Raw genomic sequence first — 68740 nt, forward strand, 5'->3', positions numbered from 1 at the left:
CCTGCTCTTGATCCGTCACCGCTGCGCCGAATCTGGGTCAGCGGCGGACGGATCTTGGCGCCTACCACTGCCAGCCCCCATGGTCGGGTGTTGGGACCCCGCGCATGGCCTAGAGTCGGAGGAGGATGGCATGGGTGCGGGAGCTCAGGAACAGGAAGGCGGAGGAGCAGGGTGCGAGGAGATGGAGGAGGAGAGTGCGGAGGAGTTAGATCGGAGGAGAGGAGGCGCGGGGAGCCGGGATTCTGAGGAGCACGATGAGTGGGAGACGGGGAGCTAGGGTTTCAGCTCCTTTTATACTATGGGAGCGCAATGATGACCGTCGGATTAGAGATCGATGGTCTGGAACAATTGGGCCTTGTAGAACGACCCAAACACAGCCCATATTTATCTTAGCTTAGTGTTTTTCTTTTTTTCTATTTAAAGCATTTTTGTGAAGTAGCTTTTAAAAAAACTATCTTAAATATCCAATACACTTTTAAAATGTACTAGACAACATTGAAGTTGGCATGTAGGAGTTTCAAAAAAATTTAATTATATTTGGTATTTTCTATAATTTAAATGAATTTCTGCGGGCTTATAGAAAATAATTTCATGTTGAACTATTGGGTACCTCTAATATGTTTAAAAAATTCACAAAAATATATTTAGACTCACAGTATGTTACATTACAACCAATATGTTTGAGATAAATGAAAATTTTAGTTATCTTATAGGGATAATTCTAGCTTCTATCTTCCTATTACAAAATATTAATTATAATAATATCTACATTTGGTCAGAAAATTTTAAAAATTTACATGACAACATAATAAGGGTTCATAAGCTTGTCATAAAAATTTCAAATAATTTTTGTAAAGTGAAATTATATATTATTCACAGATGGATACATCTCACGCATAGTTTCATATAGCTTAAGTCAAACTTTGAAGTTTGTACACCATAAAGTCTTCCCTTGCTCATATACACCTCAGGATTCGATGTAGACTTACATTTACTTTCCTAGGAACATTATTGAATTAAAATTGCCACTTGTTCTGCAAAAAGTTTAGTTTTCTATTTTTTAAATAACTAATTAAGGCACCCCATGAAAGTAGCTTGATGAATATAGCAACTAACATACAAACAAAAGCCACTAAATAAAAGATCATAATTTTAGAAAAAAAATAGAGAAAAGAACCACCAAATTTGGAGTTATTATGAGAGAGAAATACCAATTACAAAATTTAATTACGGATTAAAAAGAAAAATATAACTTACACGTATGTTCTTCACTAGATGGCTATGTTACAAAATACGTTATAAAAAATTCAATACCTAACATCTTCAAAAAGTGAACTCCCAGCGTAGTGGTTGGGCGCTGGGCTATCTCCGTGACCTGGGTTCGAAGCCCAGTTACTCTCATAATATCCGCACTCATCACAAATGAAGGAGCAGTGCAGTGTAAGGTGCTTGCTTGTTTTATTTTGAGAAGACCAGCATCTACTTAATTTTTTTATTTTTCCAAATTAATAATGTATACTATATGCCAAACCCATTCACAAATCGATGTGCAGCACAGTGGTATGGTGGCCTAGGCTGGTCTCAAAGTCCAGGGTTCAAACACTGTTTATGCTTTTTTTTTTACTTTTTGTTGAGCGGCCTTTGACTTTCGTATCATCATTTTTTTTCTCCCAATCGCAGCATACTATGCGGAGGCTGCATGAGGATTTTTTTTCTTCCATCACACGCACACAAAACAACGGCAACTTGAAGTATACTATTGCGCTACAATCGAGCCGATAATATTCGAGCAATGGAGTATAGCGTTGTGCGCATGTCCGGCTTAGGAGTGTGCATGGCTGGATGTTGGTGGGTGGACGTGGAGATTCTATCTAGATTCAAAACTTTGATTCCATTTTTCTTCCAAACCGTAAATATGTTTTGGATTTCGTTTGAACCATGATGTTATTTGGAATTTATGCAACAAAACAAGATCACATATGCATATATTTTAATTAATTTTATTTTTAAAAAAATCAACATTCAAAATATACTATAGCAACATAGGATACATATTCAACATTTTGGACATACACTTTCAACATTTTCATATAAAATGTTTAACTAGTTTATAAGAAATGTTGTATTAAATTTGAGTGAATGTTGAATATTGTATTTTAAAATATTGACTGTAGTAGTTTAGTAAAAGTGTTAATTATTGATGCAGCTTGAAGAGAGAAAAAAAAGAAAGGACGTCTAGCACCACCTGCACCTTCGAGTGACGACATGCAAGCTGCACATGCTTGCTTGCGCAGCACCGGCGCGCGGCGCACTGCTACTGGGCAGATAGGCAGCCGGCTGTGAGCTTCTGATGGGCCCGCCGCGTGACAAGGGGTTGTTCGGTTCCAGGGGATAAACTTTAGACCATATAGAATTTTAGTATTTAGAAATATTAAATAAAGATTAATTATAAAACTAATTGTAGAACTCTATGGCTAAATTGCGAGACGAATCTAATGAGGTATATTAATCTATGGTTAGCGTATGGTTACTGTAGCATCACTGTAGCAAATTATGGATTAATTAGCCTCATTAGATTCATCTCGCGAATTAGCACTCAGCTGTCAAAAAAATATTTATAAATAGATTTTATTTGATACTATAAAATGGTAAGATTTTTTTTGATGTGACAGGGACTTAAAAAAAATTCTAGGAAACAAACAAGCCCTAATTGGGCTTTATAGATATATTTGTTATCCATCTTCCGGAAGGGGGATAGGGAGCCCCGGTCCCGCCGGCTATCAGGTTCTGAGCAGGGCAACAATACTTTGGCTGTACTAAAAAAAAGCAAAACTTTGGCTTGTAATCTATCACTTTCGTGCTACAGTTAAACAACTATTGGATCAATTGTTTCAATCTTTGTTTCCATTTAGTTTTATAAATTGCGGGATTGCCTATTCGATCACCCTACTCTAGTGCGACATCAAGTCCCTCCACTTATTATTTAAGGACATGTGCAATTACACATTAATTTTAAAATATATGGTTAAAATAACTATGACGATTTCTATGATATTAATGTGAAAACGTCATGTTTTGTAAGCTCAGTTATGACGAATTCAATAAAACGTCATTAAGTTTTAGGCTTAGGGCCCATACTTTCAAATTCATGACGAAAATCTGAAAATTGTCATGGATTGTGTGCAATTGTGATGTTTTTTCAAAATGTCATAAAAACTTTCGTCATAGATCACCACATTTCTTGTAGTGATAGTTCCATAGGTCATTATATGTTTATGGTAAAAAATTTCGCATTTTTTTAAAATGTTTTGCTGCTTTATTTGAATTAAACGATGCAAACTTCAATATGAAACATATCAGGTGCAAACCAACCTATTCGTGCAAACCATATAAACTTCAATCTGAGCCACTGGATCAACATCCAAGGGGCATGGAGGGATTGGGTAATTTTACAATTAACCTCCCGCCTCTAATTACACTTTTGCAAATCCCCCCTCCCACTCCCCTGCGCATCCCTTTGATGTTGATCCGGTGGCTCAAATTGAAATTTGCACGGTTTACATGAAGGAGTTGGTTTGCACCTAATATATTCCGTATATGTATATATGTAGAGGCACTAACATAGCTAGTACATCTCATCATCTCCCTTTGTAAATGGATGCAGTTAATTACTGCAATGATAGCAAAATGCCTTCTTAGTGAATATAAACAGTGCTGTTTTGGCCGTGCTGAGAATGTTCAGTACTACTAGATGGGATCATCGCCAAAATATAGGGGAGATCAACAGTGTATTTATTGCTGCTAAATAGTAGACCTAGCTCGCCATAGGAAATTAAAGTTAAATTCGCAAAAATGGTTTCCCTCATTTTTAGGGCAAAAGCGGATTTCCTAATGTGCAATTCAGAAATTATGTCACGTTCAAGAAAAAATCAGAAATTATGTTATGTAGTCTGTTTTAATCGTATTCTGTCATATATAATCTTTGTAGACAGCATATAGGTGAATTTCTCTGGGATATGCTGCGGTCTATTCTCCTTTACCACGCGACAATCAGTGGGCTAAAAACAAAAAAAAAAACACATCATAGCACTACTAGAAAACAGGCATTCAGCACCGGCTGAGAAGGGCCAAAGGAACCGGTTTCCCAACCGGTGCCCCGCAATCGAGATCAATGGCCTCGCCTTAAGACACCGGGTTTTTCAACCGGTGCCTTAGGCTTCCATTGATACCGGTTGGAAAGACCAACCGGTACCGGTTGGTCTTTCCAACCGGTACCAATGACATTTTCCCTTTTTTTCCCAAATCCAGTTTTGTTTGTTATATTTATTACTGTTTATTCTTTTATAATTGCTAAACGCACTCAAGCTCTACAATACTATACGTTCATTGGTCGTTCGTGCCGTTTTCAGAGAATATTTGAAACTAACTAAAATTGAAATGCGAGTATATAATTAAGCTAATTAGATGAACTAATATATTTATAAATTTACAAACATCAAGGCATAAAGTTTAAAAATATTTACAAATGTACAAGTCATGTTGGCAGTCCAACTACTGGTCCCCTTAGGAGGTCGATGGAAGTTCTCTATGGATGTGACCGTCGTAGTAGAACTCGCCTCTAGGATCCAAGATCTCGTTCAAAATGAATCCGGCGAGCTGCTCGCACACGGCATTGATCTGATCAGTAGAGTAACATTCATCCCCCATTTGAGACATCTATCGTTTAGAAAAAAAGAATTAACATCATGTGCGTTAGTACAATTATGAAAATGCACTAGTGAACAGTTTGGACGTACTCTCATGTCTTCATCAGTAGCCTTCCCGCATAGAGTCATGATGTGCAAGTAGTCACATACGTAGTACCCGCACCAATCAGTTCCTTGTTGTTGTCTCGCACACTTAAGGAGAAACAAATAAATTACTCAATTTAGAACAATTTGGGATTATATACTTAACTAGACAAATCTTTATGAATCAACATACCGGATAATCCATGTTAACGTTCAGTTCGGGCCTCCATTGACCACGTCCTTTGTTATTTTTCACAAATTTTTCCCAAACCCTGCGCTCAAAGTTAAGTTTGATATTCAGGAATTGTTATTAACAGAAAAAAGATTTGATTATGCAAACTGAACTTACCCGTTCAAGGGTCTAGGATATGTTGGATTGCAGACTTTGGATTTATAATTGATTCAAAAACTATAAGATTGCCGGTCTCTACGGAAAGTATGAGTAAAATCCAATGATAACTGCAGATATACATAGGATATATACATACATGCATTAGACGACTTAGTATTTATTTAGTAATATAACAGAGGATTGAGTCGACCAAGTCTTACCCAAAGTTGTATGGTATGAATATATAGGATTTGTAATTTTGGCTAGTCAACGAATCATACATGTTTTGGCACGTTTCCTTGTAATTTTCATTGAACACTTTCTGGTTGACTAGCAAAGGAGACATGAAGCCGATCTGATGGTGCCATCCATGTTTTTGGCTTCTTTGGGTCTCCTGTCTAAACGATACAATAGAAATTTTATAATGCACACATATAATTATGTTCTTGTTAACAAAAAGTATTAATATAGAGGTAAGTGATACTTACAAAACCCAAATGGTGATGATAGAGGCGTCGAGGGCTTGTCGATGGTAAATGTGATATAAATTTTCGAAGTACACCCAGAAGTCGTCCTCCCCGCGGAAGAAATCATGGTCACGATACTTGACTCCAAATATTTTCCCTTCGTCATTCGACATTCGCAGGTACCATCTATGCAAATTGAACATCTGTGTGCCTAGACTTTTCTCCTCTTCCTCAGTGACAAAAGGTTTTCCATGCTGGAATGGAGTAAGAATGGGAGCGATAGGGATTTCCGCCTCCACTTGCCCCATTGCCTCCTCTAGCGTTAATCCAGTTTCAGAAAGAAATATCGCGGCCTGTAGGTCTGCCTGGAGTTGTATGTCCGTTGGGTGTAGGAGTGGCAACCCTGGCACCCGGAGGGGCTCGAGTTCTTTTTTTGTGTGCCAAGCTGAGGAATGGTCTTGCCACATTTTTTCTTCAGATTTCTCACCTTGTGTGCCTTTGTCAGAGTACGATCATAGTACAAGGGTAAGCTTTTCGGTTTTGGTGGGTTGTCTAGGTTTGCGAGAAGCTTTTTCCCTAGTTCTAGAGGTACATTTTCCCTCGGCGAGGGGACTTTAGGCTTCAATTGTTCTTTTATATATCGAGCAGTCTCCTCTTCCAACTCCTCAGCGGTTTTCTCGTAGGTTCATTGTCTTTCGACCATTTTCTGCTTCTTCTTTGAGGGTCCAGCCACTGGGAAGGATGCTGTCTTTTTCTTTCCTTTTTCTGGTGCAGGAGGAGTTGGAGTACTCGTGGCCCTTTGCGCCGGTGGAGACGGTGGTGAAGGAGGTGGTTGTGGGGACGGCGGTGAGGGAGGCCGCGGAGATGGGCGATCGGTCTGCACGGGAGCCGTTGTGCTTGCAGTAAGTTTGATGTCGGCCTTGTGCCATAGAACGACCCCGTGCAGTGCGTCTCCCAATGTCTTCTCTCCATCCCCTCCAATGAAGTCGAGCTCAAGATCCTCATTGTTTCCAACTATCTGCTCGACTGTGACTAAGGTGTAGCCAGGGGGTATCGGCCTTCCATGAATTGTAGTAGAAAGATTCAGGGGCAGGGCTGACCCGTATGCGACATGAATGGATATATTTCTTGCTCGCACATGAAGCTCGTACAGTGTCGGCATGGTGACATCATCCACTGGATACCTCTGGTCATCTACCGCCGATGGCTCAATCTAGGGTTGCTGTTCTACTTGTATGTCGGGCGCCACCGTGGATGCACAGCTGCTGCGTCACTGAGAGGCCGGGCTTATCACAACATCCGGGTGCAACCCAGCAGTGCCCCTTTGGCTCAGAGCTAGCTGCACTGCCTCATTGACCCTGGCGTCCATCTGAGATGCCAAGGACGCAACCTTCCTGTTCATCTCTTCTTGTATGGCACGAAGTTTCTCTTCCTATTCGGCTTTGCTCTTTCGGTGAGTCTTGTAAGAGGAATCTCCGGCCCAAGCAACTTTCCATGGGACCACGCCGATGCCACGGGCTCGTCTAGGGTGTTCTGAATTCTTTAATGCCCTTGTCAGCTCATTATTCTCCCTTTGAGTCTGGAATGTTCCTTTTTGGGTCTCATTTATTGCAGCGACTAGATCGCGGGACACTTCTTGCATATGCTCGGGCACGACCAAACTTCCATCCACCTGGTTTAGTGTCACGCCAGTAGCAAATAACCACCACTTGGATCTATTCGGCCAATCCCAAGTTGTCGGCCTGATGCCTCTATCCATAAGGTCCTGCTCCATCTTCTGCCATTTTTTAACTGACTTCTTGTACTCGGCAGCCCCAAGGTGATGGATGTACTTCTTATTTGCTGCATTCACCTTGGCCTGTTCGGATTTTTCTTGGGCTTCCTCTGATAGTTTGTATTGTCTGAACTCCTCCCAGTATGGTTTAACCTGAGGAAGATGGTCCCAGTTCGGCTCCTTATCCTTCTTGATGTAATTGATGTACAACTTCTTCTTGAAAGTTGCAAAGGCAAGGGCCATCTTTTTGAAGGCACATTTCTTCACAAGTTCTTGGTCAACTCCTTCAAGAAGAGTGAATATATCCTTGAGTTCTGCCCATAGCATTTCCTTCTGATGTGCAGGCACGGCATGTTGCTGTTCTTCGGGTTTACTCGTTTTCCATAGTCTTGTGGTGATCGGAATTCTTGCCCGAACAATAACCCCATATTGGTTGACAAATTTTGTGCTAGCAGCCTCTAGAGCACTTGGACAGCCCTCTGCGTCCACTTCTGTGACGACCTGTCTTCCCTCCATTTTCTTGGTTGGCCGGCGTCTCCCTTTTGACTGGCTCAACGAAGTCGATGCGGAGGTCGACTAAATTACAGAAAAGATATGTTAATCGCAAAACTAATCTACCGAAGTCACCATGCATATAGTTTTAAGATTCGTACTGGAACATGCTGCTGTTGATTGGGCGGCGGCGCAAAGTCATCATCTTCTTCATCGGCATCTCCAGACATATTTAGGAACAAATCAGCTGTCCGAGCATCTTCTTCAGCGATTGGCTGGGTGGTGTTGGCCCTCGTATCTTCGTTTATTGCGTCCAACATGTATTGCTTGGCGACCTCGTCATCACCGAAGGGGTCCATCCTTAACTGAAACTGTAAAAATGTGTTAGAGTATGTGTCCATCCTTAACTGAAACCAAAGGAGAATTCAATTCTTTGAACGAATATGCGTGTTTGAGAGTGTGTGTGAGTGTGTGTGTGTGTGTGTGTTAGAGGGACAGAGAAAGAGAGAGAGAGAGTTAGTGAGTGTGTGTGAGTCAGTGTGTGTGTGTGGGTGTGTGTTAGTGGGATAGAGAAAGAGAGAGAGAGTTAGTGTGTGTGTGTCAGTGTGTGAGTGAGTGTGTGTGTGTGTGTCAAGGGTCGAGGGTCGATACTTTATATAAATGTGTTAGAGTGTGTTAGGGTGTGTTTGTGTGTGTGTTAGTGTGTGTGTGTGTTAGTGGGAGTGTGTGTTAGTGTTAGTGTCTCTGTGTGTGTTAGTGAGAGCGAATACGAACGGGTTCGAGCTCGAGAAATAATTTAAATCAATCTAAATTACAAATGCAATACTTGTAATCAAGAATTGTACATAAAATTATTACTCGTCGTCGTTACTCGTCATTACTCGTCTTCGTCATTACTCTTTATCGTCGTCATTACTCATCGTCGTCATTGCATTATACAGTGCAATACACGTAATACTCGTCGTCGTCATTACTCGTTGTCGTCGTCATTACTCGTCGTCGTCATTATATTATACAGTGTAATAAAATTATACATAAAAGTAATAAAATTCTATCTAATTATACAAACTAATTATACTATAATTATACAAACTAATTATGCAAACTAATTATACATAAAATAATTATACTATATACATATATAATACACTAAATTCTATCTAATTGTACAAACTAATTAAAAACTAAATTCTATCTAATTAAAAACTAAATTCTATCTAATTATACAAAGTAATTATACAGAATATATAAATAAATAAAACAATTAAGAAAAAAATAATTGCTTACGTAGGAGGGGGGCGACGCGTGCTGCAGGTGAAGGGGCTGGCCGCGCGTGACGTCGAGGAGGGCTTGCGACGGCGATTGCGCGACCACCAGAGAGGTTGAGGAGTGCGCGGAGAGTGTGTGACGATCCGGGCCGGGCGCGTGGAGGTCGCCGGAGTCGACGTCGACGATGAGGTTGGCGCGTGCTAGAGCGGAGGAGGGGCGGAGGCCACCGGCGCGGGCGGACGACGCCGGACCGAACGCAGAGGAGAAGCGCCGGCGGTGCGATGATGCGGCAGCGGCGGCACGACTATGCGACGGTGCGCGCGCGGAGATGGAGGGCGGCGGCGGTCGACCGGAGGAGTGCGCTGGTGAGCAGTGGAGAATTGGGAAGAAGAAGGCAATGGATTTATACCCCTGGCCAAGGGTACCAGGTCAAAAATTCAACCGGTACCTATGTAGGCCTTAGGTACCGGTTGAATCTCCAACCGGTACCAAAGGTTCTCTTTTCTTTTCCCCTTTCTTTTTCTCTCGTAAATCTATTAATTGACTCATAATTCATAATAAATCTGATATTTGCATAATAAATCTGATAATTGACTAGAACATCTGTTAATTATCTAATAATTTAAATAATTGTCTAATATTAAAATAATTGTCTAATAAATTTTTTAATTGCTCAATAAATTTATTTACTGCCTAATAAATCATTTAATTGCCCAATAAATCTGATAAATGCCTAGCAATGCTTCCTTCTGGAGGAGCCCGATTACGAACGTATTTCTTTAGGACTGCAAAGTATCGTTCAAAAGGGAATATATTATGAAAAAAATAGGACCGAGAATACCAATTTCTTTAACCAGGTGAACTAGAAGATGTGTCATAATATTGAAGAATGACGGAGAAAATATCATTTCAAGACTGACTAAACTTTGGACAACATCCTCTTGTAGCCTGCTTAAACTCGATGGATCAATTGTCTTTTGAGAAATTGTGTTGATAAAGGCGCATAGCTTTATGATTGTTGCTCGAATATTAGCTGGTAGAATACCTCTAAGTGCAACTAGAATCAATTGCGTCATCAACACGTGACAGTCATGGGACTTTACGTGTGCGAATTTCTTCTCTTTCAAGTTCAGTAGCCTCTTTATATTCGAAGAGTAGCCTGATGGGACCTTGATACTGTTCAAACAGTCGAACATACTTTGCTTCTCTTCCTTACTAAGAGTGTAGCACGCAGGACCTAAATAATGACGTCTTTTATCCCTTTTTTCTGGATGTAGGGCGGCCCGTTGTTTCATACATTGAAGATCTTGCCGCACTTCTAATGTATCCTTTGGCTTACCGTAGACACCAAGGAAGCCTAGAAGGTTCACACAAAGATTTTTGTTAGGTGCATCACATCAATTGCGTGGCGGACGTCTAAGACTTCTCAATAAGGTAACTCCCAAAAAATATTCTTCTTCTTCCACATAGGTGCACGTCCGTCATCACTCTGCACTGATCTGCTGCCGGGTCCTTTTCCGAATACTACTTTTATATCTTTGACCATTTCAAACACAATTTTCCCATAACGGTGCCTAGGCTTGGTACGATGATCTGCCTTTCCATTGTAGTGAGCATGCCTCCTCCTTAATGGGTGCTTGATCGGAAGAAATTAACGATGACCCATATACACGATCTTCCTACAGTGCTTGAGGTACATGCTGTCGGTTTCTTCTAAACAATGGGTGCATGCCCCATAACCCTTATTGGATTGTCTAGAGAGGTTACTTAGTGCTGGCCAATCGTTGGTGGTTATGAAAAGTAATGCACGAAGGTTAAAATGATCCTCTGCATGCGCATCCCACATACGAACACTCTCCTCTTTCCACAACAATAGAAGATCATCAAACAGTGGTTTCAGATACACATCTATATCGTTACCGGGTTGCTTCGGGCCGGGGATAAGCACCGGCATAATAATGAATTTCCGCTTCATACACAACCAGGGAGGAAGGTTGTATATACAGAGTGTCACAGACCAGGTACTATGGCCACTACTCTGCTCACCGAAAGGATTCATGCCATCCGTACTTAAGCCGAACCTTATATTCCTCGCATCATTTGCAAATGTTGGGAATGTTCTGTCCACTTTTCTCCACTGCGACCCATCAGCGGGGTGTCTCAACATATTGTCTTGCTTACGTTCTTCTTTGTGCCATCGCATCAATTTATCATTCGTTTTGTTCATGAACAAACGTTTCAGACGTGGTATTAGAGGAAAATACCACATCACCTTGGCAGGCACCCTCTTCTTGACACGCATCCCCTCAACGTCGCCTGGATCATCTCGAGGGATCTTATACCGGCATGCGTTGCATATAGGGCATGAATCCAAATTTTCATACTCACCTCAATATAGGATGCAGTCATTAGGACAAGCATGTATCTTTTGTGCCTCTAATCCTAAAGGACAAACAATTTTTTTTTGCCTCGTATGTTGTCTCCGGCAAGGTGTTACCCTCAGGGAGTAAGTTTTTTATAAGTTTCAGCAACTCCTCGAATCCCTTGTCAGACAAACCATTTGATGCCTTCCATTGCAACAATTCCAATATGGTACCCAACTTCTTTTGGCCTTATTTGTAATGTGGGTACAACAATGTTCTGTAGTCCTCCAACATACGCTTCAGATCTCTCGATTCCTTTTCTGTTTGGCAAACTTCCTCAGCTTTGCATAGCATCTGACCAAGATCATCTTCTACAACGTATCCTTCAGTATCTTCTTCAGGCTCACCCATTACAGTGTCATTGAAAAAGGTATTATAATTGGCTGCAAAGTCAGGAATCCTGTCCTCTTCTTCGACATTATTATCCAGCATAATTCCTCTTTCTCCATGCTTGGTCTAAACATAGTAGTTCGGCATGAAACCACTATTGAACAAGTGATTGTGGATGGTTCTTGATGATGAGTAATCCTTCTCATTCTTACAGAATTTGCATGGACAACGAACGAAACCGCCATATTTGTGTTTCTCGGCCGCTTCTATGAATTCATGCACGCCATCAATGAACTCCTTTGAACGCCGGTCGGCCATGTACATCCATTGCCGACTCATCTGGATCCACAATACATTTATATACATCATTGTAGTGTACAAATAGTTTATTCATACTACCAATTTATAACTAACATTGAATACACTATTAATAAAATTTAACTACAAAATTATAACGATGCCTAGAGCATTGAGGATTTGGGATCATCGTCTGTGCAATGATTCTCTTTGGCACGGTAATTCTGGTTGTATTAATGGCAGTGGCATGATAATATTTTTTTCTTGTAGACGCGCACGCTGCAGCGCAGCAGCGGTAGGCCTAGCTGAGCTGCGGGTATCGAATTGGCGCAGCATGCATCTCGAATGTGGAATTTTGTAAAGTTTTGGAAATTTGAAGGGAACTATATAAAGCCCCCTTGCATATGTAATTGATAATATTTTCATGCAAAATTTAAATTTAAATATATAATTGATAATGCATATAACTATAATAAATAGATACTATTCACTTATCAAATAAATTGATAAAACATATAAATACAATAATTTGATAGTATTCACATATCAAATAAATTGATAACGCATATAACTACACTAAGATGCTACAAATAAAAATAATTATCACATGTATAAACTAAATTAAATGATAACTACTTCTAAAAACCAATTGCTAAGTTATGGAGAAAAATAACTAATCTTTTTTGAAAAAAAAAACAAAAAATCCCCCCTCCCCTCACTCAGCTGCCATGAACAGTGAGTTCACGGCAGCTTGGAGGGGAGAGGGGTTGGGGTATTTATAGGCGTGGGCCAAAGGCACCGGTTGGTGCTCAACAACCGGTGCCAAATAATAGGCTTAGGCACCGGTTGAAGTTACCAACCGGTGCCTTTGTGGTGGGCTCGTGGCGGCACCGGGTCATGGCAGAACCCGGTGCCATTGTCCGCTTTTTAGGTACCGGTTGGTGCCACCAACCGGTACCAAAAGAACACCGGTTGGTGGCACTAACCGGTGCCTATACTGGGGTTTTTGTACCGGGTGATGCTTTAACCCGGTAACAAACCCCTTACCTTTGATCGCCACTAGCCAAAGTTAGTGGCTGCTTTTGCAGCCGGAACTAATGCGTACCTGCTGCTTTTACGCATTAGTACCGGCTGCAAAAACAGCTGGTACCTTTGGCCAAGATCTTTGGCCCGTTTTCTAGTAGTGTAGACCTTCCTGCAGAATGCCACCCACTAAATCACTTGGACTATGGATGGATTGTATCGCAAAAAAAAGACTATGGATGGATTGGATTCTAAAATGTTTCTACAGCCACAACAGGGCCCAGCTCAAATTTTGTGGGTTTTTTTTCCTACCATCAAAATGTTGAGTCTTGGTTATTTGTTGTTTTTCAAGGGAAAAAGGAACTATTGGATTCTGAACTTCTGATGCAAGTTTAAGCAAAAAATATTTATTTACTTGAGTTAGTGTGTTAGGTTGTTCTATTTTTCTTTTAATTATAGGTCACGAAAAAGTTAAACTGAAAAATGTCGTGTTCTGATGCAATTGTCAGCAACGTACAATATTTACCTAATGCTGAAGTGATATTTACCTAATGCTATACGTCATAAGTTGTGACTGGACCTGGTATTGATACAATCATCAGATGATGAACCGGTGTTAGTTGTTGGTTAAACCAAAACATGGTACTTTCCTTTCATAAAACAACCTTGAAGATCCATCATAGATAAGAGTGGGTCTAAACTTAGAAATGTGTCTTCGCCACAAGTACAACTGGGATATCAAAAAACTTGTGGGTGACTACGTGTCCAAGATGTGAGTTGATATAAAATATTTGGATCGAGCTGCCACGAAATATAGGTGACTTTTTGGAAGAAGACTGTATTGATGACTTTGGTAGAAGACTCTGTACCAAGGAGATTGCCAGAATGGAGAATGTCCTTTTGTGGGCTGGGTATCAATGTAATTGGATATTTTTCCAGAGGTTTTTTTTGGTAATTTAGGATAGAATATTCACTTTCTGAGCTGGTTAAAGTCATTCCCAGGTCCCTCCAACTCAAGCAACTTAAAAATACCTGTTTTTAGAATATATGATGGTGTTTAGAATAAACTAATTTTCAGTTCAAAGTCATATATTTGAAAAATGTATAAAAGTACTTGATAATCGCCTAAGTTAAACCCAATATATATTTTTCGTGCGTGAAAACTAGATATTTCTTGCAACAACTTGGCAAGCCAGCTTATAAACACTGCTGTAAGTCAATGATAGCATGGCACTCTTGCTGTTTTTCACATTTTCAAAACCAGTGACAACGACTTAGTGCACGAGGCCAGGACTTGAATTATTCAGGTTCTGCTTGCGAATGAAAACTGTACAGGATGATAGACATGGAGAATAAATCAGCTGGAGGCTTAAAATTTTCATGGTTGACGTACAATTGCGGGAATGCATTTTCCACTTTCCATTTGTCCTTGTGCTTATTACTTGCTACGAAAATTCTTAGTTCTTCAAAGAAAAGAAATGTTTTTTTATAAGTAAGGCACTACGACTTATCAAACTAGGTGATGGACTTTTTTTCATTAAAAGTTTAGTTTTGAATGTTTTGTGTGTCGTATATCAAATTAGGCCCGAGACCAACTTTTTCATGCATGTGACGCCGCGCCTAAAATTAGAGAGAAAATAGGAAAACCGGAATGAGAATGTTGCAGCAAAAATTTCACTGTGTCCTCACATTGAACGCCGTCCACTCGTCTAAAGATGCAATCATGCATCCATCCATGGCAACGAATACCCAAAACATTGGGAGGTCCCCGCAAGAAATAAAATATAAAGGACTATTACATTATTCAAACGTAGCTCAGGGGCCTTGGTTTAACTTTACCCAGACAGCCCAGCATGGCAAGCAAACCCGGCGGGCATTAAGATTCAGAATGGGGCAACTGTGCTACTAAGTGCTAACAGCAGGTAGCGGCCGCTGCAAAGGAAGTGTAAAGGAAAAGTTTGGACGGCGCAAAACGGCAGGAACACGTTGGACTGACGTGGTTTCGTCCCAGCTCATCGTGTTCATCGGTTATGATTTTTTAGGGTGTGTTTGGTCTAGGAGCAAGCTGGACGGAGCCATCCTGTTTCTTGTTTGGTTCACGAGCACTAGGATCGAGCTATTTCTTTACACCAAGGCTGCTGCCATACGATGAACAAGAAGGTTAAGCAGGTGCTGGTGAAACTCTAGAGGAGACTTTGCTTGTCTTTTATAGTTGCGCAACAAACTTATCCAAACGCATTCTTCAAAGAAATGAATTTACATTTTGGATGTTGGATGAGGATCCAAAGATCACAGCATCGTCTATGAGTTTTTCTTTGCATGGCGTGTGTCCTCGCTACATGACTAATTCTTACTCTTGTGTTCATCACACAACTCCCTCAACTTACCCTTCTTCATATCTGGCGGCTCTTTTATTCTTACTCTTGCACCAAATTTTATCAATCTTGTGGCCGAGGAAGGGGAAACATCAACAAACTATACAGTTTTTTTTGTCTGAGACACACCCTAAAAACGATGATTTGTGCGTTGCACACCCCACTCTCCGATTTAGTCTGCAGCACACCTTGAATGTTTAGTTTTGTGCACTGCACATTGCCCCCCCCCCTAAATAATTCTTTTACTGTCTGGGAGGTGAGAGAAGGCTGGATAAAAGGACCAAAATGCCCCTAGATGTATTACAGGGCCTTCCAAAGCCATCCAATGGCAGTGTTGCAGCCACAACATTCAACACAAGTTATGTAGGATAATTGACAGCATGTCACAAATTATATCAATTTGACATGTCAAAAGATGTTAACATGTCACAAATTACATCAACTTGGCATGTCAAAAGATTTAGATCATTCAGTTTACCCCCACACACAAACAACCACACACATCAGACTTAGATCATTCAGTTTACCCCCACACACAAACAACCACACACATCAGACGTTCATGAGATGGTCTAGTGCCATTCTTCCATGCACCTCAGCTCCTCCACTGCAATTTTCCTAGCTCAGCTCTGAAAGAAAACAAAAATTAGAGAAAAAATTAAGTATGTATATTGATATTAGAACAAGGTGTATATAGATGACCTCCTAGTTAGTGCCCAGGACTACAATTTAGATCAAATGGACTAGATGGTGTTGCTGGCGCATGTTGCAACTTCAATGGTGTGCTTGGGCTGGCTCCTAATGTGATCACTTCCTTCTTCTTGGTCCTCTTGCTTTTAGGTGCATTGTTAACAAGATCCGACTCAATTTCAGCACTACATATCAACAATTGACTTGATTTCATATCAACAGCAGCAACTTCAGTACATAAACTGATAACATGACATGGCTAATTAATGACTGAAACTACCACAGGAAAGCCTTCTTATGTCCCAATACATATCAATTGCAGCAAGCAATGTGGAATCCGAATCAATGTCGCTATACTCACATGCAACCTTGTCCCAAAAGCTTACTAAATATACATGTGTCATGCTCATAATAGCCAAGAATGTGGATGGAAAATCTACAGGCTGTGTTGCAATCCATCCTAAAGAATGAAAAAAAGACGGGTCCAAATTATTTATGAACGCTACAACTTCAACGAAAGCAAAGGATGACCTTATCTTACCCATCTGGAACCCATGATAAGTCCAACGCCTTCATCAGAGATCTCGTGTTGTGTAGCCGCCGCACACCATGCCGGGGAATTGGGGATCCATTCAACGACATCATGTTAGGATGGGGGCAGTGCGGTCGTCATCGATGGGCGCACGCGCATGCTGGGGTGACACGGATCTGCACGGCGGAACGACACATGAGGGGCGGCGGACGAAGGGGCGGCGAACGAAGGGCCCAGATGCGCGCGCACGAATGGGCGGCGGACACGAGCCCAGATGCGCGCGCAGGGGCGGCAGATGCGCCCGGGGGGCGTCTCTGGTGCTCACGTGGGCCGTGGGGTGGGGGCGCCGCCGGGTGCGACTGTGCAGGAAGCACCTCCATCCACGCGAACGGAGGATGAGGTGAGGTGATAAAGTTCTGGAGGCATTTTGGTCTTTTTACCCTACCTTCTCACCTCTTAGGTTGTAAAAGAGTTGTTTAATGGAGCAATGTGCCACACACAAAATGAAACATTCAGAGTGTGCTGCATACTATATTTAGGTAGTGAAGTGTGCAGCGCACAAAATATAATTTTCAGAGTGTGTCACACACACAAAAAAAACCCAAACTATAACACAAAACCAATAACACAAGAAATAGTTCCATATAGGAGCGGATATATGCGGGTTTTAGGCTGACTCCAACAAGCCAATGCGAAATGAGAGAGGCATTAGTGGGTTTGCCTCGCGCACAGGAATTGCATCACTGTTGCTAAAAAAACTGATCTTCAACAACTCAAGCAAAAAATCTACCTCTCCGTCCCTCCCCCCTGCGCCGCACCTCCTCTGCTCCCTCCCCCTTTAGCTCGCCGCCGCCCCCTCCTCCCCATCCCGCAGGCGGCCTGCGCACCATCCCGCCGCGGGGCCGGTGCGGGCGGGGAGCTCGAGCTGGCCTGCGCCGGTGGATGCTGGCGGGGAGCTCCAGGGGGCGGTCGCGCGGCACGGCGGCGGGCGCGCGGCCTTCACCTTCGGCCTCCCTCGCTCCTCTCTCTCTCTCCGCCACCGCGCCCCTCCTCCCCGACAAGGTTTTTTTTCCCGACCGGTACCCTGAAACCGGCGGGGTCCGGTTCCGGTTTACCGGTCCAGTTTGACCGGAAACCGGTACCAGTCAAATTCAAATTCCAATTCAAAATGTTAGTTCAACCGGTTTGCACCGGTAAACCAGACCAGTTTGACCGGTAACCGATCCGGTTTGAGTGGGAACCGGGGAGTTGAACAAAAAACCGACTTTAGTTCAAAATTTGAATATTTGTATTTGTATATTTTTGTATACACGCTTTTCTTTTTAGGTTTAATTTCAAATGCTCGCAAAGTATACTAAATGAACGAATATTTGAAAAAAATTGACACCATTAGATTCGTCGCAACTTGAAGTATTTTTAGGATTTTTTGGGAATTTTTTATTTTTTGAATTCAAATTTGAATTTTATATTTGGCCGATTTGAAACCGGCCCAAACCGGAACCGGTCCGGACCGGTTAGACCGGTTACCGCGGTAACCGGACCGGTTCCGGTCGGTTTTTTTAACCCTGCTCCCCGACGGCCTCCGCTGCTCCCTCGGCCGCCGGCCGCCTCCTTCTCCGCCGCGAGAAGGCCATGGCGCGACAGCCACCTCCGCGCCCTCCCTCCCTCCTCCTCCTCTCTGTCTTGGCGGAGGCCCGCACGGCGCCGGATCCGCACGCGGTGGAGGCCATGGCCGAGCTCGGGCTCGGATCTGCGCGCCGCCGGTCGAGCTCCGTGGCAGCCTCAAGCGCGAGTCCTTTGCCCGCGGAGGTCTAGCAGCGGCGGACGGGGCGGCCATGGTGGCGGGGACCGTGGACGGTGGCTCCTCCTTCCGTTCCGAGCCGCGGCGTGAAGGCTTGGTGGTTGGGATCCCGCGGCGCTCCTGCGGATGCGTTTGAGATTGCATCGCCTCTCTTCTCGAAGTCAATCTACCTTCCGTGTTTGTCTTCTCTGTTGGAGGAGTTTCCTCGTATGAACAATGATGATCAGAGAGGCAAAATTGCTTATGCCCTCTCTGTTGAACTCAGCCTTAGAGCATCTCCAAGAACTCTTGTATTTTGTTAGCTAGATAAGAAGATTATACCTCTTTGTAAAAATATAGAACTCCCTAATTCCATGGGGTAATCCAAAAGACTAGCTAAAATATGATGGCTATATTCAAAACTGGGTCCACATCACCAATCTGCATCGGACTGTTCCGCTTCCACCTTCACGCGACCTCGCTGATATTGCCTAACGCCGGCGCCGCCGCTCTCCATCGATCCTGCACGCTCTCGGCCGAGGCTCGGACCGACCGTGGAGCCCCGGGTGCACACCTCTAGTAACCATTGTGAAATTAAAAAAAAAAAACAATCCATGTTTCTGTCGGCCTTGCTAGCTGGGGAACGGACGGAACCGAGAATGAATGCAGCGACGAGCAACCACAACAGACGGCCTTGAACAATTCATTCTCGTACCTGAAGGCGGCGAGCGGCCAAATCCGGCCAGGTGGGAGCGGCAGCTGGGTGACCACGGCCAGATCCGGCGGTGGGCGGCCAAATCCGAGCGCGACCTCCGAGCATGCAGCCGCCGACGAGGGCTAGGGTGGCGCGACGGCGAAGCAAGGCAGGGTCCTCGCAGCGGCGGCCCACGCCCGCGGCGAAGCTCGCCCTCGTCGGAGCGCGCCGGGGCTGGGTCCTCGGGGCGGCGGCCCTCGTCGGAGCGCTCCGGGCTGGGTCCTAGGGGCGGGGGCCTGCGCCCCCGATGGCTTGCGCCGGCGGCGAAGCGAAGCTTTCCCTCGCCGGAGCGCACGGAGGTTGGGGCCGTGCGCCGGAGCATGGCCTGGGAGGGAGCGGAGGGCGGACAAATCCGCACGGGAATGGCGCGGGAGGGCTGGATGGCGAGCGCTCAGTGCTGCATCTTTGCCTAGCGATGCTCCCGGGATTTTTTTGTTAAATGGGATTTTTTTGTTTTTTTTTATTTAACTAACTCACCTAATATATAAGAATGCTCGACATACTATCCAATGCCGTAAAGAGTACGGCCGTCCCATCCGGCCCCGATTCCAAGAAGAGCATACCAAATCTCCAAAGATTCCAAAGCTGACCCTCGAGAAGGCCAAGAAATCTCACTCCTCCGCCCCCCTCTCGCCTCCGTCGCCATGGCCGGCCGCCTCCTCCTCCCCCTCCTCCTGCTGCTGGCGCTGCTCCCCTTGCCGGCGCCGGCTGCTGCATCTGCACGGGACAAGGCGCCGGTGGAGCCGGATTTGAGGCGGTGTCCGGGCCTCAAAGGCGGGCTGCCGCCTTTCGCCGCCGCGCTCCGGGCAAGCTGCCCCGTCTCGGCTGAGGGATGCCCGGCCGAGGAGGTGCGTGTGTGTCTCCCAGCTCTATCCTCTGGCCGTGTGGCTGTTCGGTTGGCCACAAAATCTATGCTTCCGGGAGGGTGAATCCGGCGGTACGGCGTGCGGGTTCCCGGCGGATCTCTCTCTTGCGCGCGCTCCGATGCTGATGTTGAGAAATTTCGGTGCTGTTCATACTTCTTGATGCTGTTTCCATCTCAAAAATTGGCTCCTCTTGGTTTCTTCACTGATTAGGGTGGATTCTCCTGGGGAGCCATGGGTAAATAATGTTGCGTTTTCCAAGTTTCGCAGAGATAGTTGGAGGAATCGAAACCAAACTGGCTTAGTGGATTGATGTCATTACTTTCGTTGTAGAATCGCTTTCGTGATTCCCTTCCCATCGTGTTGACGGAATTTTTGAAGCAAGATAGCTAAACTAGCCAACGCAGAGTATCAAGAACAGTGTGATACGTAGCCTATGTTCCTGTTCTTGGTCTTTCGTTTTATCGTTCTATCAGGATCTGCCAAATCTATTTTTGAGCCTATACACCCCTGACGTCCTGGTTCAAAATTATTACCTTTCAAGAATTTCTCTCTTGTGATTTGCTTTGCGTTTTTTATTGGTTGATGATGAGGTGGCAACTTTCCAACAAGTGAAGTATTTTTCTTGTATTTTTTGTATCTTCCTCCGTTGTCTAAGTGTATGATGCACATGGTCCTAGTTGGAATGACTCAAAAGTTCATCTGATAATTGATAGTGAATGGCTGTAGCACTAATGGGAAAGCTTGGGACTAATGTAGAGTCATGAAGTAGTGCTGCTGGGTATAAAGATTAGTTGCTGGTAGAGAGGTACATGGTGCTTCAATGGAATTTAATCGGCTACAAGTTAAAACTGACGGATGCCATATGGTGCTTTGTTCTTTAATTCGAGCAAGAGGCATAAATGTGACAGCAGAGCATGATACAGTGGATAGCCCATAATAACTTTTTCTTATCGCCAAAGCCCGTAATAATTTTGTAAAGGAGTATGCAAAACTATATGATGACTTTTGCTTGGTTGGCTTAGAGTTCTATTGTGTAATGTGTAGTGTAATGTTTGCTGGGTCACTTTGGATCTGAGGTGTGTAATATGAAACTCACTTCAAACATTTTGGCAGGTTAATGGAGAGGAACTTATCAGGATGTTAGATGGCAACAAAGAGTACACAGCTGTGCTTTTCTACGCATCGTGGTGCCCTTTCTCGCAACGAATGAGACCACTCTTTGATGATCTGAGCTCAATGTTTCCGCGGATTAAGCACTTGGCTGTCGAAGAGTCCAACGTCATGCCTGCGTAAGACCCAAATATGTTCTAGTGTAGTTGTTACCTTTCATTGGCATTAATATAGCCAACGTCCATAGCTATAACCTCTTTCCTTTTATCATTTGCAGCATTTTTTCAAGATATGCTGTCCGTACACTGCCTTCCATAATAATAACTCATGGATCATACGCATTCTGGCCTCTTGGATCTAAAGATCTCAACTCTATGGCCAACTTTTACACTGCTGTAACAGGTATGTTTATTTATTTTAATTATATATTAAAATCTGTCGTCCGTATCTTGCAATATTTATTATGCAATAAGCCAAAGCCAATATATGCTGTTATACCAAACACTAGTTACATCATGCAATTATTCAGTGGCGCATTTTTTTTTCTTTTGGGGGCGCTCTGCGCGCACGCGCATCTGCGCGGTTACGCATGCGTGTGTATGTGTGTTTGTGTGTATGTTGTGTATTCGTTTTTCTGCGTGCGCGAGTGTGTACTCTGTGTATGTTATTCGCTGTTCCTTCTTTAATGAAATGATGATATGAATTATGCCTAATATATTGTTGCAACTACCATTATATCACATTATAAACGTTACATGCTGCACTACTATTAGTTATAACTTATAATAATTAAAATATTTCGAATATTATTGGTGGAAAAGAAAAGAAGAAACCAATTTATGTTACTTTACTCAAGGAAGAGTTGGTTTCATGCAGGCCAGGAACCAGTCGCATATATTGGTCCTCGGAAGTGGAGCGCAGCTCAGAACACACATTACGCTAAGCTTTGGAACAGCTCTATTAGTGAAGCAGTGAAGCGAGAACCCTACCTAGCATTCAGTATCCTATTTATTTGCCTGAGGATATTCTTGTTCTTCTTCCCAAAGTTCTTCGCTCTCATCAAAGGCTTCTGGACCCAGTACTTTCAGCAAATCAACCTTGGAATCCTTGCCAAATTGAACCAGCTGCTTGAATGTGTGCCCCACGCTGTGGATGTGAGGAAGGTGTGGAGCAAGTTGAGGCTCGTGGCTGGAGCTAAGAATGCTAGGGTCTGGGCGTCGTCTCTTGCTTCAGTGTCGCTTGGTGGGCAATCTTCTCCCCGAGCTGCTGTTGGATTGATGGGCTCGACCTTGTAACTGTGAAGAGTGTGCTGATTCATTGAGTTGCGCTGGATGAAGTAGCTCTTGTAACTCAGATGAGCATGTAGAGACAGATAAGATCTCTGCTCAGAAAGATACATCTTGTTTGTAGCATGTAAATCGTAGGGATACTGTTGAACCTTTGTAAATCATACTGTAACATTAGCCCTGAGTGACCATCAGGCTGTGTCTAGCCTTTTGCAACAGAAGACGCAGCATAAGTTCTTTCCCTACCCTGAATACTTTGTCAAGACATCTTCAAGCTTCATTTTTCTGATTTTTTTTATAAGGAAGCTTTATTAAATTTCAAGAGCATTACATTGGGTTGATACAAAGTCTTGAAAAAATACTCCCCGCCTCTGCTTAGTGGGATGCACAGCCTAAATATAGAAACAAAAACATCCCAAACATTCTAATGACAATCAATCCATCCATAGACTAGACCACCACCCATAACCCGTAGACCAGACTATCACCCATATATCTGATAAGGAAGCTTCATTTTCTGATGCCTTCCATTTTCAAAGTAGAAGTTCCTCATTTGCTTGTAATATCCGTTAGCATCAATCTTACATTTTTTATTGATGCTAACGGATTGGGCAAGAACTTTGAAACAAACCACCAAAAAAGATACAAGATTTAATTTGCCGTAATGTTGTTGTAATGCTTTGATGGACATATTGACCTTCTCTTGTAATCTACAGAGTGCTAAGAAGTTCTCTTTTTAACAAAGGAAGAATAGTAACAGGTGATAAAAAATTACAGATGGAACTGAGTACATACTAACAACAGCTATGCACCTTCTCAAATCAAAATGTGCCCAACTTCTCATGTCAAGACGGTAACTGAGGTCACTGTGTTGTCAATCAATCCTCGCCAAGGGTGTACCGGATAAACCTCCGCACCTTGATGTTCTCCCCGAGGGAGGCAATCGTCTCCTTTACAAGATCCTTCACCGTTTTGCTGTCATCCTTGATATAGGGCTGCTCCAGGAGGGCCATCACCCCAAGCCTCTTTGCTATCCGCCCTTCGACAATCTTCTCCCTGATGTTCTCAGGTTTGGACTGCAGGTCCTCCCTCTGCATCTCAATATCCTTTTCCTTGCTGATGATGCTCTCTGGGATGTCCTCCACCGAGACATAGTCAACCTGTGGGCAGGCCACCACTTGCATTGCGAGGTCATTCACAAGCTCCTTGAACTTCTCATTGCGAGCCACAAAATCAGTCTCGGAGTTGACCTCAATCATGCATCCAATACGGTTGTCATGGATGTAGGAGCCTATTAGGCCTTCAGCAGCTAGGCGAGATGATTTCTTGTCTGCAGATGAGAGACCCTTCTTCCTCAGGAACTCCTGAGACAACTGAAGGTCACCACCAGTCTCAGCCAGCGCTTTCTTGCAGTCCATCATACCAGCACCAGTTTCATCGCGGAGTTGCTTTACCAATGCAGCTGAAACTGCGACAGCTGGCTTCCTGGAAACATGTATGTCAAATGTGAGCCATGTTACCTCTAAAAAGCATAACAGCATAATTCAGTCAGAAATGCCTAAAACACACACTGGAGCACATGTTGTGCACACAATCACAAACATAAGCACACTCAGGCATGAGGGATATTACTTTTCAGCAGATTCTGTCATTTCAGCAAGCTTGTCCTCCTTTGGAGGAGCAGATGGTGGTGGCTTCGCTACTGTCTGGGCTGCAACTTCAGCAGCAAAATCCTGGCTTTTCTTCTCCAACCCTTCACCGAGGTTGTACCGGGCAAATCTCTTAACCTTCATGTTCTCTCCAGTTGTAGCTATGGTTTGCTTCACCCAATCACTTATTGTGACCTTGTCATTCTTTATGAATGGCTGTTCGAACAATGCAAATTCTCCAAGCCTCTTCTTTACACGTCCTTCAACAATCTTAGCCCGGATCTGCTCAGGTTTTGACAAGAGGTCCTCCCTCTGCATCTCCAGGTCTGTCTCCTTCTTCACAACCTCCTCAGGGACGTCATCAATAGAGATGTACTGCACTTGAGGGCAAGCAGCAACTTGCATGGCAAGATCATCAACTAACTCTTTGAAGATGTCACCTCGGGATACAAAGTCGGTCTCACAATTCACTTCAATAAGGACCCCGATCCTGCTGTCATGTATGTAAGAACCAATTCTTCCCTCAGCAGTTGCTCTGCCGGCCCTCTTGTCAGCAGCCGCCAACCCTTTCTTTCGTAGGAATTCTTGCGCTTTCTCAATGTCACCCCCTGTTTCTGTGAGAGCCTTTTTGCAGTCCATCATGCCTGCTCCAGTTGCTTCACGCAATTGCTTCACAAGGGAAGGAGAAATAGTGGCTGCTCAAGTGCAGAAAAGACTGTCAAAATCTTTCTTGTGCGTCCTAGCAATAGTTTGCCAACAAATTGAAATGTGCAGTGAACTTTTTGCCAAGGAAAATTCAGGGTAGAGCATGTCCACAAAGGAGCATGAAGTGATTAAAGGAAATAACAATTCAAATACAAGACTTTAGTATCATTCTTAATTTGCACTAAAAATTTTGAGAATTATGTTCGACAATCACATTGTAGAATAAACATTGGCGGAAATAAAAATTTGGACAAAGCTGTTATTTATTTCAAGAAACATAGTAAGTAGCCAAGTTACAGGATTTTATTTATATACCATCAGGAGGTCAGCTTTGTTTATGTTTAAAGCATCAGTAGACAAGTAACATATTTTTATCATATACAAAAGTTTAAGCAAAGCATGCAGTAGACATGCCACAGAAAACACAACTAAAAAATATTCACAAATGTGGAGAAATGATTGACCTAAAGAATACAGCACAAGGTGAGGTGAAATTGAATTGTTTATGATCTTGTACAGCAAAAGCATAACAACCAGATCAACCCAAAATTTTTGGTTATCAGGGGTAGAACTCAAAACCTTGAAGTTTACTGATGTATGAAAAAACAATGGGACAAACAAATTAACATGAGATATCTGCAAAAGTAATTGGAAAAAAAACAGTAGCTTGAACAGGTTGTTGCAATCTATTCTAGCATCCCCTAATCAAATTAGGCAGGGTTGCTCCTTCAAGAGGCTTTTGCAGATAAGGCGTGGCTTATCAGATTATTGCATGTCAAAGCCTTTATAGGGGATAACATCACTGACTTGCTCATAAGATTACTACAGACCTGTAGTTGTGCTTTCTTGTTCAACTCCAGCAGCAGCAACCTCTGCACCAGTTTTCTCACTTGCCTCAGCTGGTGCAGCTGGCTCCACTGCCCCGATACTTGCAGTTACAGGAACCTCTTCTACTGCTGAAGATTCTTCAGGCTCGTCAGGTTTATCCTCAGTTTCTGAAACTGAAGACACACCAGTACTATCCGGGACCCCATTGGAGGACAGCTCAACACCAATTGTAGGTGCGCTTCGAGATTCTACAGTTTGGTCATCAGCAGTGTCTGCCACAGAAGTACAATCCTCAATTCCCTCCTGAGAAGAGGCCTCAGATGCTGCCACAGAGCTCAATTCTTCACCACTTTCCTCATCTACTGGAGCAGCTTCCTCGACACTAGTGGTGGCAGCTTCTACAGAAAAGCTAACCTCCTCTTTTCCTTCAGTTTCTGTAGCAGAAGCTGAACTATCAGCTTCAACTACTGCTACCCCAGCAGCTGCTTGTACTTCCAGCACTTTTGTCTTTTCTCTCTGATCCAAGAATGCAGAGATCTCCTTGTTCCTACGGAAAGCCAACTCAAACGCATTAGTTCCTCTGGACCAGTCCCGCTTAAGCTCCGTGTTCAGCGTTTGCAAATCATCTTCATCATCTTCCACGTCTTTCATTGTCAAAGTGGCCTGACCTTGTGCTACATTCAATACTTTAACCCTTATTTGTTTACCAACTTCCATTGCAGATTGCCCAATAAGGGTAAACAATGCCACTGCTTCCTCTTCTCTGGGAAGGAACCCTTCACTCCCATCAGGTAGCGTCACAAATGTCCCAGCTCTTGTTGTACTTTTCACAGTGCCATTCAGAGATTGACCTGGTGCATATTTTGACTCGCTTGTTGCCTTGGCTTCCTGCCTTTCCTTTGTTTGCCTAGGTGAGCTTCTGGGAGTCGCAGTGGCACTCCGGCCACCAGTTGTAGCCTTAGGTGCTTCCTTTTTTGGCTTGACATAATCATCACCTTCCCGCATGGTAAGAGAGATGCGCCCTGTTTCCTTATTTGCTTCAAGCAATCTTACCGACACCTCTTGTCCAACAGTGAAGAGGGAAGATATATCTTTTACAAACCCATCACTTACTCGGGAGATATGGACAAGGCCTTCCGTGTATGCTCCAATGTCAACAAAAACTCCGAATGGTTTAATAGACCTCACCTTCCCAGTAAAAGATGCACCAGGAACTAGATCCTCATCAGTCAGTGGAGGCATCTCACTGTTCCTTATGTTGCGTCCTAATTTACGGGCAGAAGAAGCTTGGTCCGTGCTAGCCTCAGCTTGCTCACTTGCTTCAACAGCATCAGGTGCAGCCTCATCAGAGTTTTCATCGGAAGTTTCTCCTGAAGGGGATGGATTCTGATCCTCCACTGTGACATCAGTTCCCACAGTTGCAGCAGACAAGGTTCTTTGCCTCTGGGCTGAGGACCAGCTTCTTGTTTTGTAAATACTGATCAAGTGAAATGCTGTTTGTGGATGCAACAGTCTTCGAGGTGATGGTGATGCTACCCTTGAATACCTAGCTGAGCCCTGTAATCTTCTTATCTGGATTTCTCGGCTGCTCCTGATACTTCCAATGTGAAACAGGCTAATATTGCCAACAGAACAATGAATCACTGGCATCATTTTGAATCAAGGGAATTAATTATCCAGCAACTATATCAGACTCTTGATTCCTTCAGAACCTGTGCAGCAGAGAAAACTCTTTAGACAAAAAGCAATGAGATCTTAATGCCAGCAAAATAGATACCAAAAAAAAACTGTAAGGGCATACCAAGTACAACATTTGCCAAAAGGAAATACAAAATCCGAACTAAAAGTTGCAGGAGTATCTGTTGCAAACGTTAAGCATAAGGCATCACAATATTGGAAAAGAGTACCATTTTCAGGGAAGGCATGTTCAATGGTTCCCAAAAAAGAAGGCTCCATTGGTCTATTTTCATGATCGAATAACTAAATTGTATTTATCTGGGCAAGTCAAAACTCAAAATTGGAGCCGCTCTACATCACCTAATAATGAAATAAAATAACCCACAGCCAAAAGAGCAATTGTGGATAGATTGCAGTGTTAGACCAAGCACTTCTGAAAAGCTTGAACCATGAATAAGATACTCTACGCGATGTCTTGCAAGCTATAAACGGATCTCCGCTCAGTTGAGCAGGAGCAGACACTTCTGCTCCAATCTGAAGGCCGAACGAATCAGACGCCAGATGTCTATATTGCTGCAGAGTGGGATTGCCGCACCACAAGTTTGCACCCCCAAAGCTCAAATTGAACAGCCTCGGTCATCACTGAACTTCAATGTTGACCTCCAGCTGCCGTAAAGTTGTCACGCCTCAATTTTGCACGCGAACGCAGATTTTTCTTCTTCCGTTTGGAAGCCCGTTAGACAAAGTGGCAACTACATCACCAGAAACAGGGCAGCGCGCTAGCACTCAGGGGCTGCAGCAGGAGCCCGGCATGGAACCAGACCACGTACGGCAGCAGCTGGGAGGACTAGAGACTACAAATGCACGGAGAGCACACGGTTAGTTGCGGAGAGGCCACCAATGCCGCCGCCGGTGCCATGGAAGTGCGTGCGCATGTAACGAAGAGCCGGCGCCTCCCTGCTCGGTCTCTGGCCGCCCTCGCGCGAACGAAGGTTCAAGCGCCCGCGGGAACGGAGCAGGGGGTTGCGAGCCTCCGACGGGAGCGGAGGAGAGCGCGGGAGGCACGGCTGGCTGCGACACGGCGCACGGCACCGGGGCAGGCATATCCTCGAACACATTGCGCGCGCGGCGGAGGTGGGCGGGCGAGGGAACGGGGACCTGGCGTCACCTGGTCGCGCGCGCCGTGCCGCGCCGCGCCGCCGGCCGGTCCGGCGGGCCTCCTCGTCTCCGAGGAGAGGGGAAGCGGAGGGGAGGGGAGGGGGAGAGCGGGAGAGGATTAGCTCGCTGGATTTTATAGCCTTATCTCGAGGGAGAGAGCAGGAGAGTGGAGCGAGGATGTGGCTCGCGGGCTAACTCGTGTCCCGACGCCGGCTTGGTGAAAATCGCGAGAGAAAGAAAAAAAAACGACGGCGCGGCGACCTCCAACCGGCGGGATTACCGCCTAGTACCATGCTGACACCGACATGAATTTGAATGGTGACTCGTGGTTAATTGATACAGAGCATTGTAGATTTGTAGTTAGATATTCGCTCCTCTATTGATAACTAGCGCAGATGACACGGGTTCGGTGATATGATACTTGACATTCGGTAGTGTTATTAGGGCTTCTCCAGTGGCATTTGGAAAGCGATCTTTTTTTTATTTTATAATATGTATCTGTATTTCTAGGTAAGGAAAGCGTACAAATACGCGTATAAATACAGAGATGCACGGGGAGGATACAGAAACAGCTGTCCCAGCTGAACTGCGCTAAGGACCCAATAGAAAATAAAAATTGCACTGAAGTCCCTGGATCCAGAGCAAGCCGCAGGCACTCGTCGTCCTCGTCGCCGGCCGCCGCTACCGAAGAAGACGCGGGGCATCACCTTGAGCAAGAAGAATCCCATCGCACACAGGCTTTGAAAGGAGTCGAAAAAGACACCCGTCGCGAACGGCGGGATGAAGCCATCGGCGGTCGCCCATCGACCGAGGCCACGCCTCGACCCATCCTGGTCCTGGATCTGAGCTCGCCATCGACGGACCCCGCCGCCGAGGGAAGACCGAGGCAGAACCAGCCAACCACCTTCCACAGCACCCGCAGCACATCCAGCATTCTTGAAGCAAAAGGGCAGGAGCAACATCACCAGAAGGCGCGACGAAGATCCAAGCCCGGACTCCTGTACAACAGCTCACAAACTCGCCGGTGGCACCGAAGTGGAGCACCATCGGGGCGAAGAAGAGTTGGAGTATTATTCCTCGCGCCGCCGCCGCCTTCGCCTCGTCGACGCCGCCCCGGAACACAAGCCGCAGAAGAACATTCCCCGGCTAAACCTAGCTCCGTCGACGACCACCGCCGACGAACAGACCCTAGACCTAGCTACTATATGTACATCTGCACGGCGCTTCCTCAGGCCTCCACCCTCTCCGACTCCATTCCGGCCGCTAAAAAAGGAGGCCGCCGGAACCGCCGCCGGAACCGGCGTTCGCCTCTTTTCGCCTCTCTCAGCTGTACCAGAGGAAAGAGACCGAGAGACTCCTCAGCCTTGAGCTGTGCTGACAGCTCAAGATTCGACCCATCACCACTGGATAACATCGAATCTTTACACAGTGTGAGGATTTGACTCCCAAGAGAAGTGGATGCAAGGGGTATAAAAAACTATAAGTACACAGTATTTTCAACAGCTAACTTCCAGCTCCTAGCGCGAGGGATGAGTTCGGGGAGGACGAAGCAATTTTTTATTTGATGTGACCCCACTATATAGGTCGGCACCACTGGAGATCGGAGAATCCTCTGGAGTCCTGCTACTTGTGTCCTCTTTTTTCTGCATGAATCGAATCGCCACCAGAGAAACCCTTAGTCTCACAAGGAAAATTTTGTTACGTTGCCCATTATCCTGTTATCTATCTTTCCTTCAGCTAGCAACTCAACTTGTCCCTCGTGCAACATATTGTATTGCATGGCCACACGTTTTAGATGTCTCCCTTATTTGGCATAATCTTCTTGTTGTTGGAAAAGTCAATGAAAAGCATACTCAAACGCTGCAAAATCCAATCATTTTGTATGGTTCTCTACTTCTCTTATAAAGTTATAATGGATTATAGCAAAAAATGCTAGAAAACAATTATTGGGATTACACCAAGGATGTATGTGGTTCTCTTGCCCGTTGTTGCTCATGCTCAATGAGGTTTGAGAACACGAACTTAGCATAATTTGCACAAGGATTTTCTTGCTTTTCAGAGAGCCAATGCCTCGCCAAATGCCAAGGGTATCATGAAACTAAACACACCCTTAGTTTTCTTTCCCTGCAAAAATCAATTTAAAATAAAAACGGCCTTTCAATGCTGGCATCTTGTTATATCACCATGCAAGCGTCGGTCAAGTGGTCAAAAGCACGTCAAGAACTCCATCCGTCCCCCACGAAAAAAACAACTCATCCTAAAAATTATAGAATAAATTAACAAAAAGGTAAAAACGATCATATTTGCCCCTATTTATTACTCCTGTTTAGCAATAACTGATTCTTACATATACATACACTTTCTATAAAGAATAAGATGACTTATTTTTTGAGATAAATTTTGAATCCTAGAGTGTTTTTTTTGGGGGTTGGGGGGTTGGGGGGGGGGACGGAGAGAGTATAATATTGTGTTTAATCAAATTCAAAGCACTAGAATTCCACTGGACAGGAATACACTTCGAAATTGACGACATTCTCCATAGTAATCGGTCCATCCAAGATCCATATTACGTTTCGAATAAGCCATGGCCTCCCAATTTTCGACATCGCAAAGTTGCCATCGAGAACCAGCTCAAATGCAAATGACAAAATGAAACAAATTCAGGGACGCAAATGCTACTGATACGGCGATACCAGCTGATTACTTGCGGTTGGTTAAACAATGACTGTCACGGTAATTCCAGAGGCGATTGGACGCTTGAGCCTCAGCAGGTCACAACAGCATTTCATTACACTAGGCTACACGACCAAGCGAGCCATCACGAAGCATGGGCTCGTTTTCTTATACAAGAACCCACACTATCACTGTTCTTGAAGTTCCTACGGTGAAGCCATGAGAGAAGCAGCTCCACTTCCATTTCACTTTACATTCCTTAGTTTATTCATCACTTGGGGTCCCCTCCTTGATGCCCTTGTCAGCAGCACCATCTTCAGCAGGGGTTTCCTGCAGCCATCACGAAGGAAAAGGTCAAGCAGAACATTAGGAAACTGTCCACTAAGAAACAGTACTTCACTGCAGGCTGCAGGAAATTAAGCCATCGTGAAAGCATGTGGAGCTATATCATAACATGTTCATTGATTGCAGAAATAACAAGATATTCATCGTTTGTTTCTAAGGTTCATCCAGACAAGGAAGATCCCCAACACTAGATAAAGTTTATCATCATGGATGCAGATGAAAAGACACAGTATCAGTATTCATCGCTTCCTTTTTTTTCCTGGTCTACTCTTTTGACTAACACTAAGTCACTAACAGTGCAGTCCCTGCATTTTTCAAATAACATTTTATTTCTGTTCTGTGACAACTAATGGAATCCAAGGGTTCTATCCATGGCAGAAAAGAAAAATGAATCTAAGGTAGCAATGGTTAGATGGACGTTCATGGATGGGAGATGGCCATCCCTGCTTCTGTAGTGTTTGGTTGGGTGACAGGGTGGATGAGGTGGCCGTGAAGATGGAATGTAACTTCTAAGGTGCTGGATGGAGTGAATCAGGTTTTCTTGCTGGATGAGCTCATCTAACTTGGCTGATCTCAATCGTTACTAAAGTGGTTAGAAATAACTAGCATGTATGCTAATTAGTATTTACTATATGAGATCGTTGTTAGTAAGTGGGTAATTGGTGTGCCACAATTAGATAATCAGTGTACTTTGGTGTTAATTAGCACTTACTGTGACGAGATTAGCCGAGATATGCATTGGTGCACAGTAATGAGTCTATAATTAACTATAATTCAAGACATAATTAATTTATTCTTCTCATCCCATCGAACCAAACAAAAAATTGGCTTATCTCATCCACCTGACGAAACAAGCAACTTGGATGGACATATCCATTAAAACATGGATAGCCATATCCCATCCAACCTTGCCCTTAAACCAAACAAACCCCTAGATGGGAGTGAATGTTTGGTCCATCAAAACATTTCACGCTAGACCCTCAAAACTATGCTTATCTTCAGTTTAAAAATTTCACAGAAATGGATCATCCAAGAATTTGGTGACAAATAAGATACCATTGTGAATTTCAAAAATGATTGCGCACACTCTGTTTTCATGGAACTGGGAAAATACTCACTACCCAACTTTTGAAGGCAATAACAGACAAAAGAAGAGTGTTTGTTGCTACTTTGTTCTAGTCATCCATGTGACAAGTAATTACTTACGGTCTGGGACTGGTCATCCTCAGCATCTCTGCTTTCATCATGATTTTCAGAAGCATCATTCAACTGGAAAGGGAGGTAAAAAGGATTAAAGAATCACTTATTAGTAACAAAAGTCCCCAATCATATGTGAGCAAATTCCTACACGGCTAATAGCTATCCGTTCTTCAAGTAAAACTATGGAGATCTACTTACTTTCAAGCCGGTTAAAGAATCACTTATTAGTAACAAAAGTCCCCTATCATATGTGAGCAAATTCCTACGCGGCTAATAGCTATCCGTTCTTCAAGTAAAACTATGGAGATCTACTTACTTTCAAGCTCCCTAAGTTAGCTGACAAATCCACATTTGTATTCTCCTCTCCACTTCCATTGCCCGCATCATTTTCAGTAGCATCTTGAAGCTGAGATGAACAGATCTCAGCATATTGCGAAGAGAAAGTTCCCATAAAACAGAAATTACAAAACATGAATGCAGAAAGGAAATTACCCCCAGATTCATTAAGCTAAGTGAAACATCTTCCTGCTGCTTTTTAAGGGTTGTCCTCAGCTCTTGGAAATCCTGGAAAGGAACATGAGAGGAAAGATTTTCAAAAAGAACTAAGTCCAGAGATGAACAGCAGAAAATCTTGAAATGCAAGCGAGATCCTTACTGAACGAAGCTGTTCTATTTCATTATTGAGTGCACTTTTGATATCAGAGAGTTCCTGCAAGACAGATAAAATGATAAATGATGAGCTAATATATAAACTGCCATACAACCTGCAACTGCAAGAACTCTGCTGCTAGCATAAGATTAGCATGGCTTTGCTAAAGGTAGGCAATACTTTTAGCTTGGGAAGCTTTACGCCATACAAACACTGAACTAAAAGGAATTATCAAAAGCACACAACAGGCATTTACAATCCTAAAAGATCTCTAGTGAAATTTTCATTTAATATTTAGCAAAGTAAATATTTACACAACCAAGCCTGAAACTAAACAAAAAAGGTAAGCTTTTGCTTTAATCTTTCATTTAAAAAAATAATATTATAAAAGACAGGTGTAGATAATCATAATGCAAAATAGACTTGAATCCAGTGAAATGGCATTAATGCAAAGTGCAAAGATACTCACAACTTTGTACTTTGTCACTTGGGTGTCTAAATTGCTCCTCCAATTCTGCAGTTCCTGAAACAGCAGAAGATAAGAATTTTAATGGTTCTGTTATGAGAACTCCACAAAAATTGATGTAAAATTCTATCAGTGAAAAGAAAACATATCAAGCATGTCCCAATTCAGAGAAAGAAAAGAGGAAAGAAGATGCATCACTTCTACATTTGGAAGCAGTTGTCCAGAAGGGAAATAGCATATTTTATGCAAAATTTAGGCACTGGAAACAAACGAATTAATGACAAAATATGGTTCTTCTATTTCTAATGAAGCCAATCTACTAATAGCTAAATTTCCAACTGGAATGAGCAAACATGCAAATGCATCAAAGGTTACTCATTTGCTCATGTGGATTCAATGAGAATTTATTACCCAAAGCACCTAAACTCATGAAGATTGAGATTGAACAACTGATTCCCGGAAGCACATGATTCATAAGGTAATAAACAAAAAATAGTGAATGCACCAAGTCAACAAAATTACAACACACCTCCTTAAGTCCTCGGAGTCTCCCTAAAAGCTCTGATTGTGATTCATTCAATTCCTGCTCAAAAAACACACAGAAGTTAGTTTCATTTAATGTTTACTGTGGAGATCTAAATGTTACTTCCAAAAGAAAGTGCTGAAAATAGCAAACTCAGAGCAGAGAACTGTTCCATACAATAACAAAAAAAAAACAGAGAAGATGAGAAATGAAATTGCTGTCAGAAGACACATGACAGTATACATGTTGAATATAGCTTCATAACTACTGCACAGGCTAGGGTGTGATATTCTGATTTAGTAGGGAGATGAAAATGTTACATAACCCCTCTACTCAGAATGTGAGCACTGTGCATTGGTGTTATCTCTGTCATAGAATAATATGCGAACACATGAAACTCCCATTGGCATGAGTTAGTGCAAGTGGCCAAAGTTTGAATAACGCATTGCTTGTCTAATGCTCATAAATAGAAAAGAGTTAAATACACCCGCGGCCCTCAAACTTGTCCCGAGTTGTCACTTAGGTCCATGAACTCGTAAAATCGAAATCTGGCACCCTGAACTTGTTAAGTTGTGACACTTAGGTCCATACCCCTTGACGTGGCGCCACATGGCATGAATATATGCAAAACGGCCCCTCCAAATTTGCCTTCTTCTCCTCTCCTGCCCCTATGACCTCCCAGCGCTGGCGGCCGCTCGCCTCCACCAGGTCCGCTTTGAGAGTGAGCAGCTCGGGGTCCCTGAGCCCCGTCCCGACCAGCGCCACCCTCTTGGGCTCGCCGTCGCCGCCCTCCCCCTCGGCACCCTCGCCATGTAAGCCCTCAGCGCGTCCAGGAGCCTGTGCAGCTCCGACAGCGGAGGACGACGACAACGCGAGCTTGGAGGAGCCATCGGTGGCTTCGGACTGGGCGTCGCGGCGGTAGCACGAGGAGGAGTTGGCCTCGTTGAAGGGCGAGGCGGCGGAGGCACGGACGGCGGTGCCGGCGCAAGGCTTCGCATTCGTGGCAGCGACGGCGAGGGAGGAGATGGAGACGGGCGTGGAAACAGAGGCTGGCTGCAGCGTAGGACCAGGTGTCATGGCGGTAGCGCGAGGAGGAGGTGGCCTCGATGAAGGGCGGGGCTGCGGAGGCATGGACGGCGGCGCCGGTGTGGGTCTCGCGTTAGCGGTGGCGGCAGCGTGGAAGGAGATGGAGGTGGGCGCAGAAACAGAGGCCGGCCGCGGTTGGAAGCTGGGCGCGCGGACAGCGAGAGCCATGGCGACGCGGCTGGGCGGGGGGCGGGGCCCGGGGAGCGGGTGGTTGGCCGCCGTTGGTTGGTGCGGGCTTTATAGGAGATGCTGCGGACGGGATTTCGTGCCGGACCTGGACATCCGCCAGGAGCACCGCCGCTCCCATCGTCTGCCCTGCTGCTGCGCCACCGCGCGAGGCAAAGGGCGGGGCCGTGCCCTGCCGCCCCGACCAGAGGCGCATGGAGGCGGCCGGCCACCGGGCCTGACAACGCGTAGGTGGAGGCGGGCGGCCGCCGGAGTTGGGAGGCCGCCGGGACTGGGGAGGAGAAGATGGCTAATTTGGATGGGCTTTTTTGCATATATTCATATCATGTGGCGCCACGTCAAGGGGTATGGACCTAAATGGCGCAACTTAACAAGTTCAGGGTGCCAGATTTTGATTTTACAAGTTCGTGGACCTAAGTGGCACCTCAAGACAAGTTCGAGGGCCGCGGGTGTATTTAACTCAATAGAAAAGGTAAATCTTCTCACTGAAATCAATCCTACTACAACTAGAATTACTGAAATCTTCTTCACCTGTACCTTTGATTTCATGATCGTTGTGTCAGTTCAATCCCATAGCCAAAGTAGTGACCATGCTGGGTGGTTAGAGGATAGTCTAAAAAAAAGAGGGGGGGGGGGTCATAGCTAGAAAAGGTAAATCTTCTCACTGAGATCAATCCTACAACTAGAATTACTGAAACTCAACATCTCATCTTCTTCACCTGTACAATTTTTTTTTCAGATTTCACAGACCGGAGCACACCACATTAACATTCCAAGCATTAAGAGAACTTCCCAACTTCTTCCAAAACAGAGATTATATTTCTAATTTACAACCATAGGCGGAGCCACCACTAGGGCAAGCTAGGGCGGCCGCCCTAGGTCCCTTTGAGCGAGATCAATAGCATATCTCCATTCTCAAGCAGTCAAGCTCAACTCCGGCGAGCGCAGGATGAACAACGGTGCGGCGGCATCCCTCAGAGGCCCTGATTGGGTGAGATCGTGACAGGACTTCGTGAACGTGGTGGGCCGTCCGGCCGAGTGGGCTACGGCCTGCAGCCCAGGCGCCTAGCGCCTGTCTTCACTGCCCCCAACGGCGGCCAGACTTCCAGATGCGGAGACGCCATCCACTCGCGGTCCGTCCGCCCGTCCGTCGCGCCTGCCTGCAATGCCGCCTCCGTACCCGCCTGCCACACCGACCGCCGGCGGATCCCGTGCGGGTGCGGCACGCGCCGCCGCGGCCGGGCGCCAACTCCGCCCTAGGTCATTTTCTAGGCTGGCTTCGCCACTGTTTACAACAGAGAAGCTGGATCCTGATCGGCAGCATGTTCCCGCAGCATTCGGGCGAGTTCCTGGCGCCTAGTGCAATCACTGTGACACCAAATGACATCCCCACGGGACATGGCAACACGCACCCCCAACCCACACAAGCACAACATCATTTCCGCCCGCCCGTCGCCACACCTAAGCCAATCGAGGGAAAAAGAAAAGCGGGGGGAACAACAGAGTAAACCCTAGGGCTAGGGCTGACGGATCCTCACTGAGATCTTTTCCCCCACTGGCAGCAGCTCCTCCTTCCTCTGCGAATCCTGGCACGGAACCAACACTGGCGAAAGGAAAATCAGATTCAGATTACTCATTTTCTCATGTGGATTCAATGAGAATTTATTACCCAAAGCACCTAAACTCATGAAGATTGAGATTGAACAACTAATTCCCGGAAGCACATGATTCATAAGGTAATAAACAAAAAATAGTGAATGCACCAAGTTAACAAAATTACAACACACCTCCTTAAGTCCTCGGAGTCTCCCTAAAAGCTCTGATTGTGATTCATTCAATTCCTGCTCAAAAAACACACAGAAGTTAGTTTCATTTAATGTTTACTGTGGAAATCTAAATGTTACTTCCAAAAGAAAGTGCTGAAAATAGCAAACTCAGAGCAGAGAACTGTTCCATACAATAACAAAAAAAACAGAGAAGATGAGAAACGAAATTGCTGTTAGAAGACACATGACAGTATACATGTTGAATATAGCTTCATAACTACTGTACAGGCTAGGGTGTGATATTCTGATTTAGTAGGGAGATGAAAATGTTACATAACCCCTCTACTCAGAATGTGAGCACTGTGCATTGGTGTTATCTCTGTCATAGAATAATATGCGAACACATGAAACTCCCATTGGCATGAGTTAGTGCAAGTGGCCAAAGTTTGAATAACGCATTGCTTGTCTAATGCTCATAAATAGAAAAGAGTTAACCCGCGGCCCTCAAACTTGTCCCGAGTTGTCACTTAGGTCCATGAACTCGTAAAATCGAAATCTGGCACCCTGAACTTGTTAAGTTGTGCCACTTAGGTCCATACCCCTTGACGTGGCGCCACATGGCATGAATATATGCAAAACGGCCCCTCCAAATTTGCCTCCAAGTTTGAATAATGCGTTGCTTGTCTAATGCTCATAGATAGAAAAGGTAAATCTTCTCACTGAAATCAATCCTACAACTAGAATTACTGAAACTCAACCTTTGATTTCATGATCATTGTGTCAGTTCAATCCCATAGCCAAAGTAGTGACCATGCTGGGTCGTTAGAGGATAGTCTAAAAAAAAAGAGGGGGAGGGGGGTTTAGAATTACTGAAACTCAACCTCTCATTTCATCTTCTTCACCTGTACAAATTTTTTTCTTCAGATTTTGCAGACCAGAGCACGCCACGTTAACATCCCAAGCATTAAGAGGACTTCCCAACTTCTTCCAAAATAGAGATTATATTTCTAGTCTACAACAGAGATGCTGGATCCTGATCGGCAGCATGTTCCCGCAGCATTCATGGAGTTTCTGGCGCCTAGTACGATCACTGTGACACCAAATAACATCCCCACGGGACACAGCAACGCGCACCCCCAACCCACGCAAGCACAGCATCATTTCCGCCCGCCCGTCGCCACACCTAAGCCAATCGAGGGAAAAAGAAAAGCGGGGGGAACAGCAGAGTAAACCCTAGGGCCAGGGCTGACGGATCCTCACCGAGATCTTTTCCCCCACTGGCAGCAGCTCCTCCTTCCTCTGCGAATCCTGACACGGAACCAACACCGGCGAAAGGAAAATCAGATTCAGAACCGCAGGAATCGAAGGAGAGGAGAGGGGATGGGGGCACCGTGCTAACCGCCGGGGACGGGGTCGGGGCGCTCTCGGCGGACGCCGCGGGCGCCACGGCGGGCGAAGCGGGCTGCTCCGCAGGGGACGCTTCGGAGCCCGACATCCGAAGGGAGCGGCGGCGGCGACTGCGACCGTGGCGGCTAGGGTAGGGTTAGGGTTCCGCGGGGCGGCGAGGAGCGGGGCCGGTGGTGTGGGCGAGGGGATTTTAACTTTATACCATTATAACAAAAGCCACCTCCTGAAATAGCATTCTTGTTTTTGCAATTACAGAATCAGCACAGGAGAAAGAAAATGTTTATAATTTTACCACTTTGTCACCCGTGGACGCCAGCGCGGCTGTCCAACTAGGCGCCACGTCAGATCTCGCACCCCCGCCCCCAACCCAACCCCTTTGTCCAGCCCGCGGGCCCAACTCCAGCCCAGTCCAAGCTCATCCCCCTCCTCCTCTCCTCTGCTCTGCGCGTGCCCGCCTCCGCCTTGCCGGTGCGCCGCCGCCGAGGCCATGCCACCATGTCGCACTCGCCGAGTCGGGTAGAGGTGGAAGGGCGAGAAGCAGGCTTGAAGGTAGGCTTGAAAGTGCCCGAAGCGGCCGTATTGCTGTCGACCACGCAGATCCAGTAGGTGAGCTCAGCGGCTTCCCGCTGATCCCATGCCCGGAGTGTGGCCATGCCCGCTGATCTCCTGACATGTCAGTTGGGACTTGTTATCCCAGTATCCAAAATAGTCCAAATTCCAGAAACTCACTTCATTCAAGTCACTTCATTACAACATACATAAACAAACTCCCAACTAGAACACAAACAACACTCACAAAGAACATGTTCATCTTCCACATCATTGACTCCATCTTCTGCTCTAGTTCAATCCTGTTCTTTTCATTATTTGGACAGTGCACGGAACTCTCTTCCTCCTCCACATTCTCATCTTCCCAGTTTGATGTAGCAGGCCGAACCATAATGATGCCATCATCCTTCAGTTTCTGGAAGTAAGCCTTCTCGAAAGTATAGAAGCCACACAATTTGGTATACTTGGATGATCTCTTTGCAGTTTGAGTTGGTTTAGTTCAAATTAGGTGGATTTTGATAAATGATAAATAATGGACTAAATTGTAATTAGAATAATAGAACTAAACTTTAGTCTATATTTTAGCCCATATGTTTGAATCAGCTGATGGCTAAAGTTTAGTCCGCATGGATCTAAACGGGGCATTAGACAAGCGTTGTGCTCCTGCTGCATGTGTTCCCGTATACAAGCCCATTTGAACTTTGGCACAAGAATTAAAATAAGAGGTAGATGACTGTATTGCCCACCAATCATTGATACAGTAAGCGTTTAGGTTATTGTTCTGTAAAGCTTGCTGTGGCGGGTGCTGATTTGCTGTGAAAGAAAAATATTGTTGGTTGGTTGGTGCCTGATGCTAATTTTGTGTGACAGAAAAGTACTGCTGCTGGCAACCAGCAGAACAGAGTGTATGATGGGCCTATGTTGCATTTTTGTAAAAGATGACGTCGTCAAAAAAATTTGTGTCAGACCCAGGACAGCGGGACTGCTCACAGACATAGAATGTTCTAGAGTAAGGGATAGCTTACGGATGTATCTTACCTCTTTTGTAACTATCCTAATAGGCGTAGTACTAGCTGCAGTACAAGGAAACTACACAATCGTGTTGTAGAAGGACTCCAACTGTGCTCAGTTAGGACTTTCCATGTAACCCTGCCCCCCGGATATATTAGGGCGGGCAGGGACCCCCTCGAAACACATCTACACCTAAGGCAATACAAACCACCACACAGGACGTAGGGTATTACGCAACTCGCGGTCCGAACCTGTCTAAATCTTTGTGTTCCTTGCACCATCAAATTCCAGAGCCGTCGATCCCTACCTACAAACCCTACTGCTAAGGGTATCCCTGAGCAGGCTTGGTGGTAAACACCAACAGCTGGCGCGCCAGGTAGAGGATTCGGCGAGTTCATCGGTGAGTTCGATGGCCACTTTTGCTTTCAGCACCATGATGCCTCCCAGAGGCGCAACCTTCATCTTCGGTTCGTAGGTCTGCGTCGCCAATGGTTCACGCAGTTTTGATAGCCACTTAACCAACTCTCCCGCGCCGAAGAACTCCACGTCGGAAGACTCCAACAAGCTCGCCAGATCTCATGATCGCGGCGTCATGTTGCTTCCCGACTTCGCTAAGGAGATCGAGCCAAAACTCGAATACAACTCGAGTTCTATTCGGACTCAGATTGATCTCAAACCAAAATTCACTCGGATTGGGACTCTTATTGCGCGACCCGTCTTTGGCTTGCGCAACTCATCGTCTGTTTACAAACAGATGATTAGATCCTCCTATGAAAATAGCTTGGATCGCCCAATTCACGTCGAAAACCAATCAGCCACCGCTAGCCGGGAGGCACCCGTTTTTGACGTTTACCCAAATCCAGTCGAGTCACCTCAAGACAGCCTGGATTTCATCACCAATGCGCTGGCTAAGATGCAACTCAAATCTTGCCGAGGTGATACCCTCGCAGAACTACTCCACAACCTGTGAGAAGTCGCCAGCATTGACAATCTCCCGTTTCAACACGGCACTCTCCTCGAAATCGAGAAGGAAACTGGCTCCGGTGGAACTGCCCTAGCTGATTACGAATCAGACCTGGAAAGCTTTTCTCACGAGCGTTTGGTTCCGGTAATCATCCAGCCCCGGGGTGCTCCAAGCAACCACGATCCAAACGAAACCTTGGATCAGATCTCAGCAGACAATCTGACCCAAGACGCTCCAGCTGATGAAGACGAAGTCACTCGTACAGCCCGTAGGGAAAGGAATCAACGCAAAGAAGTGCGCAGGATTCGCGCGGCCGAACGTGCTTATCTCCCGCCATGCAACTTTAACAACGAATTCAACAATGCTGCGGATCCCATCTTCAGAACACCAATCGCGGCAATGACAGAAGCAACCCTGCGACTCATGACGAAGCCCCAGAATCCCGAGTTGGAACAAGTCATAAATCTCACCAAAAACGTTGTTGAACAACTCGAGAGACAGAACCCCCTGTCCTCGCTTCACGGTACGCGATCAAGGGCTACTGCAACAGCAATACCTCAAGCAAGTCGCACCCCCGGAGGCCACCAGCGTCAACAGTAGCAGGAATAGTAGAACCAAAGAAATCAAGAGGATTAGGAAGCTGCGAGTAGTCATCGCCCCAAAGGTGACCAATCACAAGCAAATCAAGCTCCTGGCCCTCAGCCAAACCGCAACAACAACAACCGTGGAAACAACAGAGAAAAGGTAGCCGATTCCATTGTGGACGCACGGGACATCATCAACGCAAGACGCAGAGCGCAACTTGCAGACAACTCCGACCGCTTCCAAGCCCTGAGCAAGGCTTTGGACAACATTGAGTACCCGAAGGATTTCAAGCCTACGAACATCCAAAAGTACGACGGTAAGCAAGACCCTGCTCAATGGTTACGATTATACTCGACCGCTATTAGTGTTGCAGGGGGAGACACCAACACCAAAGTCCTCTACCTCTCGATGGCACTGGGGCCCGCACCCCTCACGTGGCTCGAAAGCTTGGCGCGCGAGTCAATCCACTCGTGGGAGGACCTGAAGAAGGCGTTCGTCGACAACTTCCAAGGGTCGCTACACCGAGTAGCTACTCACCACGCCCTATTCATGATCAAGTAGGAGCAAGGCGAGTCGATCAGATCCTACGTCAAGCGCTTCTTCGACACAAGAGATACCATCCCCAACATCGCCGACAATGACGTCATCGACTACTTCCAGAGCAGCATCACCGTCCAGTCGCTATACCGCGACTTTGGGTGTAATCGGCCCAAAACAGTGGTAGATCTACGTGACATGATGCAGTGCTGGGCAGATGAAGAGGAGCAAGAACGCAGTCGCTTTCCCCATCGCAACAAAGACAACAACGGGAAGCGCCACAATGACCGTGGAGGGCCCAGCAACCAGCGGGATCCTACGCGTAAGCGTAAGCCTGACGACACTGTCGGCACTATGGATCGCACACCGCGTGGTAAGAAGGGCGACAAACCGCAGGACCAGTTCGACAAGATACTTCACAGCAAAAGATGTCCAATCCTCCCCAAGAGCAACCACTCGATGTGGGAGTGCACGATCCTGCGCAAATCCTTCCAGTCGGCACATGCAATTGCTCCAAAGAAAGAACAAGACAAAGATGATGAAGACGACAAGAAAGACCGTGATGGTTTCCAACAACAGCAAAACGTCGTCAACGTCATATTTAGAGGAGATTCCAGCTTCTCCAAGCGAGCTCAGAAGCTCCTACTCAGAGAGATCCTCTCAGTCGAGCCAGCAATTCAGAGGCCACTCAAATATAGTGAGGTCCCTATTACCTTCTCCAGGGAGAATCAGTGGACCAGCTTCTCTGAACCTGGAAAGTTCCCACTAGTACTCGATCCAGTCATTCAGGGATCCAAGCTTATTCGAGTACTCATCGACGGCGGAAGTGGGCTCAACCTGATCTTTGCAAACACATTGGTAAAGATGGGCCTCAACTATATGAGTCTGCTTACTCCAAGCAAGTCTCCGTTCTACGCCCTGTTCCGCTAGGCGCTAGGCGCAATCTAGGCGATGACCCTCAGCCTAGAGACTAGTCGGGAGTAATCGCGCCTAGGCGCTACTAGGCGTTTTTCTAGGCGTTTTGGCATTTTGCCATACAACTTATATATATATATATAATATATTATGTATATATAGCAAAAAATGCTGAATATATATAGACTACAGTAAATAAAAGATAGGGTCAGTAGACATTCCTAATACCTTGGTGGCTTAATCTTACATGTTCCTTCCTCCTACATCACATTTTTACATCTTGTAAATACTAAATAGTCAATAGACAGCAGTTCATGAAAAAATAATAGGAAACAACAAGTTGTCACTTATCTCAATCATTTCAGCCACCTCCAATCCATGAGCATACTATATCAACAGCTAATAATTAGAAATTTTAAAGCATAAACACAAGCACATAGCAGCAGCCAGCAGTACAAGTGCACAACACAATTTATAAATAAAGGACGTCACAGCACTACAGCAGTCGTTCATACAACACAAACACAAGCACAAGCACAAGCAAATAGTCATACCCCTCAAGGGTTCACACAGTCACATAGCACACAACAGCAGTTCATAAGAGCTCCCTTGCCTCCCTCACTCATCCTCATCCTCATCAGACTCATACTCTTCTTCGGACGAAAACTCTTCTCCTTCATAGAGCTCCCTTGCCTCCCTCACTCTACCACTTCTACGCCGCTCAAGCTGCTCTTCTGCTCCCACTGCCTCTCCAATAACAGCCCAAGGTATCCCTGTACCTTCCATCTCATCCTCATCTTCCTCATCTCTAAAGACAACTAATGCGTAATCATCTCCACCCTCTTGGAGAAAACCTTGAACTTCAGTTGTATCACTAGACAAGAGAACATCAGTGATCTTCTTTGTCTTGATCTTTTCTCTCTTACTAAGCAACCTGTTGTTGAATTGAATATAGACCAACTTTTCGAGGTGGGATGTAGTAAGTCTATTTCTCTTCTTAGTGTGTATCTATAAATTAAAAATAAGAACATTTTCAGTTGTGCAATTTAATTATAATGCTGCTGAAATGTTCATAATAGATAGGTACTAACCCCTTCAAACCCACTTCAATTTCTTTCACAACCAGAAGCACTTGATGTCAAAGATAAGATCCTTGTAGCCATCTTCTGTAAAGCTGGTGTGTGGCTTCCATATAACCTCCACCATGAGGCTGAAATAAAAGAAAAATACCCCTATTAGTTAGAAAACAGCAAACATCCATATTAGAAAATAGCAAACAGCCATGTATTTGTTACTTAACACCTCTACCTGGATTGTAATCAAAGTTTTCAAAAGTCCTTGCTAGCTTCTTGATAAATGCTCCTTCTCTATTTTGAAAATTTTTCAATTCAATGTTGGCAGCTTGATCTTGTTTGTCCTCGTCATGATAATAAAATTGTTCAACACAAGCTATAAATGCTTCATTCATTTTGGGCTCATCAAAGATTGATGGGTTAGTAAAGCTATAGTGTGGATTGAGCAAATAAGCTGTCAAATGCAATGGAGAATCAAGTCTTCCCTTCATCTTTTTCTCAATAACAGCTAGTACATCCTTGAATCGAGTCTCATTATTGCCAAAGACCTCTTTGATCTCTCTCTTTGCCTTTAGTAGTTCTCCATAAATGAAACCCATGGATGCCTTCACATCCCCATCAGCCAAACGGAGGACTTTGAACAATGGCTCAAAAACAGCCAATATTAGCTTCACTTCCTTCCAAAAGGTTGGACTCAATATAGTTGCTGTGGCATCTTTACCTTTCTTTGATTTCACATCCTTCAATGAGTCCCACCTAGTATGAACCACCATTTTTCTTAGCTTGTCCTTCTTCTCTAGCATGCTGTTCAAAGTGAGAAAGTTTGAAGCAAACCTAGTCACTCATGCCCTCACTACCTCTTTCCCCTCCGTGAAGTATCTCAAGCAGTCCAATGTTCTTGTGTGGCAATAGACAAATATGGTAAATGCCTTTGCTTGGTCAATCACTTTCTTGAACCGAGGCAAGTTTCCAATTCCTTGGAGCATCAAGTTGATTGTGCGAGCTGCACAAGATGTACAAAATATCTGTGGTCTCTTCTCAAGCAATAGCTTCTTTGCTCCCATGTTGTTAGTGGCATTGTCGGTCACTACTTGCACCACATTTTCTGGACCCAAGTCTTCAATTTCTTTGTCCACTGGTTCAAAGATGACTTCACTTGTGTGTGACATATCTGACATCTCTTTTGAGCTGATGAATTCAGTTCCTTCAGCACAATTAGTGCACAGATTCATTATGCTTCTCCTCTTCCTATCTGACCAAGCATCGGTCATAACAGAGCACCCATTTTTCAACTTCTCACCTTGACGTTCCTGCATCGAACTCTTGGTTCTTGCATATTCTTGTTCCAGCAATTTCTCTCACAGTAAATCATCACTTGGAGGCTGAAATCCAGGTCCAAACTGTCCAATTGCTTCACACATTTGCTTGAAGTCATCATTGTCACATGCATTGAAAGGTATTGCTGCAAATGTATAAAAAAAGAAGCCAAATTTGTGTTCAGTACAGGAATAACAACAGCTAATGAATTTTAAAATGCAAATACAGATTAGTATAGTAGTAATTTACCATGATTATAGACCCATCTTGCAATATACTTGTACACCTCATTTGATCTTTCTTTCCAAAGTTCGTTGTTCAGCTGCTGTTGCTTTAAAGACTCAGTCTTGGTAGTTGTAGGATCAATAGCACGTGTCCATTTGTCAATAGGTCCTAATTTGTGAGGCTGTGAACTACCAACACAAGTGACTTCCTCTGACTCTCCAACCCTAGACACATCCACTTTCGCTCTAAGTTCTAGCTCACGGACAGTCTTCTCCTCCCTCTTCCTTTTTGCATCTTCTAGTGCTTTCTTGCACTTTGCTTTAGCCTCCGAAGCCTGCTGTGTTCTAGCTGGACATTTAGTCACATTCTTTCCTTCATGAGCCAAATGCTGCTTCAGCCTATAAATCCCTCCCCTCATCTCCTTATTACAAAGGTTGCACCTGACCTTGTCCTTGTTGTTAGCATCAACAAGAACACCATTCTCCCATCCAACATCATCTGAGTTCCTTTTCAAGAGATTCACTACCTTAGTGCTGGCTCCATCAGCTTGTGCATTCTCTTATTTCGGCATCCTATAGTTAGGCAATGGGCATGCATTGAAATAACTCAAATAAGTGATTCATTCATCATTCAGAGCAATTTCAAATCACAAAAACACCACAATTAAGCCTCTGTACACATGAGTGCTCACAGAACAAGGACATAAACATGAACATGAGTGCTCTTAGATCTGACATAAACATGAGTGCTCTCTATTTGCTGTAAATAAGCAGTGCTAAAACAAGGACATAAACATGCATTTCTATACAAACAACATAATGCTCTCAGCCTAGGAGCAGCACTTGCCACCAACAACATAATACTCTGTCAGCCTAGGAGCAGGGGAGGGGACTGACCTTGGAGCAGGATGAGGCCGTCGGCGGTGAGGACCTTGCAGACTTGGAGGCTGGAGCAGTGCAGCGGGGAGGAGGTTCAAGGAGCAGTGCGGCCGGCGGAGCTTCCCAGGCTTGGAGGAGCAGCGCCAGCGGGTGGAACTTCCCAGGCGAGGAGGAGCAGCGCCGGTGTGTGGGCCTTCAGGCGGGGAGGAGCAGAGCCGGCGGGTGGACCTTCAGGCGGGGAGGAGCAAAGCCGGCGGGTGGACCTTCAGGCAGGAGCGGCGTTTGGGAGCGGGAAATGTCTGGGCGGCTCTTATCCTTCCCGCGCGCGGCCTCAATTGTTCTCGGCTTCCCGCGCTCGACGCCATGTGCGCGCGCACTTCCGCAGCGGCCGAAAAAACACCCGCATAGCTGGGCCACCCGCCTACGTGCCGCCTACAGCGTCTGCGCCCAACGAATCGGCGCCGAGTCGCCGTCGAGCGCTGCCTAGGCGCTGCGCCCGCCTAGGACCCCAACTAGCCCCCTAGGCCAGGCGACGGCCGTTGACTACGGACTAGTCGCGCGGAATCGCGCCTAGGCGAGCGCCTAGTGGAACAGGGGTTCTACGGCATCGTCCCCGGAAATTCCTCTACGCCAATTGGCTCGGTTACTCTCCCAGTCACATTTGGTACAGAACAAAACTTCCGGACAGAATACATCAAATTCGAAGTTGCCGACTTCGAATCTTCCTACCATGCCATCTTGGGAAGACCTGCACTAGCCAAATTCATGGCAGTACCGCACTATGCTTACCTGCTTCTCAAGATGTCAGGCAACTCAGGAGTCCTTTCACTACGTGGAGACCTCCTTAAATCTTTCAAGTGCGACAATGAAGCAATTGATCATGCCGCCACAACCCGGGTCCCTAGTTCTGTCAGCGAAATACTTGCTGTTGCTAAGGAACTCTCACTCAAGGAGTCGATGCCTTCCAAGAAGCCAACCCAATCATCAGTTAAACCGACCAGTGATGTGGGCACCAAGATTATCCAGCTACAAGAGGGAGACGACTCCAAAACAGCCATCATCGGAGCAGGACTGGGTGACAAATAGGAACTCGAGCTCGTCAACTTCCTTAGGGCCAACCGAGATGTATTCGTGTGGAAACCAGCGGATATGCCAGGGGTGCCCAAGGAGTTGATCGAGCATGCCTTGAAGGTAGACCCTAAAGCAACTCCAAAAAAACAACAGTTACGGCGGTTCTTACCGGACAAGCGAGAAGCCATCAAGAAAGAGCTGGCAAAACTACTTGTAGCTGGGTTCATCAAGGAAGTCTACCACCCTGATTGGTTGGCCAACCCTGTGCTCGTCCAGAAGAAGAACAACAACGAGTGGAGGATGTGCGTCGACTACAATGATCTAAACAAGCATTGCCCAAAGGATCCTTTCGAGCTACCACGTATCGATCAAGTAATCGACTCGACAGCAGGATGTGTCATGTTATCCTTCCTCGACTGCCATTCAGGGTATCATCAGATCACCCTAAAAGAAGAAGACCAAATCAAGACGGCCTTCATCACCCCTTACGGGGCATACGCCTATAAGACCATATCCTTCGGGTTGAAGAACGCTGGCGCTACTTACTAGCGTGCGATACAGTTGTGCTTCTCCGATCAGCTACATCACAATGTTGAAGCCTATGTTGACGACGTCGTTGTCAAAACGAAGACCCAGGATCAATTCATTACTGACCTGGAAGAGACCTTCAACAGCCTCCGAAAATTCCGCTGGAAGCTCAACCCAACTAAGTGCGTCTTTGGAGTACCTTTTGGAAAACTACTCGGATTCATCGTTAGCAACCGAGGAATTGAATCTAACCCAGAGAAGATCAATGCCATCATGGCCATGGATGCCCCAGCTACCATCAAGGACGTCCAAGAGCTTACAGGCTGTATGGCAGCCTCGAATCGATTTTTGTCCAGGCTTGGCGAATGGGGATTACCCTTCTTCAAACTCCTAAAGCGACAAGATAAATTTGAGTGGACTACAGAAGCCGCGGAAGCTCTCGAGAATCTCAAGCAACATCTCCTGTCACCGCCGATTCTAATAGCTCCACTACCCGGTGAGGAATTACTCCTCTACATCGCTGCGACTACCCATGTAATCAGTACGGCGATAGTAGTCGAACGCCCGGAGGAAGGGCATGCTTACGGTGTTCAGAGACCAGATTACTTCATCAACGAAGTACTCTCTGAATCAAAGGTTAGATATCCATCAATTTAGAAACTTCTTTATGGGATTCTAATCACCTCCAGGAAGCTCCGGCATTACTTCGATGAATACAAGATCTCAGTCATAACTGACTTCCCATTGGGGGATATTCTCAACAATCGGGATGTCACTGGACGAATCTCAAAGTGGGCAGTTGAACTAGGAGCTTTGGAAATCAACTTCAAGCCAAGAACAGCAATCTAGTCACAGGCACTAGTCGACTTCTTGGCTGAATGGCGAGAAAATCAAATTCTAGCACCCCAGAACATTCTAGAACATTGGGTGATATACTTCGATGGCTCACTCAAGATCGATGGAGGTGGCGCAGGAGTTTTGTTCATCTCCCCCAAGGGAGAATAATTGAAGTATGTGTTCCAAATTTTGTTCAAGGTCTCCAACAATGAAGCTGAATACGAGGCATTGCTACACGGCCTCCGACTAGCAGTATCTCTCGGCATCAAGCGACTACTTGTCTACGGTGATTCTCTACTCGTCGTTCAACAAGTCAATAAAGAATGGGACGTCAACAAGGATACAATGGACGCATACGTTGCAGAAATCAGAAAGCTCGAAAACAAGATCTCAGGATTGGAAATCCACCATGTCGACCGCAACAACAATGTGGGAGCTGATGTCCTCTCCAAACTTGGGTCCACTCGAGCAGCTGTTCCACTAGGAGTTTTTGTCCATGAACTTCACCACCCATCAGTCAAGGAACAAAGCCAACAAGCCACTGGCATGAAACTCCCGGCCACAGTCAGAGAAGTGCTGATGATTGATGAAGATTGGCGGACTCAGTTTATTGATTTCATCAAGGAATTCAAGCTTCCACCACATATTGATCCTAAAAGCGCTGAAGCTGCCCGCATCACCAGACGCAGCAAGGGTTTCGTCCTCGTCGGCAACAACCTATACAAGCGCTCTGCTTCAGACATCCTCATGAAGTGTGTTACCCTTGAAGAAGGCAAAGATATCCTCCGTGAAATACACGAAGGAGTTTGCGGCAATCACGCTGCATCAAGGACACTAGTCGGCAAGGCGTATAGGTCAGGATTCTTCTGGCCAACAGCTGTCTCGGACGCAGAAGACCTGGTCAGACGGTGTCCTGGCTGCCAATTCTTCGGCAAAAAGACTCACGTCCCAGCACATAACTTGATAACAATCCCTCCATCATGGTCGTTCGCCTGTTGGAGTTTGGACATGATCGGACCATTAACCGTCGCTCTAGAAGGATTCAATCATGTGCTGGTGGCAGTCGACAAGTTCACCAAGTGGATCGAGTACAAGTCCATTGTCAAGATCTCATCAGATAGAACAGTGGACTTCATCTCCAACATTATCCATCGGTTTGGTTTTCCTCACACCATTATTACAGATCTTGGCTCTAACTTCACGTCACAATCTTTTTGGGATTTCTGTGACAACTCCTGTATTGAGGTCAAATATGCTTCAGTAGCTCATCCTCGGGCAAATGGATAAGTTGAGCGCATTAATGGTTTAGTACTCGATGGCTTGAAGAAAAGACTCTATTATGCCAACACCAAGAAAGGTGGCAAATGGATTCAAGAACTACCTCATGTAGTCTGGGGGCTGCGAACCCAGTCTAGCAAAGCAACTGGACAATCTCCTTTCTTCCTTACCTATGGGTCAGAGGCTATACTACCCACTGATATCATGTGGAGATCCCCAAGAGTAGAGGCCTATCAAGAAGGAGAAGCAGATGAAGCTTGACAACTGGAGTTAGATTCAGTCGAAGAGGCCAGAGTCAACGCCTTAACTCAATCGGCTAGATATCTTCAAAGAGTCAGACGCTATCATGATCGCAACGTCCAGCAAAGATCCTTCAACATTAGAGATCTAGTACTTCGCCGGATTCAGAATGAGACAGGACTGCACAAGTTAAATTCCAGATGGGAAGGTCCCTTCATCGTAACTAAGGTTATAAGACCAGGTTCATACAGAATCACTGATGCAGATGGCGATGAGGTACCAAATTCCTGGAACATCGAGCACTTGCGCAAGTTTTATCCTTGATCCAAGCAGCTTAGTGGTGTCAGTTGATTTCCTTAATAAAGTGAGGATCCTTATTGACATATCGACTACATTAAAGGCAATTTGACGGCATAACCAGTTCAGGATAAGCTTACATAGTTTTCCATCAAGATAACTACACAAGCCGCATCCTTTCCCTTAATATAAGGGCCCAACCTACTCGCCTAGCTCGAGAAGGTGTATGGATACCTTTACTAGTTGTTCATTTTGGGTAACTCGACGGAGTTCATCCTCACAGGTCAACTATAAGGAACTCCAGCCTTGCTATAAAGGCAAAACTACTCGCTCGCTCGAGTATGTTATGGATACTACTGTATTTTGTCCATCTTGGGCAACCCGACGGGGTTCGCCCTAACAGGTCAATCTTAGTAGTTACTCCAGTCTACAAGTTAGACACCTTACTTGCCTCGCTCAAGTAAGCCTTGGATATCCCTATGACATTTATGTCTTGGGCAACCCGACGGGGTTTGTACCTAACAGTTTTGTCTTACGGATTACTCCAGTCCTTGGTAAGGACACACTACTCGCCTGATCGAGTAGTTTATGGATATCTTTACAAGTTTTTTCTATTTGGATAGTCCGACGGGATTCATCCTAACTGATTAACGTTAAGGATTACTCCATGCGGATATTCTACTCGACTTATCGACTAGTTCATACTTATCCTACGGTATCTGATTATGCTTCTGAAGACACACTAACAGGGTACAAGCTATGAACAACGACAAGAGCTCGCTGAATATTATAAGAGTTGTTACAAGCAGTCTACTCTGTCATGTTCTTCAGAATTTCCTCCGCAATCACTTCTGATTCCTTACAATATTCTCGGAATTTCTCATCAGAGCAACTGGGAGCTATTCCTTTAGCTATCGGAGCTAAATTAAACTGAGGCAAGTATGACTTGACAACTCCTATCATATGGGTTAGATAATTCTTGGAAGTAGCCGTCATGACATCAAAAATTTTCTGGAGAGCTTCTTCCAAGCGCTCCACCAAGGACTTGCTACTTGACGACTCCTCTTCAATATCAACCACATCTACAAGGGCTTGAGCTGCTGCTATTAGTCGAGTATGGTCTTCCGGAGAACCTGATGGGAAGATATCTCAGAAATTGATATGACAAAGCAAAATCAGGACAAAAGATCAAGTGCTTACAGGCTTGGGCAGTCTGCAATTGCTTCTGAAGCCTGGAATTTTCTTCTTGAAGTTTTGATCTTTCTTCCTCAAGGTTCTTAATCTTGCGCTTCATGCCACAAATCTCTAGATGATGCTGCTGACTTGCTTCATAAATTTTGTTCCGAGCAGCAAGGGTTTCATCCAGTCATTTGGCAATAATGGCCTTTTACTCCTCTAAGATCTTCCGATTGTCTACAGTCTTATATAAAGCAAGAGACTTCAAGAAAGATCGATTGGCTACATCCTGAGACATACAAGGCGAATCTGGTCAGACATCAACAACTACTCGATAAAGACAAGTAGTGGCAGAAGACTCACCTTGGTAAATTTAAAGCTCCACTGCATACAATCTGCAAGTTTCTTCATGTTGTCTAAAGACAACAGTGGATCATCAAACAGTTCATTTCCCAACTCTTCCTGGGCGGACTGAGGCATAGACTGGAATGGTACCAATCGAACGGAAGGACCTTTTGACCCTTCTGCTCCACTACTCCTAGATCCACAAGCTTTGAAGGCTCCTTCAGCAGCCGCAGGAGTATCAGATGTTTCAGGGCTTGGTTCGCTTGGTTTCTTAGATGTGTCTGCACACGGGAAACCGGCAGCCGGGCTCTCAATCAACCCAATTACAGGAGAATCAGGGGCTGATCGACTAGTTCCTTCCGAACCACTCGACACCTAGTTGCGAAAGTCTTGGACTTGATCTTTCTCATGTGGTGAAAGATGTTGGATCCTAGCCAAGCAAGATTCTGAATAAGAAAGCTGAGGCAAACGAGATGTCATCAGAATCAGCATTTGCAGAAGTCGGAGGCATCAAGACGAGGAACTTTCCCCTGCAACATTGATCCGGGAGCCACCTTCCGTTTCTTGCTGTCGTCAGAATCAGCATTTGCAGAAGTCGGAGGCATACAATACCAGGATTTATAATTCTTCTGCAGAAAGAAGCCAATACTTAGTCAGAAGATCAAAAAATGGTTAACTATAAGTACTCGACATGGTATCCAAAGCACGTACCCAAGCATTTTTGGGAGGATTTTGTGCCGAGAAGAGTGTTGGAAGCGTCAAAGACTTGTCAAAGTTATCGAGTACTTCGCAGCATCTCTTTACTACATCAGACTGAGCCATTGGTTCTTAGGACATCCTAGTGGGATCCTGCATACCTTCATATCTAAAGGCAGGATGTTTTCGCAGCTAGAGAGGCTGCGTACAGCGACTGATAAATGAGAAGACCACATGATCTCCAGTGACTCCTTTTTTATTAATAATGGCAACCACACGAAGAATGGCTTCAATTTGCTTGGCACCAGGTCCTCTACTTGACCAGCTCTCCTGGACTTGGAGGGCACCAGCAGTCCTTTCTGGAAGTGGGGATTCAAAGTTCCCAACATGGAACCAGAATTTCTTCCATTCGGCTCCTTGACCCGCCGGATCATAAGCCAAGTACTCGCCTCGGTTCTCAGGGCGGAGTACCAATTCAAATCCCCCGACGACGGCGGGATTGGTGGCATTAGGGATTGGAACAAGGAAGAAGAAATATTGGAAAAGATGAAAATGGGGGAGAATTCCAATGAATGCCTCACAGAAATGAGTGAAAATTGAAAGATGCAAGATGGATTGGGGAGTGAGATGGTGTAATTGAATTCCCCAAAACTGAAGAAGTCTATAGAAAAATTCTGACACGGGAAGAGTGAGACCACGTTCTACAAAATCGCGAAACATAATGGTCTCAAGAGTACCTTCCATAGGGTAATCTTCTCCTTCACCAGTGCGCCATTGGCTCACGCCCTGCTCTTGGAGGAGACCCATACTCTCCAACTCCCGGATCAGTGATTCAGACATCTTGCTTTTACGCCAACCTATGGATATATTGGCGATCGTTCCCTCTTTAATCTTAGACTTGTTCTTCTTGGGAGCCATCTCACAGTCACGAGTTTTAGCTCGGGGGCTACGAGAGGGGCTTTTGGATTTTGACTGAGAAGAGTCAAATGTGAATCTGAGTTTGACGGTGGCCAGGAGTTCAAGGGGTAAAACCCTTGGAGGCTTTCAACTGGCTTTATACGGTCTTCAGGGGTAATTTTGTGAATATTTGGGATGCCAACGGATTCTTTCCTTTTCAGAGAAATTTTCAGTTTTTGCCACGAGTTTACATTGATTCTTAAATCTAAATGGAGGGATTTAAATTCAAGACCCGGGGCTGTGGGATATGTGCATCAGAGATTTATTTTTCAAATTTTTTGAAAATTAAAGAAGGAAAAAAGACTGAAGTGACCCTCAGCCTGATTCTATGATTCAACCTAAGGCTCGGGGGCTACTCCATATGGAGCGCGAGTACTTCGTGCGCCATATATGATCAAGATTTCGGGGCTTGAGCACCTCACAGCCTCGGAGCAACTACGAGTACTTGGAGGACTACTCGACGCATCAGAAGGAAGACTCAGAAGCAACCAGAAGGATGTTCTGACTATTTGAAGTACTCGAAGACGCCGTCCAAGTACTTGACACCTGCAGGACTCGGCTACGAAGGGCTCGGGGGCTTGTCAGACCCGGGACAGCGGGACTGCTCACATGCATTGAATCTTCTAGAGTAAGAGATAGCTCATGGATGTATCTTACCTCTTTTGTAACTACCCTAATAGGCATAGTCCTAGCTGCAGTACAAGGAAACTACCTGATCGTGTTGTAGAAGGATTCCAACTGTGCTCAGCTAGGACTTTTCATGTAACCCTGTCCCCCCGGTTATATAATGGCGGGCAGGGACCCCCTCGAAACACATCTACACCTAAGGCAATACAAACCACTACACAGGACGTAGGGTATTACGCAACTCGCGGTCCGAACCTGTCTAAATCTTTGTGTTCCTTACACCATCGAGTTCCAGAGCCGTCGATACCTACCTACAAACTCTACTACTAAGGGTATCACTGAGCAGACTTGGCGATAAACACCGACAAATTGTGCAATTGAGTAGCATAAATAAACAAGCAAAGGGCCACAAAAGTGCAGTGCTATATATAAATGGCCTACGTACTATCCATTTTCAAAAGAAAAACAAAAGGCACCATATATATGTTTGTATGTGAGTAGTACTGTCCTATACCAATAATAAATTAAGAAAAAAACTAGAAAACACACTACCAATAATCCAACATATATATACACGTTTTTGTGGTGTGTTGTGTTGTGCATCAGCAGTTGCTGCCGATTTAATTCGCTCCTAGAAGTTCTCCTTGTGGAAGACGAACTTGGTGGTGGTCTTGTGCGAGAAGTCCTGCGAGAGGCGGCGGAGCTCCGGCGTGAGCTTCTGGTCGCCGCAGAAGAAGACGCCGACGCGCTGGCCCTGGTGGGCGCAGGCCACCCGCTTGAAGACGTCCCGCCAGCAGGGGCGCGCGAAGTGGGTGCGCACCCGCGTCCCGGACACGACGTCGACGCCGCTCTTGGCGTGGTGCAGCGCCTGCAGCATCACCAGCAGCGCCGACCGGGCGTCGCCCTCGCCGTACACGCTGGTGCAGTGGTTGTGGAGCTCCACCACGTCGCCGCCGGCGTCGCGCTCCACCACCTCGTCCATCACGCCGCGGAACCACTCGAAGGACCCTTCCTCCCGCGTGCACCAGTAGAAGTAGACCCGCCGCGTCAGGAACGCCGGGTCCGGCAGCTCGCCGGCGCCGGAGATGTGGTTGAGCACGTCCTTGACGATGCTGATGAGCGGGGTGGCGCCGATGCCGAGCCCGATGAGGAGGAGCACGTCGTACTTGCGGTAGTCCTGCGCGGGGGCGCCGTAGGGCCCGTCGATCAGCAGCTTCGGGAGCTTGCCGGCGGTCGCGGACAGGTCGTCGCCGCGGAGGAGGCCGCTCTGCCCGGCGGCCGGGGGCCGGCACACCTGCGAGAAGAGCGCGCGGAAGCTGGTCGTCCAGTCGCCGCGGCACCGGATGTGCATGCTCAGGTAGTCGTCGCCGGGCGCCGAGGTGATGGTGAACGGGTGCCTGCAGCGATCGAGAATGAATTAACCAACCATCCCCATCCATGGCGCAATCCGAGAGGACGGCCGGCCGGCCGGCTATGGCTATTACCACTCGAACGGCGAGACCTCGCCGCAGTTGACGTAGATGTACTGCCCGCTCTTGTAGCTGAACCCGTGCGGCTTGCTCATGTGGATGGCGATCACGTTCCCCGGGTACACGGCCACCTTCTCGACCCTCACCGTGGTCAGCCCGTGGGACCTCAGCGCCCGGAGGAGCCGCTCGCCGGCGTACAGCAGCAGGGGGATGGCGAGGTACATCCATGTCTGAATTTTTTCACATTTCAACACAGATCTTGCATTGTCAGAACACAAACATGAACTAGTACATTTTTTTCCCAATCTGATTGCTGAGAAATGAACCGAATTCCCAAATTAGAGATTACCGTCTGCTTGTACCAGGTCCGGTTGATGTAGAGGCTGACGCCGTGGACGACGAAGGCTATGTAGACGATGACGAAGAGGTGGTGGGAGTACCAGAACATGTTGAACCCGCTGAGCCGCCGCAGCGGGTTGCCCTCGCTGAGCTTCCCCCGGCGGAACCAGGGGTGCGCCAGCGTGTAGGCGACGGCCATGAGCACCACCATGATCACCCCGGTGACGCCCTCCACGCCCTTGACGAACCACCAGTAGTTGGGGATCCGCCGCTGGCCGAAGTAGGCCTTCATCGGCTCGTACGCGGCGGCGCTGGCGTGGAGCAGCCGCGGGAAGTCGCACGTCAGGTGCGTCACCGCGTGCAGCGCCACGCCGACGGCCACGCCGCCGGCGACCACCTTGTGGAAGTTGATGTTGTCGTTGAAGGGGACGGCGGCGCCGAGCCGGGTCCGGGAGCGGAGCCAGGTGATGGTGTTCCGGCACACGGGGAGGAGGATGACGGCCATGTTGAACTTGGTCGTCTCGGCGCCGCCCTTGGCGACGCACACGCAGTAGCCCATGACGTCGAACGTCGGGTGGCGCCGGTACGCGGCGAACTTCCAGGCGAAGAGGCCGGCGTTGATGGCCAGCCACAGCGCCACCACCCAGACGCGCTTCCAGTTGTCCTCGAGGAAGTAGAGGAGGCTCCGGGCGGCGCGCCGGAGCGGGTTGCGGTCGGGCGCCGGCGCCAGCCTCTGGCTGATCAGCTGGCTGATGTTGGAGCTGTGCGTCAGCAGGCGGGATTGCGCCTGCGACGGCGGCAGCAGCAGCAGGGACTCCAGGTTTGCAATCTGTTTGTTTCAGAACAAAATTTGAGACGAACAATGTCAGTGCACTGAACCATGCCGAACTGATGCAGTGCTACAATTGGAAGGGAAGAGTGTGTATGGAGCAGACCTCAATGTAGCCGAGGTTATCGGGATCGAGCTCCTCCATGATCAGGGCGGTGTACTCGTCGACGCGCTCGAGGATCTTGGACAGCTTGTTCGCGGAGGCGGTCAGAGTGAGGACCTGATGGTGCAAGAAATTCAGAATGTTCAGAGTTGAGATTCTTGACTGAAATAACGAGATGTTCAGAATGAATCAGGCTAATCGAATAACGAGATGTTTGTTTCCATAAGCCATTTTCATTGATTGGTTCATTACCTCTTTGAGCTCCTCTTCAGTGATCTGGCCATCAGCATTCTTGTCAACCCTGCAACAAATTCAGAACAGAGCAAGTTCAGACATCAACATACTTTGGACCTTTGGGCATATAAATAATATAATATTTGCAAGCTTCAGTGCCAAATTTGGCACAATTTGGGATGAATGCACTTTACTAGTACAAAAAGTTGTGACTTGAATTAAACTGAACTCATACATGTCAAAGAAGGTCCGAAGCTTGGCATCGAATCCTGGATCAGAGAGCTGCTCCCAGAACTCCCGGAGCTGCTCCTTGGTGAGCACCTGCGCGGTGATCCCTCTTCGCCGCGCAAGGGAGTCGAAGATCTGCACGGCGAACTCCTCGGATCCAACCATCCCTGCACCACTCAGAAATGTTCATCTTTTTCTGTTTTTTCCCCTCCAAGTCCAAGCTGTTCAGAGTTGAGAGAGAAATTGAAAGAAAGAATGGCGAGGCGTGCAGCTCACCGATGCACTGGCCGAAGCGGGAGCGGAGGAGGAAGCCGTCGACGGCGAGGCGGTGGAAGCGCTTCTCGACCTCGGGCCACCCCTCGGTGACGGCGGCCTGGTTGAGGAACTGGAGCCCCCGGAGCGCGCTGGCGGCGCCGGTGACGCTCCGGTCGAGCCTGGCGGCGGGCCGGTCCCCGCGGAGCAGCGCCGAGAGCGGCACCCCGGCGGCGCGCGTGCTCCCCGACGCGATGCGCCGGAGAGCCCGGAGCTTGGACGACAGCCCGCCGGGGCCGGGCGCCGGAGCCGGAGCCGGGCCGCCCAGGAGCGCCGCCCCCTGCGCGTCCGGGGCGGCGACGCCCTTGACGCTGCGGACGGCGACGGCGCCGTCGCCGTCGCCCCGGACGTCGAGCGTGACCTCGACGTACTCGTCCTCGTCCTTGAACCGCGTGCTCCGGCGCTTGCCGTCCGTGGACGGGCTCCTGTACGCCGACGCCGCCGGCGGTGGCCCGCCGCCGCCGCCGCCGCTCCCGGCCTGGCCCGACATGCCCGCTCGAATGAAGCTCCGGTCCTGCAAGGCGCCGCGGCGGCGAGGGACATCAGCACCGGCCAAGAGCACTCACCACTCAGGATCACGAAGCTCACTAGCGTGCATCACTTTTCAAAAGGAACAGAGAAAGGCTGACACTGCTGCAACAATTCGGATCGCAACGCAAGATTCAGCAAAACGAAAACATCTGCGCCAAGTTGTTCTTCCTCAGCATTTCAGATGCTAAGTGTGACAACAACAACAAAGCATTTCAGATGCTAAAGGGTGACAAGAACAACAACAACAAAGCTACCTAGCGCATGCAGATAAGAAATGCACGACGACGACGTTCTGTTACTGTCAAGAAATAATGTCAAGTGACATCACATTCTCCGAGCAGTTGCTGGCAGCACTTTTTCTTTTTGAAGGAAATGCTGGCAGCACTTTCCACCATGAACGGAACAGATCGAGATTGTCAACACAAAAAGGACTTGAAAATAACCAGGACTCAGAACCCAATCGAACGCGGAGAATCCACACGCAGCCGATGGAAAAACTGAAAGCAAAACGGCGATGGATTCATGTAGCTGCCACTCGCTCACCTTGAGCAAAGCAACCTGAATCCGACCCTGAATGATCTGGACGGGCTCCAAGAACACAGTGGAAGAAGAATGCTGGTGCCGAGATATCCAGGGGACCAAGAACGCGTCCCGGGATATATAGACGAGGGCAGGGAAGGGAAGATTTGGTAGAGGAGCTAGCTAGCTCGCTCGCTCCTGTAGCAGACTAGCACCAGCGAAGGAGATGGCGACATGTATGGATCGGCTCGTCAGACTAGCTGTTGGGCCGGGACAGAGGCGGGCACGAGTCAAAGGGAAAGGGAAGGCGCCAAGAAGGGGGGACAGGCGGACAGCGCGGCGAGGAGGGGCGATACAGGGGGCGCCCCCAAGGTTGGCCACGGAATCCGGCGGCAGCCGGGAATGATTGGGCGCCGCCGTGGAAACTGAGACCAGTGAAGCGCTCTGCAGCGGTTTTTAGCATTCCGGGGTGGTGTGGTGCGGTGCGGTTGGTGACGAGGAGATTTAGGTCCTTTTTGCCACATGAGCTCTGTACTTCGGACGACTTTATTTAACTACTGCGTTCTTCCCCTCCGATGCTAAAAGGCTTAAATAATTGGAGTATCAGTATTACAGAAAAAAAAACAAGCCACTGATGAATCTTTGTAGCGCGTCGCGTGACTGCAGGAAAATCAGAGCCCATTCTCTACTTCCTCTTTTTTTTCACCTCTCATTTTCGTTTATTGCTCTTATAAAGTCCGAACCTCTGCGACCTCGTTCTCCGGCTTGGATTGCGAGGGAGGCTTACACACATTCCACCATTCAAAATTCTTTGAAGCGTCTCTAGGTTGGGCACAAAAAACCGTTGAGTTTTCGAAAGATGCGGAAAGATTCTTGGCGAGGAGAAGATGTACTACCATGATGTGTTGGAATTCTTCCTACCCGTCGTCGTTAACGTAAGGCGATAAAGCATCTTGTCGCTGTCACCACGGTTAACTAAGAAACGAACCACTTGGACGACTTCCATCTGTCGTGCTAGCTGCATCCAACAAAGGAGCCAGACGAGAGAGGCTGAAGGCTGGGCAGCTGCTGTAAGGCAAAAAGTTTTAGGCTCGTAAGCCTCATCATATGGTCTCCATATGGTTGGGCAAAATGCGCAAGTGGCGCAACGGTGGGTGTGAGTGGGTGGCACGGCGCAGGGCCGGGGAAACCGGATCCGCGCCTGCCCCTCCTGCTCCTTGTTTCCGCGTGGAGACCGGAGAGAGCGCACGGCACCGCGGAAACTCTGTTCCTGCGTTCGTCGCCTCTGCTGCTCTCTCTCCGGCTCTCTCTCTCTCTCTCTCTCTCTCTCTCTCTAAAAAAAGGAATGGACCGTGCGTGCGTGTGTCGAGTTCCATCATTAGCATTAGCATGCTAAGACACATGCTTGCTGCACTAAACCTCCTGCCGGGAAGCTAGCTACGCCTCGGAGTGACCAAGGGGTACGGTTATGTTCATGGTCAACCATCTTGACACATACACATGAATGTATGAAGCAGCAGGAGAACATCAAATCCCGGGGGCGTTGCCTCGGAAACTAGTGAAGCTATCTGTGCCATCTTTCTTTCTTTTTTAGACAAGTGAGATTCATTCGTTAACTAGTATCCGGATTGCAATCGGCAGTCACCATTGCTGGGGCTTGGGAGTTCCTAAGCTTGTTTTTGGCGCCGCATGGATATGATGATGCTGCGTGGATGCTGGGAGAGCGCGGAGCAGAGCAGCTCAAGGAGAGATAGAGATCGACCGACCGACCGCCCGGCCGTGTGGAGCGGCCGGCGTCATCCCACCCCTGTGTGTGATAAATACTTCGTATGTTTCAAATTGTAGATCATTTGACTTCTTGACTTTAAATTTGACCACTCGTCTCATTCAAAAAAATTTGTGCAAACATAATCAAATTAAGTCAATCTTGAAAAACTTGTATTGATAAAGCAAACCACGTCAAAAGAAGTGATATTTTGAACAAATTTATGAATAAGATGTGTGGTCAAACTTAGAGTTAAAATAGTCAAACGACTTATAATTTGAAACGGAGGGACAGCAGATCACGTGGGAGAACAAGTTACTAAGGTTGTGCTCTGCCGTAGGATATATAATATCACAAGATCCTGGAAAACCTTATAAATTAATTAAACACTCTTTTGGCATGAGAGAGAGATAGTGTGTGTTACCAGGTTCATTACGTGTCCTGATCTCTTTTGCTCGATCGTATCCGTTCCACGATTATTCCTGGTTTTAATTTTTTTTCTAATATAGATTTTTGCCGTTACCTAGATGCCTAGCAAAATTTATCGCCCTACCGTGCAAACCACTGAAGCGCTCTGCCGGTTTTAGCATGCCGGGGCGGTGCGGTTTGGTGATGATGAGATTAGGTCCTTAGCTTTTTGCCTGTACTTTAATTAGACGACTTTAACTGTATCTACATTCTCCGATACTTGCAGGCTTGAATAATTGGAGTATTAGCATAAACAAACCACTGGATCTTTGTAGCGTGTCGTGTGCACGTGCACGAACATCAGAGCCCACCACTATTTTTTTTTCATTTTCGTTTATTTCTTTTGTAAAGTCCGATCCTCTGCAACCTTATTCTACGGCGGCTTGGATTTACGAGCAGTGCATTCTATCATTCAAAACTCTATAAGCGCAACACGATTCTTTTAAGTGTCTCCAGTTTCGGCACCATGTGCATGTGCATCAGACGACTCGAAAAAACTCCGGAGTTTATTTGTCGCCATGTCGAAAGTTTCTTAAGATGTACTGTAACATTGCATGTTGTGTTAATTAGAATTCTTCGTTCCTTTTTCGCGTCCATGTCGAAAGTTTCTTAAGATGTACTAGTATACGGATTGCAATCGGCAGTCACCATTGCTGGGGCTCGGGAGTTGCTAATGCTCAGTTTAATTCATGAATTTTTTTAGGTTTTGACACTGTAGTATTTTTGTTATTATTTGACAATTAATAATTATGGACTAATTAGATTTAAAAAATTCGTCTCGTACTAATCAATTAGACTGTGTAATTAGTTATTTTTTTCAACTATATTTAATACTCTATGTATGTGTCTAAAAATTCGATGTGACGAGTACTGTAGAAATTTTTTTGAAAACTAAACAGGGCCTAAGCTTGTATTTGGCGCCGCATGGATATGATGATGCTGCGTGGATGGGAGAGCACAGAGCAGATGGAGCAGCCCAGCGAGAGACAGAGACCGACCGACCGATCGTGTGGGGCGGCCGGCGTCATCCTGTGTCGTCTTGCGTTGCGTTCGTCGTCGTCCCCTGCGTGTAATAAATACTCTATCCGTTTTCAACAAATTTGTGAATAAGATGAGGGGTCGAACTTAGAGTTAGACCTCGTTTAATTGCGGGGTATAAAATTTTTGAAATGAAATCTTTTCATATTTGAAATATTAAATATAGATTAATCACAAAATTAATTACAGAACTCGTCTGTAAGCTACGAGACGAATTTAACGAGCATAATTAATCTTCGGTAGCGCATGGTTACTGTAGTTATTACTGTAGCAATGTAGTGTCTAATCATGGACTAATTAGACTCATTAGATTCATCTCGTAATTTACAAGCAAACTATGTAATTAGTTGTTTATTTCGTCTAGATTTAATACTCTATGCATGTAAGATTCCCATTCGATATGATAGATTTGAAATTTTGAAATTTGCAACTAAACAAGACTTTAAAATAGTCAAATAATCTATAATTTGAAACGGAGGTAGTATATAAACACAAGCTGTCAAGCAAATCATGTGGGAGAACAAGTTAATGAGGTTGTGCTCTGCCGCAGGACATATAATATCATAAGATCCTAGAAAATCTTAATCAAACACCCTTTTGGCATGAGAGAGAGAGTGCGTGTGTTACCAGGTTCATTACGTGTCCTGATCTCTTTTTCTCGATCGTATACGTTCCCCCATTATTATTGGTTTTACTTTTTTAATATAGATTTTACAGTTACCTAGATGGATAGCAAAATTCATCGCCCCACGGTGCAAACCACTGAAGCGCTCTTCTGGTTTTAGCATGCCGGGGTGGTGCGGTTTGGTGATGATGAAATTAGGTCCTTAGTTTTTTGCCTGTACTTTAGGTGACTTTAACTATATCTACGTTATCTACATTCTCCGATGCTTGCAGGCTTAAATAATTGGAGTATTAGCATAAACAAACCACCGAATCTTTGTAGCGTGTCATGTGCATGAACATCAGAGCCCACCCTTAATTTTTTTTATTTTCATTTATTTCTTTTATAAAGTCCGATCCTACGAGCAGTACATTCTATCATTCAAAATTCTATAGGCGCAACATGATTCTTTTAAGTGTCCCCAGTTTCGGCACCATGTGCATGTGCATCAGACGACTCGAAAAAACCCTCGAGTTTTGTCTCCATGTCGAAAGTTTCTTAAGATGTACTAACATTGCATGATGTGTTAGAATTCTTCGTTCCTTTTTCCACGGCTTGGATTACGGGCAGTGCATTCTATCATTCAAAGTTCTATTAGCGCAGCACATTCTTTTAAGTGTCTCCAGTTTCGGCACCATGTGCATGTGCATCAGACGACTCGAAAAACCTTGGAGTTTTGTCTCCATGCCGAAAGTTTCTTAAGATGTAACATTGCCTGATGTGTTAGAATTCTTCATTCCTTTCGCGTCCAAGTGACGCGTCCTTAACATAAGGTAGGGCCTATATATAGTCGCTGTCGCCGCGGTTAAGGAACCACTTTGCTAGCTGCATCCAACAAAGAAGCCAAAACGAGAGGGAAAGAAGGCGAGGTAATACCTTCTTTAATAGGAGTAATGCCGAAACCGGATCCACCCTGCCCTGCTGCTTGTTTTCGGCTGGATGGCGCGTGGGGAGAGAGGAGAGAGAAGCGAGCAGCAGAGCACGACGGCATAGGGGGAGACACCCAGCATACTCACGTTGTTGGCTTTGCTGTGGCTGGTGGCTGGTGCTGATTTATTATGAGAGAAAAATATTGCCAGCTGTTGGTCGCTGATGCTAGTTTAGTGTGAAAAAAAATATTATTAGCTGGCGGCAGCGAACAGAGTGTTCAGACTTTTTCTCTCCTTATTTTTTAGCTTTAGAAACATACTAGTAGGGGACCATGCGCTGGGGACATATATGGTGCTCTGGCTGGAAAGTGGGACCTCGTGCCCGGCGGGCCCACTCGTCGGCGAGGCTGTCGCTTTGCCGGCCCTGATCCCGTACGTGGCACGCGCAGCGCGTTCGCGTACGTTCCGGATACGATCGAGCGGCTTTTCTAAACGATTCTGAATGTGCTCTGCAGGGTGGTCTCAAGATTCTGGAGTGAAACTTTAGCTGTGTTTAGATGTGAAAAGTTTGCGAAAAATAAAGTTAAAAAGCACTATAGCACTTTTTGTTTGTATGTGGTAAATATTGTTCTAATATAGGCTAATTAGACTCAAAAGATTCATCTCGCAACGTACATCCAAACTGTGCAATAAGTTATTTTGTTTACCCATATTTAGTATTCTATGCATACGTTATTTGCTATATTTAATGTTTTGATGTGATTTCGATGTGACGAAAAATTTGGAAACTTTGGAGGAACTAAACACAGCCCTTATGAGTTAGAGAGAGGGCGGCGTGCTGTGAGTTTGATCATTAGCATTTGAATTAGCATCAGTTAATAAGCTCTTCCTTGATTGACCCAGGGATTATCTACTTTTTAGCTCGGTTGGTGGCCATCCTGCTGGTCAACCATTGCATCTCTCGATCGGCACATGAAAGAAGCAGTGTGTGCATGCCACTAGCACGCCAGCCGGCTGGAAATAAAACATCATCAAATCCCGGGGGCGCATGGCCTCGGAAACCAGCGAAGAATGAAGCTCTGAGTAGGTAGGTTTTAGAACCCGGCCGCGGATGGTTCGGTATTAATTAGTATAGGCGGTCTATTGCCTTTTTTTTAGTTTTCCGTCTCTATACTAGTTCGATTTTTGTTAGTAACCGATCCAATTCCAATTGGACATCAGCTAGGTAGCTAGCTAGCTCGAAAACCCCCTACATTATATTTTCTATGTTAAATTTGTTTTGTGATCGATCCAGAGAACTAACGTAACATGACGCGCGCGCTAGAATTATTCCAATCATTTTCTTTAGCCAGGGGCCACCGACCGGGTTCTGATCGATTGCCGACCGGGTTCTGTCACCAGTCCACCCCGTGAAGAAGAATCGCAGCAGCGCCGGCTAGCCACCTCTCCTGTTTCCTCTCCCTAGTTTTGGCGTCGCATGGATGCCGCGTGGAGGCCGGAGAGCAGAGCAGTCCGGGGATGAACCCCGCGTACGTGTCCCTCCGATCCAGTGCCGTGGCCCTGCAAATCATTTATTTCATCTGTGTCGGTGGAAATTTTAGAGGCACAGTTATCTAAACTGAAAATAGATAACTATACTAGATAAGAGCAAGGTTAATAATATAGCCAACTATTGGTTTTAAGGATTCTTTAACCCACCTCTTAGCCAACTAGTATAGTTGTTTAGCTCTTCATCATTAATATAAGGTCCACATATTTCTCTCACAAAGTTTCTTAGTTCTTGTGTCTAAACTGGCTGCAAGATTGCAGTCCACCACTCCTCTCTCTCCTCTTCTTTCTTCTCATCTCAATATTTAGTCTTTTTGTAGTCTATTATAATACTTGCTCTAAGTTTTGTGGTGATGAAACTATCTTTGCTATGTCAGCAAAATTGATGATATTTAATATCATGAAACCCTCTATAAAATTCTCACGAGACTAATCTTATATTTTTCATTTTTTTAAACTAGTATAGACGCACGCACACATAACTCCCATTGGTCTTGATCAAAATTGGAAAAATTGATTTTTTTTCATCGAGATTAGGCCCGTCGTAATTGATATCCCAAAATGTTTAACAAAAGAGGGTGTATTTCCACAAAATTGATAGAAGAAAAATATTTTTACTAAAATTCTATTTTTCTTTACACCAAACACTTTCGTCTAACCATCCACTGTACCTCCCATTGTTTGTAGACAATTGCCTCACCGACCGCTGCATGTTTAGGAGCCCACATCCATGTAAGCAGAGACAAGCAGCACATATGCGATTCAATTAAACACTAATTTTATTTTATATTTATTCTAATTATATTTTCAAAATAATATCGCAATTCAATATACTCCGATGATCTTTTAGTTGGAATAATTTAAGGATAAAGTTTAAACCATTTGCTTTGTAAGTGTGGAATAATTGTTCCAACTTTAAAAATTGAAAATTGTTCTGAAAAACAATGTTCCAAAAAAATTATTTTGCAAATAAAAATACAAATATTCTGTTGGACAATAAAAATTATTTTGGAAATAAATAAATGTTCCAAAATAATCATTCTAGAACAAATATATATACTGGAACAAAAAAATGTTCCAAAAATAAAATTTATCTAAATATAATCAAGTGTGGTCTAGTTTTAAAAATCTCGTTATAATTAAATAGTATAATGGTAAAATTGGAATTTGATTTGGATCATTGGCTTGCAAACCATTGTCTTTTTATTTGAATTTATGTTTGCACAGGTGTGTGCACATGCTTCAGGCTGCAATATTATGTCAGTCTTAATGGGAGTGTCATCGACACAGTTACAAAGACAGTAAACTAGGTACTCGAGCCGAAGGAGTGTCATGGTGATGACACTCCTCTCACATCCTATGATACTCCTCCTCCTCTCTCTTCACAATGAGGCAGTCATGTCAGCAAAATTAATATTCATAACACTTCCATGATACTTTCACTAAGAGTGGCCTTATATTGGATGCTGAATTCTTGCATGTGTGTCATGCTCATTGTCGCACAAGGCGCTAGCGCCTGAAGCCTAGGTTCGCCTAGGTGAACCTAGACCTTTCAAGGAGGTTTTCAAGGCAATCCTATGCGTATAAATATTCTTTACCATATACGTCAATTATCTCTACAATAAAAGAAAAACTAGAGAATAGTGGGCTTAAAGTTAGATAGAAGGCTCATCAAAACAGCCCAACATAAGTCTCAACTCCACCTTGGCCCTAGTCTCTACCTTACCTATTTAATGCCCCCACCCTTGCCTCCTCCTCTACTCGTCTCCTCTGCTGCTTAGGCTGCCGCTTCCTCCTTCCTGCCTAGGATGACATTGTCCGCCCCTGCCTCCTCCTCCACCCTGCTATCCTCTCTGCCTCAGCCTCCAAGCTGACTAGAACATACAGCACGTTTTGCGTGCCCTATCACATTTTTTATTTTTTGGCTGTCTGTAGGAGAATAAATTTAGGCATGATAAATTTGGAAAGGCTCAACTTAACATTCGTACATAATTCTACTGGTTACCCAAGACATACAACACATATATACATGACAAAAAAAGTTAATACATCGGAGCAAATTTGAAACTAAATCAAATTATTATTCCTGTTGACAGCGATAATATTTCACATAGAGATAGCATTATTCATATTGGTCATATAACATAGATAAATAAAAAGCACAAACAAAAACACTCTTATCAGAACTTCCACAATACTACAATAGTGTGATGTATGGAAATACCTCGGTCACAATGAATAATATGTTGGCACAAACAAAAACACTCTTATCATAATTTCCACAATATTATGATGTATGGTTGGAAATACCTCAGCCACAATGAATAATATGTTGGCTTCCTCGTGGTGCTCTTGATGTACATGCACCTCAGTTAGAAAAATAAACATTAAAGACAAGTCAACTTGTGTTTAAGAATCATCTCATATACCAAAGAAACTTGGTATGTAGAACAGGACTCACATTCATTACAAATATTATTCCACCTAAAGAATATAAATTGTTCAAAAACAAATAAAAATATTCAATAGAAAGAAATGTTCCGAATGTATTCCATTTTCAAAATAAAAGTTGGTTCGAGAAAAAATATATTTCAGAACGTGATAATATATTGTAGTAAAGAAAATTGTTTTAAAATAAATAAAATTCTTTTATAAAAATATTATCTAAATATAGTCAAGTGTGGTCTAGTTTTGAAGATCTCAACGTAAGAAATACAACGCCGCAATAGAAATTTAATTTGGATAATTGGTTTGTGAAATATAGCATTTTTTATTTGAATTTATGCTTTGCACGCAAACCGAGCTAGCTGC

The 68740-nt window shown here is 45.6% G+C and overlaps 7 protein-coding genes across 10 annotated transcripts; 1 reads left to right on the forward strand and 6 right to left on the reverse strand.

Annotated features, from left to right (window-relative positions):
* Window positions 1-15935: 15935 nt before the first annotated feature.
* On the reverse strand, window positions 15936-19781 carry LOC120699693. Its single transcript, XM_039983726.1, has 2 exons — window positions 19289-19781; window positions 15936-16200 (listed from the first exon to the last, which is right to left on the reverse strand). The coding sequence occupies exons 1-2, from the start codon at window positions 19647-19649 to the stop codon at window positions 16190-16192; spliced, it is 372 nt and encodes a 123-aa protein (XP_039839660.1). The 5' UTR covers window positions 19650-19781; the 3' UTR covers window positions 15936-16189.
* Window positions 19782-19838: 57 nt separating this feature from the next.
* On the forward strand, window positions 19839-22887 carry LOC120699692 (5'-adenylylsulfate reductase-like 6). The gene is made up of 4 exons (XM_039983725.1): window positions 19839-20175; window positions 21307-21482; window positions 21581-21705; window positions 22180-22887. Exons 1-4 carry the CDS (start codon window positions 19972-19974, stop codon window positions 22596-22598), a joined length of 924 nt encoding a protein of 307 aa, XP_039839659.1. The 5' UTR covers window positions 19839-19971; the 3' UTR covers window positions 22599-22887.
* A 330-nt stretch (window positions 22888-23217) lies between these two features.
* On the reverse strand, window positions 23218-28804 carry LOC120699691 (polyprotein of EF-Ts, chloroplastic-like). Of its 2 annotated transcripts, none has more exons than XM_039983723.1 (4): window positions 28617-28804; window positions 25774-27483; window positions 24222-24933; window positions 23218-24074 (listed from the first exon to the last, which is right to left on the reverse strand). In XM_039983723.1, exons 2-4 carry the CDS (start codon window positions 27422-27424, stop codon window positions 23468-23470), a joined length of 2970 nt encoding a protein of 989 aa, XP_039839657.1. In that variant the 5' UTR covers window positions 27425-27483; window positions 28617-28804; the 3' UTR covers window positions 23218-23467. The 2 variants fall into 2 exon arrangements, with proteins under 2 accessions (XP_039839657.1, XP_039839658.1); XM_039983724.1 differs by lacking the exon at window positions 28617-28804 and adding an exon at window positions 27809-28298.
* Window positions 28805-31256: 2452 nt separating this feature from the next.
* LOC120699694 lies at window positions 31257-39074 on the reverse strand. Of its 3 annotated transcripts, none has more exons than XM_039983728.1 (9): window positions 38900-39074; window positions 38761-38808; window positions 34469-34522; window positions 33943-33996; window positions 33480-33533; window positions 33317-33388; window positions 33141-33230; window positions 32831-32893; window positions 31257-31609 (listed from the first exon to the last, which is right to left on the reverse strand). In XM_039983728.1, exons 1-9 carry the CDS (start codon window positions 38993-38995, stop codon window positions 31544-31546), a joined length of 597 nt encoding a protein of 198 aa, XP_039839662.1. In that variant the 5' UTR covers window positions 38996-39074; the 3' UTR covers window positions 31257-31543. The 3 variants fall into 3 exon arrangements, with proteins under 3 accessions (XP_039839662.1, XP_039839663.1, XP_039839664.1); XM_039983729.1 differs by lacking the exon at window positions 34469-34522 and adding an exon at window positions 37522-37575; XM_039983730.1 differs by lacking the exons at window positions 38761-38808; window positions 38900-39074 and adding an exon at window positions 36272-36677.
* Window positions 39075-44086: 5012 nt separating this feature from the next.
* On the reverse strand, window positions 44087-45344 carry LOC120701059. Its single transcript, XM_039985230.1, has 3 exons — window positions 44764-45344; window positions 44592-44678; window positions 44087-44402 (listed from the first exon to the last, which is right to left on the reverse strand). The coding sequence occupies exons 1-3, from the start codon at window positions 45342-45344 to the stop codon at window positions 44087-44089; spliced, it is 984 nt and encodes a 327-aa protein (XP_039841164.1).
* A 524-nt stretch (window positions 45345-45868) lies between these two features.
* On the reverse strand, window positions 45869-46590 carry LOC120699695. Its single transcript, XM_039983731.1, has 2 exons — window positions 46108-46590; window positions 45869-46003 (listed from the first exon to the last, which is right to left on the reverse strand). The coding sequence occupies exons 1-2, from the start codon at window positions 46499-46501 to the stop codon at window positions 45900-45902; spliced, it is 498 nt and encodes a 165-aa protein (XP_039839665.1). The 5' UTR covers window positions 46502-46590; the 3' UTR covers window positions 45869-45899.
* An 8826-nt stretch (window positions 46591-55416) lies between these two features.
* LOC120699696 (respiratory burst oxidase homolog protein B-like) lies at window positions 55417-59834 on the reverse strand. Its single transcript, XM_039983732.1, has 8 exons — window positions 59602-59834; window positions 58492-59041; window positions 58223-58382; window positions 58006-58054; window positions 57757-57870; window positions 56832-57650; window positions 56498-56712; window positions 55417-56410 (listed from the first exon to the last, which is right to left on the reverse strand). Exons 2-8 carry the CDS (start codon window positions 59015-59017, stop codon window positions 55645-55647), a joined length of 2649 nt encoding a protein of 882 aa, XP_039839666.1. The 5' UTR covers window positions 59018-59041; window positions 59602-59834; the 3' UTR covers window positions 55417-55644.
* Window positions 59835-68740: the final 8906 nt, after the last annotated feature.

This window comes from Panicum virgatum, chromosome 3K (genome assembly GCF_016808335.1).
Source record: "Panicum virgatum strain AP13 chromosome 3K, P.virgatum_v5, whole genome shotgun sequence".
In the NCBI taxonomy this organism is placed as follows: Eukaryota; Viridiplantae; Streptophyta; class Magnoliopsida; order Poales; family Poaceae; genus Panicum; species Panicum virgatum.

Excerpts from the sequence above, each read along its gene's own strand:
- LOC120699696 (XM_039983732.1), bottom strand. The coding sequence starts at position 59,017 with ATGTCGGGCCAGGCCGGGAGCGGCGGCGGCGGCGGCGGGCCACCGCCG. Across the intron at positions 58,383-58,491 it reads CCGCTTCGGCCAGTGCATCG|GGATGGTTGGATCCGAGGAG; the intron begins GTGAGCTGCACG and ends TGAGTGGTGCAG. Across the intron at positions 57,871-58,005 it reads CTGAAGAGGAGCTCAAAGAG|GTCCTCACTCTGACCGCCTC; the intron begins GTAATGAACCAA and ends TTGCACCATCAG.
- LOC120701059 (XM_039985230.1), bottom strand. The coding sequence starts at position 45,344 with ATGCTAGAGAAGAAGGACAAGCTAAGAAAAATGGTGGTTCATACTAGG. Across the intron at positions 44,679-44,763 it reads AATCCAGGTAGAGGTGTTAA|CCTCATGGTGGAGGTTATAT; the intron begins GTAACAAATACA and ends CTTTTATTTCAG. Across the intron at positions 44,403-44,591 it reads TTTGACATCAAGTGCTTCTG|GTTGCTTAGTAAGAGAGAAA; the intron begins GTTGTGAAAGAA and ends ATTCAACAACAG.
- LOC120699693 (XM_039983726.1), bottom strand. The coding sequence starts at position 19,649 with ATGCTCCGGCGCACGGCCCCAACCTCCGTGCGCTCCGGCGAGGGAAAG.
- LOC120699692 (XM_039983725.1), top strand. The coding sequence starts at position 19,972 with ATGGCCGGCCGCCTCCTCCTCCCCCTCCTCCTGCTGCTGGCGCTGCTC. Across the intron at positions 21,483-21,580 it reads GAGTCCAACGTCATGCCTGC|CATTTTTTCAAGATATGCTG; the intron begins GTAAGACCCAAA and ends TATCATTTGCAG. Across the intron at positions 21,706-22,179 it reads CTTTTACACTGCTGTAACAG|GCCAGGAACCAGTCGCATAT; the intron begins GTATGTTTATTT and ends GGTTTCATGCAG.
- LOC120699694 (XM_039983728.1), bottom strand. The coding sequence starts at position 38,995 with ATGTCGGGCTCCGAAGCGTCCCCTGCGGAGCAGCCCGCTTCGCCCGCC. Across the intron at positions 33,997-34,468 it reads GACTCCGAGGACTTAAGGAG|GAACTGCAGAATTGGAGGAG; the intron begins GTGTGTTGTAAT and ends CTGCTGTTTCAG. Across the intron at positions 33,389-33,479 it reads AAATAGAACAGCTTCGTTCA|GATTTCCAAGAGCTGAGGAC; the intron begins GTAAGGATCTCG and ends GTTCCTTTCCAG.
- LOC120699695 (XM_039983731.1), bottom strand. The coding sequence starts at position 46,501 with ATGAGGGGAGGGATTTATAGGCTGAAGCAGCATTTGGCTCATGAAGGA. Across the intron at positions 46,004-46,107 it reads AAGATGGGTCTATAATCATG|CAATACCTTTCAATGCATGT; the intron begins GTAAATTACTAC and ends ATACATTTGCAG.
- LOC120699691 (XM_039983723.1), bottom strand. The coding sequence starts at position 27,424 with ATGATGCCAGTGATTCATTGTTCTGTTGGCAATATTAGCCTGTTTCAC. Across the intron at positions 24,934-25,773 it reads ACAAGAAAGCACAACTACAG|CCACTATTTCTCCTTCCCTT; the intron begins GTCTGTAGTAAT and ends GCACTTGAGCAG. Across the intron at positions 24,075-24,221 it reads ATGACAGAATCTGCTGAAAA|GAAGCCAGCTGTCGCAGTTT; the intron begins GTAATATCCCTC and ends ACATGTTTCCAG.